General features: G+C 49.4%; 3 protein-coding genes across 3 annotated transcripts; all 3 read right to left on the reverse strand.

The window, feature by feature from the left end:
* Nucleotides 1-26,356: 26,356 nt before the first annotated feature.
* LOC122372147 (keratin-associated protein 6-2-like) lies at nucleotides 26,357-28,377 on the reverse strand. Its single transcript, XM_043349029.1, has 4 exons — nucleotides 28,335-28,377; nucleotides 27,688-27,761; nucleotides 27,294-27,350; nucleotides 26,357-26,752 (listed from the first exon to the last, which is right to left on the reverse strand). Exons 1-4 carry the CDS (start codon nucleotides 28,341-28,343, stop codon nucleotides 26,479-26,481), a joined length of 414 nt encoding a protein of 137 aa, XP_043204964.1. The 5' UTR covers nucleotides 28,344-28,377; the 3' UTR covers nucleotides 26,357-26,478.
* Nucleotides 28,378-31,358: 2,981 nt separating this feature from the next.
* LOC122372140 (skin secretory protein xP2-like) lies at nucleotides 31,359-31,892 on the reverse strand. Its single transcript, XM_043349022.1, has one exon. It carries the CDS (start codon nucleotides 31,890-31,892, stop codon nucleotides 31,359-31,361), a length of 534 nt encoding a protein of 177 aa, XP_043204957.1.
* Nucleotides 31,893-59,755: 27,863 nt separating this feature from the next.
* LOC122372146 (ctenidin-1-like) lies at nucleotides 59,756-66,856 on the reverse strand. Its single transcript, XM_043349028.1, has 4 exons — nucleotides 66,821-66,856; nucleotides 63,960-64,036; nucleotides 60,630-60,686; nucleotides 59,756-60,395 (listed from the first exon to the last, which is right to left on the reverse strand). Exons 1-4 carry the CDS (start codon nucleotides 66,827-66,829, stop codon nucleotides 59,918-59,920), a joined length of 621 nt encoding a protein of 206 aa, XP_043204963.1. The 5' UTR covers nucleotides 66,830-66,856; the 3' UTR covers nucleotides 59,756-59,917.
* Nucleotides 66,857-71,464: the final 4,608 nt, after the last annotated feature.

Here is a 71,464-nt window from a genome sequence, read left to right on the forward strand (position 1 = left end):
ACCCCATGTATTAAGTTCGCGGGTATCTTTTCGGTGGTGCTTTTTTTGGTCCTTAGGGGGTTTTAAAAGTTTATTTCTGTGCAAATTTTATGTGCAAGTGATAGACAATAGTGCAATCATCTAGTTCTGGCTTTTTCAGCCAGTTCGGCCTAGCCATTCGGCTGCTAAGATTAGACGAATTTGAGGTCACCTTTTCATAGTACTGAGGCCAGTTTTACCAACAGAAAAATAGCTGCCTGGCGGAATTTTTCGCCTAAAGGCCGATTCACATACGGATCGAGAGCGGTAAAGCCCCATCCGCTTTCGTGCTTATCGCGTTTACACTCCGTATGTGAAACTGTCTTTAGGCAAAAAATTCCGCCAGGCGGCTATTTTTCTGTTGGTTAAACTGGCCTCTGTGCTTGTTGAGGGGTTACAAATTACGTATTTCATCAATGCAAGTATCCAGATGTTTTCGACAAGTCATACATGAGTAATCAGAGCAATATTTGAGTTGACAGAATTGAGGATGTAGGACTCAAATTTTCAAATACGGAGGTATTAGTCTATTTCCATCGCACCTATCTCTTTGCCACCAGCTGCTATTTCGTAATCTTCGGGATAGTGAGATGGGATTCGTATCGCATCCGAAATAATGTGATCGTCGAGCCAGCCGGCTAGTGTCGGGCCCCTGTCGTCGCACTTCGCGTTACGTGTCAGTGGGGCGAGGACCAGCTCAGTGGAAGCAATACGAGTGTCCGGTCAACAACCATGGACAGGAAGAAGAGGAGCAGAAATTTCAGTAGTAGAGACATGCATTTGTTAGCCGATGTCATGAAGACTGAAGTAAAAGTCATCGAAAATAAGCGACACGATGGAAGGAGTAATAAAGAACGAAAACGGTCTTGGAAGAACATTGTTACAGCCTGTAATGCAAGGTCAGAAGAAAAATGGGACTAGAAACAGCTGACACAGCTCTGGAGAGATATGAAAAGGACGGCCAAAAAGAACCATTAGCGGTTTAAACGGCAGCAAATGGGCACTGGTGGTGGACCGGATCCTGCGCCGTTGGAACGTCAGCCACCCCCGCGACACGCACATATTAAACTGATCACTCGGTGATAATCGTCCTTTGTGTGGCATTGAATTGGACACCGACGACGCCTCACCGGTGAAGTGACGGGGCGGGGGTGGGGACGGGGGTGACGGAGACGAACCGACGAGGGCAGACGAGTAATCTGAGATACGGCTGTTGCAAGATCATGCAGTAGACTGGCGGTCGGCCATACAGAGTGAAATAACACAAGGCGATTAGCATTATTAATGCTGATTGGCACGGCTTCAAACGTTGTTCTGGTTAGGTTAATGCATCACCACATCCCATTGTTACGGCTGTACTCATTGCATGTGTAAAAACGCTGATTGGGGGCCACCGGTCCCATAAATAACGGAATTACGCACTTGTTCATTGGACCAGCTGATCGCCGCATCCCGATCAGCTGATCGGGAAGCCCTTTAAACTGGCGTGTAAGTCGGCATTTAAATATTTACACGCGTGTAGCTACCCACCAGTTAACCGCGGATGGAAGTCCCCGGGTAAAAGTTGGTGGGCAGCTACACGCGTGTAAGGAAGTTAGCCACCAAAATAAACGCGAGTTAACCGCGAACTGGAAGTCTCCAGCCTAGATCACAATTCCGGTATTTAACCCTGGCCGGACCGATTGGTTTTCTACATTGACCGGGGAGGGTTGGTACAACTCCCTCGCCGTTTCGCCTCTAATTGAGCTAGAGCCTCGCGGAAAAACAAGCTTGTGTGCCGTTATAAGACGCAAAAATTAGGTACTACCCAATTTTAAGGTCTTAGGTCAGCCAGTGACCTCTTAGATCAGGTAAGTGCCATAAGGCACGGGCTCGGTTTTAGGTTAATTACTTTGCCAAAAATGGTCGCACCGCCGCGATTTTGGCATAATCGTGTTTGTCTAGCTCAGGTGCGTTGAACGCTATACTTGGTGTTCGGGTGAAGTCAACTTAACCCTCGCCGGCACAAGCCATTTTGCGTCCTTCGACGGCACAAAGGGGGGGGGGGTGGTACGACCCCCCTCGCGTTTGGCCCCTGATCGAGCTAGAGCCTCGCGGAAAAAACGAGCGTGTTGCCCGTCACGAGACGAAGCCGATGATACCCAATTTTAACCTTCCAGGCGGTGGGGGGGGGGCAATTTTTTGCCCCCCTTTAGTTTTTTCGATATATCTCGAGAACCGCTGCGCCGATCGTCACCAAACTTTCAGTACCCTCCCGGGAGCAGCTAGCACACATGGTGACCAAAATTTTTTCCAAAGGCTACGATAGGTTGGCCGCTAATGACGTCAGAGTGACGTCATTTTTGCCATTTTCGACCCAAAAAAAGGTTTCGCGGGAAGAGCTGTCAGGCCTACAGCTTTAGAGATACAGAAAAATGTTTTAGACATAAAAGGTGTGGAATTAAAAGAGCTACAAAACTGCTATTTCGGTTTTTCGAATTTTTTGGATTTTGACCCCCAAAAATCAAAAAATACATTTTTTGAATATAATAGCCAAAAAATCCAAAAAGTTTTTTGAATTTCGAAAAAAACGGAATATATGTGATAGCCCCTACCGCTTTCTATCTACATACCAAATTTGAGATCGATACCTCTTTTTTTGGCCAAGTTATAGCGAAAAAACTGTTCAAAATTGATGACGTCAAATTTTTAAACTCAATTTTTAGCAATTCTAGACCTCGTAGCGCAAAACAAAGACCACCATTAGACTCCCCGTGACGAGCTGCATCGAATCGATACCCATTTTATGCAAAAATATCAACTTTGAAATTTGACCTTTTTTGACCTGACCTTGACCTGACCTCCACCAGAAAGTGACCTAAACCGTACCTGATGGTCTTATAACCAACACCATTGAGTTGGAAATGAAAAACTGGCCATAAAACATGCATCGCATAACCTTAGTAAAGTTGGGCTCATGTGGTGACCCTTGGTGACCTTTGGTGACCTGACCTGGTATGACCAGTGACCTCTAATAGCAACATATGTACTAGACAACTGGCGCCTTGTCGCTGATTTTCGACAAAATGCGTTTTACTCGGTGTTATAGCGCTTTCCCTAGAAGCCCCGTGAACGGTGAAACATTTTATCTTTGTCCTGACCTGTGACGTCATCAGTGACCCCGAGGTCAATGAAATTTGGTTTCCTTCGACAAATTTGACAGGGCTATCGAACGCCGTTTGAATTTTCCGGATCCGTCCAGTAGTTTCGGAGATACGGGGGGGGGGGCAAAAAAGTGCCCCCCCCCCACCGCGCGGAAGGTGGCTGGTAGGCCCACCGCCTGCCGGGTTAAGGCCCTAGGTCATCGGGTGACCTTCCAGGTCAGGTCAATGACCCGAAAACCGGGAAAATCGGGACCTGTTAGAAAGTCGTAAATTGTGGCTGCTATGTGGTTTTCCGGGGTGCTGATCACGAATATCGTATTAGTTTTGATCAGAGATGATGTCTTTAAGCATTTAGACCAGGTCGGGTCAGGTCAGGTCAGGTCAACCGGTAGGGGCTGTGACGGGTATTCGTAATACGTGTCAACCGCCTCTGACAGCCTCGTAACATGTTACGAAGGCGCCAAAACTACTTCGCAAATGTTCAAATGGTTGCTAAATTAGAATTCAGCTCCAAAAACTAGCCTAGAAACATGTAAAACTCGAAAAAGTGAACCGAGGTCACCCGAAGTCACCAAAGGTCAATGACCTGACCTGACCTTCAGGTGACCTTGACACCCATCCTAATGTATGGGAGCAACATCAAATGACATGTTTGAACGTTTGAAACCACGAAAAGCTTGCAAACGCGCGGCTAATGCGAGTCGACATACGCCGAATCGCGATTTCGGCCAAACACGGTCACGGAAAAGAGGTCACAGGTCAAAGGTCATTGGGGTCAGGGTCATGAAATTTTCAGGGGAGGTGTAAAATTGATCAATGCGAGGGTACTGAAAGTTTCGTCGCGATCGGCCGCTTTTTACGCGAGTTATTCGCGAAAAACCTTAGGGGGGAGGTATCATCACCCCCCCCCCTGTGCCAGCGAGGGTTAACCCGGCAGGCGGTGGGCCTACTAGCCACCTTCCGCGCGGTGGGGGGGCACTTTTTTGCCCCCCCCCCGTATCTCCGAAACTACTGGACGGATCCGGAAAATTCAAACGGCGTTCGATAGCCCTGTCAAATTTGTCGAGGTAAACCAATTTTCATTGACCTCGGGGTCACCGATGACGTCACAGGTCAGGTCAAAGATAAAATGTTTCACCGTTCACGGGGCTTCTAGGGAAAGCGCTATAACACCGAGTAAAACGCATTTTGTCGAAAATCAGCGATAAGGCGTCAGTTGTCTAGTACGTATGTTGCTATTAGAGGTCACTGGTCATACCAGGTCAGGTCACAGGTCAGGTCACCAAAGGTCACCAAGGGTCACCACCAGTGGCGTATCTAGGATTTCTCTCAGGGGGGATCCGCAGTCAAAAGGGCCCTTGACTGACTGGGTTGAAAGGGCACTTAAGTGGCAAAAGGGCCCTTGAAGCCTGAGTTGAAAGGGCGTTAGCCCGCGCCCCGTAAGGGGGGGGGGCGAAACGGCCCCCTGTCCTCTTCCGTAGCTATCTCCTAAATGACTGCAGATATCGCCACGAAACTTTCAGGACCTCTCCGGGCATCCATTTTACACATTGTGACCTTTTTCCAGAGGCTTTGATAGGTTGGCCGCAAATACGTCAGAATGACGTCATGTTCTGCCATTTTCGACCCAAAAAATGTTTCGCAGGAAGAGCTATCAGGCCTACAGAGCTGTAGGAACATGAAAATGTTCCGATATAAAAAGTGTACAATTAACAGGCTTAGGTCAAATCTGAGCACAGTTTACAGAAAGTGCGTTAAAAGAGCTTTGTTTGTTTTGTTGGGTTGGACCCAGGCCCTTTCGGCTTTCGGTCTGACAGGCCATTTCAGGGCCGGAGGGATGATAGGAATTGAGGGAGACATTGGTCTGGGCGGGCACCTTGGTGACTCACTGGGGCTGAGCCTGTCCAACAGGACAGGCCGACCAGCCTCCCAAGTGCTCACTGCACCCGGTTATGAGTGTGCTTCCTTAGGAGCTGCAGTGCGCTCCAATGGGAGCCGCCCGCATGGAATAAAGTTACCCGTCCAGGTCCAGCCCGGATCAGGGTTTGCGGCATGGAGGAGAAGGATTTGAATGTCCTGAGGATGGAAACGGCGAAAGGGGTGTTAAAAGAGCTATTAACTACGCTTTTCCCCGGTACTGTAGCTCTATTCATTTCCGAATCATGCGGTGGTTTGTTGAAAATTGTCGAAATTGGACCTGAAAATTGGCGAAATTTAACCTTGGATGACCTATGCGAACTGAATTTTGAACTGATCTAAAAAGTGACAGGCGTAATTTCGTCATTATTGTTTGCTTGCGTCCCTTCGAACACTGCCTTAGGCGTGTTGGTACGTGGCTCAGAAGCCGGGTTATAGATGCAGGGGTGCGGAGCCGGAGCTGGAGCCGGAGGAGCCGCCGGTGCCGGCATATTTTGCCTGGAGCAGGAGCCGGAGCCGGAGCCGTGAAACAATATAGCCCGGAGCCGGAGCCGGAGCGGTAAAAAAGGCGGCCACTCCGGCTGTTTTTTTTTTTTTTTTTTTGAAGAGGAAAACATTATTGACCTAGTTCGGTTTCACAGTGCCTGCAAGGCAGTAAAATATGTGGTATTCAAAATAGCCTTGTTATGCAAATACAGAAATAACGTGAACCAATCCTTCATCTTTTCTTTTCCACCCGTATTTATTTGTTTAAAGGATGAACTGAGTACTGGAGTCGAAGCCGGAGCCGGAGCCGGAGCCGAAGCCGATTTTTTTTTCTCCGGAGCCGGAGCCGGAGCCGTCTGAAATTTCCACGCCTCCGCATCCCTGGTTAGAAGGACCCTGGCCGGGCGGGGGGGGGGGGAGCGTGGGTGCCACCACATCGTTTTTTTTGCGACAGCTCGGAACACGTCGGCAGGCAACAGAGAGCCAAAACTGGGCATAGCTACCTGACCTTTGATGCAAACCGGGCCTTGTGACGCCCGCATTTTCACGGAGGGCCTCTGGTCGTCTTAAGGACCCTCTGTTACCCTCAGGGGGACCCTCTGATGGCCTCTGAAGACCATCACTGGCCTCAAAGGGTCCTCTAGTGGCCTCCATGGACCTTCTGGGTACCTGAAAGGTCCCTCTGTTTTCTCTCCAGGGGCCCTTTTTACCTCAAAAGGTTCTCTTTTACTTCAAATGACCGTATGTTGGTCTAATACATGAGGCCCCTAGTGGCCTAAAATAGCCCTCATATCATCTAAGGTGACCCCCTGTTTGCCTTAGAAAAGAGGTCCCTCCGGGTACCTGAGAGGCCCTGTTTGTGTCCCAAAGGGTCCTTTGCTGGCCTCATAAGGCCCCTAGTTGACCTAAAAAGTCCTCTGATTGTCCAAGGGCCCTCTGTTCGCCTCAGAGCTTTTTCCTCAGAGTGCCTGATGACCTCATAGAGCCCATAGTGGCCTGACATAGCCTTCAGATCACCTCAGAGGGCCCTCTGTTGTAAGGCTCAAGTGGCCTTCTCAGAGGGCTCCGACTGCCCTGTGACTGACAATTGTCCACTCTTATCCCTCTTTTGGGTGACCTTTTCCCCCTCTGACACCCAAGCCAAAATACGATTTTGGGACACTGACTCCGAGGGCCAGTTGATTTTCAGAGGGCCCTCTTTGAGGTGGATGTTAGGGCCCATCTGTTCGCCTCAGAAGGCCCTCTGGTGGATTTAGACTTCAGAGGACCCTATTTTGGCATCAGAGGGCGCCTCTCTGTGGCATCAGAGGGCCCTCGGAGGCCTCAAATGGCCCTATTACATCTCAGAGAGCTGTCTTTGACCTCAGAGGGATCTTTTTTACTTCTTTGTGGTGTCTAAGGGGGCCCTCTGGCCTTTGTTCGCCTCAATGAGCCTTAAGGGGTACTCCGATCACTTCCAAGGACCCTCTTTGATCTCAGAGGGCCTAAACCTCATAGGGCTCATGGTGGTCTGACATAGCCTCATATCACCTCAGAAGGCCCTCCAGTGGCCTCAGAGGGCACTTTGTGACCTTTGAAGGCCCTCCATTCGCCTTAGAGGGCCCTCTTTGATCTCTTTGATCTCTTCGATCTCAGAGGGCCCTTTGTTCACCTCAGAGGGCCCTTTGGTGACCTCCAGGGACCATCTTTGATCTAAGAGGGCCGTCTGGTGGCCTCATAGGGTACCTTGTGGCCTGACATTGACCCTCGTACCTCAGAGGACCTTCTGTTCGTCTTAAGGGGCCCTCTGCTGGTCTTAGAGGGCCCTTTGTGTGCTTGGGAGGCCCCCCTGAGTACCTGAGAGGGCCCTCTGTGTGTTTGAGAGGGCCCTCTGTGTGCCTGAAAGGGTTCTCTGTGTACCTGAGACGGCCCTCTGTTCGCCTGAAAGGGTCCTCTGTGTGCCTGAAAGGGCCCTCTGTTTGCCTGCGAGGGCCCTCTGTGTGCCTGAGAGGGCCCTATGTGTGCCTGAAAGGACCCTCTGTGTGTCTCAGAGAACCCTCTGTGTGCCTGAGAGAGCCCTATGTGTGCCTGAGAGGGCCCTCTGTGAGCCTGAGAGGGCCCTCTGTGTGCCTGAGAGGCCCTATGTGTGCCTGAGAGGGCCCTCTGTGAGCCTGAGAGGGCCCTCTGTGAGCCTGAGAGGGCCCTCTGTGTGCCTGAGAGGGCCTTCTGTGTGCCTGAGAAGGCCCTATGTGTGCCTGAGAGGGCCCTCTGTGAGCCCTAGAGGGCCCTCTGTGTGCATGAGAGGACCCTCTGTGTGCCTGAGAGGGCCCTCTGTGAGCCTGAGAGGGCCCTCTGTGTGCCTGAGAGGGACCTCTATGTACCTGAGAGGGCCCTCTGTGTGCCTGAGAGGGCCCTATTTGTGCCTGAGAGGGCCCTCTGTGAGCCTGAGAGGGCCCTCTGTGTGCCTGAGAGGGCCCTCTGTGTGCCTGAAAGGGCCCTCTGTTTGCCTGAGAGGGCCCTCTGTGTGCCTGAGAAGTGAGAGGACCCTATGTGAGCCTGAGAGGGCCCTCTGTGTACCTGAGAGGGCCCTCTGCGTGCCCGAGAGGGCTCTCTGTGTACCTGAGAGGGCCCTCTGTGTGCCCGAGAGGGCTCTCTGTGTGCCTGAGAGGGCCCTCTGTATCCTTCACAAGGTCCCTCATTGGCCTAAATGTGTCCTCTAATAATCCTCAAAAGAGTTCTACAATACTTTTTCTTTTAGCGAATAAAATGGGAAGTGGTCAAAAGGGCCCTTAAAGTCATTTCAATTTTTTCCGTGTTATAAAAAAACTTTTTTTCTAGGCTCCAGGGGGGATCCTAGGACCCCCAGGGTCCCCCCTTGGATACGCCACTGGTCACCACATGAGCCCAACTTTACTAAGGTTATGCGATGCATGTTTTATGGCCAGTTTTTCATTTCCAACCAAATGGTGTTGGTTATAAGACCATCAGGTACGGTTTAGGTCACTTTCTGGTGGAGGTCAGGTCAAGGTCAGGTCAAAAAAGGTCAAATTTTAAAGTTGATATTTATGCATAAAATGGGTATCGATTCGATGCAGCTCGTCACGGGGAGTCTAATGGTGGTCTTTGTTTTGCGCTACGAGGTCTAGAATTGCTAAAAATTGAGTTTGAAAATTTGACGTCATCAATTTTGAACAGTTCTTTCGCTATAACTTGGCCAAAAAAAGAGGTATCGATCTCAAACTTGGTATGTAGATAGAAGGCGGTAGGGGCTATCACATTTATTCCGGTTTTTTCGAAATTAAAAAAAAAAACTTTTTGGATTTTTTGGCTATTATATTCAAAAAATCTATTTTTTTTATTTTTGGGGGTCAAAATCTAAAATTCGAAAAACCGAAATAGCATTTTTGTAGCCCTTTTAATTTTACACCTTTTATGTCTGAAACATTTTTCTGTATCTCTAAAGCTGTAGGCCTGACAGCTCTTCCCGCGATACCTTTTTTTGGGTCGAATATGGCAAAAATGACGTCACTCTGACGTCATTAGCGGCCAACCTATCATAGCCTTTGGAAACATTTTTGGTCACCATGTGCGCTAGCTGCTCCCGGGAAGGTACTTAAAGTTTGGTGACGATCGGCGCAGCGGTTCTCGAGATATATCGAAAAAAAACTAAAGGGGGGCAAAAATTGCCCCCCCCCCCCCACCGCCTGCAAGGTTAAGGTGTTAATCTCGGGTCAAGGTCAGGTAGGAGCTCTCAGGTCACGAAAATGGTTGAAGGAGGTCATATCGCATATCATTCTATTCGGCAGGTCTTCCTGAGTCCAATGGTGGCTTTCCCGACTCTCTAGCTCCATCTGATCAGGAATTATTGACGAAAAACTTATATGGCCTTAGTGACGTCATAAATGACGTCACGCAAAGTCAACAATGCTAAAATCAAGCACTGGACCTTGCAAGGAGTGCATGAAACCATTCCCGGTGCCCGAATAGCAGCTCCCAATTTCCCTTGTTGACTTAATGTGGTGCTAGATCCTGTATTATACTCAATTATGACGTCATAACTTAACAGATTCACGTCATATATTTAGTGCTTGACATCCAAATGATAGCTTACATATGACAGAGAAGGTATGCAAAGTTTTATGAAGTTTGCTTCACTAGTTGTGGAATAACAAGCAAAAAACTTTTGCGGAAAGGCCGCTGGCCTCTCGCTGGAGCGTTTCCGACCAGTGTGCGCTGTGCCGGGCGTCGGCCGCTCCCGGAGGCCACCAGCAGGGGGCGTCGATGTCTAGTAGGAAAATCTGGCAATCCCGGCGTGACGTCCGACGGCACCTTGCACTGAAAGGTAAGGCAGAACGGCTATTTTTGAAAAATGATGAAAAATACTTGTGTGCTGTTATGACACATAAAACGCTTATCAACATGTTTATCATCATGTGACAGAGCCATATCCGTGGTCGAAAATACCCGAGCCCCTCCCAATATCCTACCATCGACTTTGTGAGCAAAGGATGTAAGCGTTATCCTTAAGGGCGACTTTCCTTTACATATCCGTACATGTGCGTCCTTACGGAAATCGGTAGTGTGGCGATTGTGGCGATTGGCGACGCGCTCGACATCTGTGCGGAGACTGTGGCGGCACGTGGCTGCTTTTCTGCTGTATGTAGGCATTGGGGGTTTGCCAGATATGGTTCCTACTAGAGATGTCAATCGGATACCAACTTTTTGGTATACCGATACCAACTTGGTATTTGGTATTTCAATCGTAATGTGTTTGGTATTTTGTTGGTATCATAAGCCCTCACTTATGTATAAGAGGCTAAAAAATCGGTAAAAAGTCGGTATTTCCCTCAGTTTCCCAAGTTGGTTTGGTTTCGGTATTTTCCCGTGGTTTTGGTTGGTATTTGGTTTGGTATCGGTATTCCGATTTTCCGTAATTGACATCACTAGTTCCCACTGCTACACGCACAGGCTGCGGAACGAGGAGGGCAGCGGGGTACCGTGCCTCCCTTTGAATTTGGCATTTTAACATTAGCTCTACGGGCGTTGCATGGAAAGAATGGGACCAAAAGTCTGCAGTGCCCCCCCCCCCTTAACTGACGGTGTTCCGCGGGCGTAATTCTTTTTTCCACCCAAAGGAAGGCGCTATACGGAGAATATCCCATTGCGTCATTGAAAAGTGACTTACACCTCTCACCGGCCAGCTGGCTGCGTGGTGTACAGGGTGTAACGAAATTATCCGGACATCGTTCTTCCCGCTCTTATTAGAGAACAAAACAGTCGGGGGCTTTCTCGTTTATTTACCGATGTAGCCACCGTTCATCTTAACAGTCACTCATGCGCTGGGGCATCCCAGCCACTAGACTCTCCAGCACACTGCTTTTGATCCGGCGCCACGCCGTCTTGACCCGTGTCTCCAGGTGATCCGTGCTGGTGGCGGGTGGCTTCTGATTCACCTCCTGCTGGAGAATAGCCCACAAGTTCTCAATGGGATTGAGGTCAGGGCTATTCCCAGGCCACACCCCGTTGGCCCAGAAGGATGGGAGGTTCTCACGGCACCAGTCTTGAGTCCTTTTGGCGCTGTGAGGCGGTGCGCCGTCCTGCATGAACACCGCTTGGCTTGGATCGGGCATCAGCGCGCGTTTGGAAACCGGGCCCTCCTGTGCAGTCCGGTTGAGCGCCTCCAGACATTCGTTGGTCAGCATGTTGCTCCGATAGTACTCGCCGTTGATGGTCGTTTTTGGGGGCACCACGTGCAGCTGGGACAGCGCACGGTAGCTGAACATGCCCCAGACGTGGATTTTGGCCGGATGCTTCACGCTGGGGACCGTCGGTACACTCGGGGGCAGATTGATGTTCCACAACTCTTTATCCACCGGGTTCCTATGGCTCAGCATTGGCAGCAGCCGCCTGGTACCGGTAGACTGTGCCGCTTCACTTACTTGTCAAGCGGTACAGCCTACCCACCTGTATGACACCGGTCTGGGTCGGTGGCTGGAAGGCGATGTGGGCCGCCTGTGACGTCAGCGCAGCGGTGAGGGCCGAGCCCGGAGGCATGGCTCGGGTCGGCGCGGCGCGGCGGCTGGCGAGGACTGGGGAGTGAGGTGGGGTGGGAGCACGGACATCGCGTGGCTGGGCGAGTGTAGTTAACTTTCGCATCTCAAGGCGCCAATTATTCTACCTAACAATTGTGCTAAAGCAGTTGTTAAAATGTCCTATCCCCAAGACAGCGCCTATCATCATACTTGCAGTGCACATTACGACACACTTAAGCGTGGCAATGGGACAGCCGATAGAACTTATGTCACTCGTGCATCGAGGTGCGGAGCTATATTTTGTATAACATATTAGTATTAAGGCTTTGATTGAGCAGATTGGTGTCTATTGTTTCGCACGGCAATCGTCCAGAGACGTGGGAACTGGGGGTTATGAGTAGTGCCGCAGTCAACGCTCCAATTTAAAGCGATTATTACTGTTGCTCTAATATGTGGTCGCAGCCTCCAATAGCAAACCGTTCCAACTAGGAGCCAAAAAGTCGGCCACTCAGGGGGGTTCGAACCGGGCTTCTCCCACCGGCCAATTCACGATCCGAGCGTTCATCCACTGAGCTACCGAGAATGGTCCTCGACCGCACAAAACAAAATGACATTCACCCGCTGACCGCCAATGACAGTATTGTGACATTGATCGCGTTTGACCGCGGTGGGTGGTCGCTGGTTTCGGCAGCTCAGTGGATACAGGCTAGCGTCGTGGGGTGACCGGTTGGAGAAACCCGGTTCGAACCGTCCCAGGTGCGCGACTTATTTGTTCCTAGATGGAACGGTTTGCTATTGGTGGCTGCGACCACACATTAGAGGAACATTATTAACATAAGAGTTGGGACGCCGCGCTATCCAAAAACCCCAGATCCCGCGTCTCTGGACGATTGCTGTGCGAAATAATAGACACCAATGAGCTCAATCAAAGCCTTAATACATATCTGTTAAAAACAATGTAGCTCCGCAACTCGATGCACGTGTGATATAAATTCTATCGGCTGTCCCAATGTCACGTTTAAGTGTGTCGTAATGTGCATGGCAAGTATGATGATAGGCGCTGTCTTGGGGATAGGACATTTTAACAACTGCTTTAGCACAATTGTTAGGTAGAATAATTGGCGCCTTGAGACGCGAAAGTTAACTACACTCGCTCAGCCGCGCGATGATCCGTGCTCCCACCCCACCTCACTCCCCAGCCCTCGCCAGCCGCCGCGCCCCGCCGACCCGAGCCATGCCTCCGGGCTCGGCCCTCACCGCTGCGCTGACGTCACAGGCGGCCCACATCGCCTTCCAGCCACCGACCCAGACCGGTGGCATACGGTGTGGGTAGGCTGTGCCGCTTGACAAGTAAGTGAAGCGGCACAGTCTACCGGTACCAGGCGGCTGCTGCCAATGCTGAGCCATAGGAACCCGGTGGATAAAGAGTTGTGGAACATCAATCTGCCCCCGAGTGTACGTCCGAGCTGCTGGCCGCCCACACATGGTCGTTTTGGCGGTTCGGAGGATGAAATAGCTCGAACGGTGACTCGTCCGACCAGACCACCTTCCGCCATTCTTCCTCCGACCAGTGCAGGTGCTCTCGAGCGAACTTCAGTCGGTGAGCTCGTTGTTTTTCAGTCAGTTTTGGCGTCCTTTTCAGTTTGAACGGGCGCATGGCCAGGTTGTTGCGCAGGTAGCGGTGAATCATCATATGGGACGTCTTGTTCCCTGCCTTGGTAAGCCTTCGAGCCAGTTTTCGAGTTGATTGGTGACGTTTCTCCGTCGCCATCCTGATAACCCTCTTGGCCACTGGGTGAAGGGCGGTCTTGCGGCCACGGCCGGGCTGGGTTTGCAGCCCAAGTCCCAGCTTATCACGCTTCAGCCAGACGTGCAGCTGGCTCCTGCTGATACCCAGCTGCTGGCAGACCATCTTCTGGCTCATGCCGCCATGGACCATCCCCACAGCTTTGCTGCGAAAGGAGAGGCTGTACTCTTTTCTCGTCATTGCTCTGAACGAAAACTGCCAAGTGACACCGGCGGTGGCTCGACCCGTACTGACGGTATGGGTCACCGCCCAAGGCCAGGTCACCCTGGTGGTGATGACCGGAACCATAGGTACGAATTTATCTAACTTCCACGCTCCTATCGTCAGAAAGAAAGCAATGCGAACGGATACGGCGAAAAAATTGATGTCCGGATAATTTCGTTACACCCTGTAGTGGTGAGCACACTCGCCTCGTGATCTTATAACTAGGGTTCGATCCCCGCCGCCGGCCGAACTTTTTGGCGCGTTGTAGGTTAGGTTGTAGGTTTGTAGGTTGTAGGTCTGTAGGTTAGGTTGTAGGTTAGGTTGTAGGTTGTAGGTTTGTAGGTTGTAGGTTAGGTCAGGTGAGGTTAGGTTATGTTTGTTTTTGTTTGGTTTGTTTACCAAGAAGCATCTTCGGGTATAGCGCCTTCCTTTGGTTGGAAAAAAAGAAACACGCGTTCCGCGGCTACTGGCTACACCACTATGTTGACCCAATACTAGAAAGTTATGTTGCCAGTAAAAGGCAAGCAAGTTAAAAGTATATTTATAAAATTGCTTATAAATGATCACGAGATAATAATAAAGAAGTTTTGATTGATTAATTATTTAAATATTCAACCGTGAAACTATATTCTGGTAGGTTTAGTAGAAATTAGTCCGTGCAAACTTGTATTTAGGGCATTGGCCACCAGCTTCCTCTCGTAGAACTGCGGCAGTCTGTTGGCGAAGAGGCCATGCAGTTGCGCGTCAAAAGCCGTCGGCCTGAGAACAGGCAACGGGTGCTGTCACCCGAACTAGGTCAATCATCTTTCCTCTTCAAAAAAAGGAGCCGGAGTCGCCCCCTTTTTGGCTCCGGCTCCGGGCTGTATTGCTTCACGGCTCCGGCTCCGGGCAAAATATGCCGGCTCCGGCGGCTCCGGCTATAGCTCCACACCCCTGATGCAAATACACCAGTCATGCGCGGATTTAAAAAATAAACAGACTGAGCGTATATTCGTCCGTGCTTTATTACGTTTTTCTGAGTTCGGGTAGCGTACAATTTGCTGGATACGAATAAATAGAACAGAAGCCAGTTTTACCAACAGAAAAACAGCCGCCTGCCGGATTTTTTTTTTTCGTAAAGGCCGTCAAGCTCATTGATGGACACGTAAGCGGATAGGGCTTTACCGTTTACGCTCCGTATGTGAAACGGCCTTAACCCGGCAGATGCTGGGGTATTTCGCCACCCGCCTTTTGCTGGGGGGGGGGGGGGGAGTGCGCCCCCAGCCGATAACTCGAGAACCAATAGGCGCAGCGAAACGCACGAGGCGGCAAACGAAAGAATGCGACGAGACGCTTCAGACGAGTACTTTAAAGTTGAATTTTGAGGTCACAAGTCGGGTCAAGGTCCGGTCAAACACCTGAAATCGGGCCAAATTTTGGCGTGAAGTAGTGGCACGGACTTCAGGGTCCTTCGGATTGGGCGCCTCTCGTCATTAACTGTATTCACGCGCAGTGGAAGGGGGGGCGGATTTCGCCCACCCCTCCTGTTTTTGGCCAATAACTCGCGCCGCAAACAAAATATTAATGTGAAATTTTGGCTACCTGCCCAGAATTGAATTGCGGATGTTCTCGTGCAAGAAATAAGAAAATCGGTTCACAACTTTTCTAGTAAGAGCGACGTAAAGTCAAACATCCTGCCGCGCGGCGGCCGGCGCTAGCCGTTACGCGCCGCCTGAATTGTAGACTGTGCCGGGGCGGGACGGTTCCGTCTTTACATCGCGCTCCTTACCGCTGATTATATTAGATTCGCGTCAAATTTGGTGAGAAGACTGAGAAATGTACAGGAAATCATATGGTCAAAGGATTTTGAAAATCGGCCGGTAACAACGTGAGTTATGAGTGTGTAAACACAAAATTGTGATTGCCGCGTTTCCCGCGTCGGCCGATCCCGCTTCAGACGGCGACATCTTACCCTTAGCAGGCTTCTAACTGCCATATTTACTGTTGGATTAACTAGAAATTCACCTTACATACTCACAAATGTTTGGTCTTTCGTATAATGAAAGAAAAAAGAAAATTGGCCGGTAACTTTTTGAGTTATCGGCGTGTAAACGCAAAAAGTCGCTAATATGGCAGATTTCACCACATTTGACCTCATTTGACCTTGAAGATATTGACCTAGGGTCATGAAATTCACACACAACAGAGTTTTTCATGGCCCCAACCTACCCTCCAAATTTCGTCTTTCTAGCTCCAGTGGGAGCTGAGATATTAGGGGGGGCGACATCCGCCCCCCCTTCCACTGGGCGTAGTACTGGCAACCCTTCCACTGCGCGTGTTAACCCGGCGGCCGCTGGGCCTCCGCGCCACCCGCCGGCCGCTGGGGGGGGGGCATAAAGTTGCCCCCCCTTTACTTCTGCGACGATATCGTCGCAACGCGAAGAGATAGAGAAGCGAAACTTTGCATACATCTTCCTGAATACCTAGCCAAGGTTGTGTCCAAATTTGGTGTCGATCCCATTTGAAATGACGTCACAGTGACGTCATAAGTGAAATTATAGATTTGCGACTCTCACGTTCCTCACGATACATCACATATATGGGGCCGAATATAAAGGGCCGCTTATTGGTCAGAAACTAGATGGAAGTGTAGTAAGATGTTTTAGGATGACAGCAGGTGCTGTCTAGTTCATTTACAGTCGAGTTTCATGCTCAGCGTCATCAGAAACGGTCCATATCGGAAAACGACAAAACTTTATGACGTCACTGTGACGTCATCCTAGGTGCTACAACCACCAAACTTTCCTCAAACATTGCCTAGGTATTCATTTGAAGCTATGCCAAGTTTCACGTTCGTAGCTCATCAGGTTTCGGAGATATTTCACAAAACGTAAAGGGGGGGCAACTTTATGCCCCCCCCCAGCGGCTCGTGGGTTAAGAGTGCGTTTCACGCGACCTTTACACCACCTGGCGAGGATCTTGCCGACATAGAGATGCGTTTCTAGACCAGTAGATGGCCCTAGCGCTGAACGCCGGTTTGTTGTCATAGGACAAGTATCACATTTCCCCTGTCCATCCATCTGTTAGCGCAGAGGGGTTGGACTGCCGGGCCGCCCCTCCCCATCCGCGCCCCGCGAGTTCGGGGAGGATTGGCACGGGTCCGCCGCGCCGGTCAGGCCGCGCCGGGCGGAAAGGACCAGATGTCGTGCTCTCAGTCGAACCACATTGGGCCGAACCCGCGCCGACACACACGGATAGGGAAAGACCGAAATAATGAAAAGGCTAACAGAATGAGGTACAGAAAAGCAGTTTCAGTCACATTCATAGTGTTTGCTTCATTAATCCTGGCTTGGGGAAGTGGGGCGTTTTTTTTTTTTGTCAAACTTGCAATTTTGCCCGTAATCATACATCAGTTTCTAATCGCGTGTGAAATTGTGGAACCCAGGTCTCAGAAGTTTAGGTCACCCAGTTCAGGTATATCCTAGATGCTCGAAACTCGGTTTATTGCATGAGCCATCAGCATGAGCTACACTGTATAGTGCCGGACTATCGCATCAGAAGGCACAGAAGAATATGCTTTATAAAACAATTTTTTTGCAATTTGGTCTCCGCTTCAGAGCCACAGTAGATACCCGAGTCCTTTGAAAGTTGCAGTGCACGATGTAATAAGGCCATTGGTAGCTACCTACAACTTGTATGTCTCGGAATCTTATAAGTTCATCCAGGCTTAAATCCCCCAAGAAATCGTTTGGGTCGGAGCTTTCGAATTGTATCACAAAACTTCGTCAGCGTGTCGTAATCGGGTTCGGGGGTATCGGTCGCAAAATTGAGGACGTTTTGCGACCGATTGGATTGCCCGTGATGAGGTACATCGAAATAGGTACTCTTTTTATGCAAAAGTATCAACTTCGAAATTTGACTTTTTTACCAGACCTTGACCTAACTTCCACCAGAAAGTAACCTAAACCGTCCCTCATGGCCGTCTAACCAAAACCATTGAGTTGGAAATGAAAAATTGGCCGCAAAACATGCATCACACGGCCCTAGTAAAGTTGGGTTCATGTGTCGACCCTTGGTGACCTGACCTCTAGGTTACCTGTTCTGGTATCAGTGACGTCTTTTAGCAACATCTGTACTAGGCAACCAACGCTTTATCGATGATTTTCGATAAAATGCCTTTTAAAGGGACCCTCCCACCTTCAAAAAAGTCTATGAATTGGCATGAAAGTGATGTCGCTCGGTTCAGAAAGAGCGAAAACGAATATCTACCAAATTTCACCGAAAAATATTCACCGGTTTTCAAGATATTAGACTTTTACTTTTGTTTACTTTTTTTGGGATCTCCGCTGTTTCTAGCGACTTTATTTTAGAAGTGCGGCGTTTGCGTCAGATGTTGCGCGCAAATAGCATATACCACCGCGTGCTACAAAACGTTTTAGTCAAACATTTAAAAATCGTTAGATATTTGTGCTGACGTCACACATTCAGAGGGGTATTCCTAAGCATTAGCCCCTCTGAATCAAAATGCTGCAATTTTGAAATTCAATATTTCCGATTTAAGGCATTTCTCGATGTTGTGAATGCCGAAACCGGTAATTGTGAGCCAGGGACCCCATTTTGGCTATCTCAACTCAAATCTAATGTTAAGGTGGGAGGGTCCCTTTAACCCGCGAGTTGCTGGGGGGGGCGTTAAACGCCCCCACTTTTTTCGCCGGGCCATAGCATAAAAACGGCGCGCCGCAGGCGCGCCAAATTTTGGGTACCTGTAGGGAATTGATTGAAGTTTATTGTGACAAAGTTTCAAAAAAATCGGTCGGAAAATTTTTGAGATATCGAGGTTTTAGTGACGTCATGATTTCTGAGTTTTCGACCAAAAACGGCATATGTTCAAAAAATCATATAAAATCGCAGAATAGACATACAGACATGCCGTAAACGCCATTAGACTGCCAATACCATGATCAATCAAATGGCTATCTTCGATTATTGATTATGGTTCCGCATTTTCCATAATCTTGAACTGAATTTTGGCAATTTTTCGTGACTACTTCACGACCATGATACATGCATTTCTTAAATTGAACTTTTAAGCCAAACACGTACACATATGATAAAATGAATGTCACCATCGTGTTTTACGCCCCAAATTACCTATAAAACATGTGTCACAGGCTGCGAATATCAAATTTGATTTTTGGGGATATGTGCCTACCCGGTTGACCTGACCTTGACCCTGACCTATGCTTGACTGACCCCTACATGGAGGTGACACTCTTGTAGGCCTTATATGATGGATTGTGCACCGTTTTGACAGAGTTTGTGACGAGAGGCGCCCATTGCGAAGTCCTGAACTCCATGCTACTGAAAGCCCGATTTCAGGTGTTTGACCTGACCTTGACCCGACCTGTGACCTCAAAATTCAACTTTAAAGTACTCATCTGAAGCGTCTCGTCGCGCTCTTTCGTTTGCCGCCTCGTGCGTTTCGCTGCGCCTATTGGTTCTCGAGTTATCGGCTGGGGGCGTTTAACGCCCCCCCCCCCCCCCAGCAAACGGTGGGTGGCGAAATACCCCAGCAACTGCCGGGTTAATCAATGTTATAGCGCATTGTCCAAATTGCTTAAAAAATTACTACTTAAGTGTTCGTAGGCCCGTGAACGGTGAAAATTTTAACTTTGACCTGACCTGTGACGTCATCAGTGACCCTGAGGTCAATGAAATTGATTTTCTCAAGGCAACAGGGCTATCGAACGCCGTTTGAGTTTTGCGAATCCGCCCAATAGTTTCGGAGATACGGGGGGGGGGCAAAAATGGCCCCAACAGTGTGCGTCTTAACACGCGCAGTGGAAGGGTTGCGAGTACTACGCCCAGTGGAAGGGGGGGCGGATGTCGCCCCCCCCCCTAAGATCTCAGCTCCCAGTGGAGCTAGAAAGACGAAATTTGGAGGGTAGGTGGGGGCCGTGGGGAACTCTGTTGTGTGTGAATTTCATGACCCTAGGTCAATATCTTCAAGGTCAAATGAGGTCAAATGTGGTCAAATCTGCCATATTAGCGCTTTTTTGCGTTTACACGCCGATAACTCAAAAAGTTACCGGCCGATTTTTTAAAATCTTTCACTATACGAAAGAACAAACATTTGTGAGCATGTATGGTGAATTTCTAGATAATCCAACAAAAAATATGGCAGTTAGAAGCCTGCTAAGGGTAAGATGTCGCCGGCTGAAGCGGCATCGGCCGACGCGGGAAACGCGGCAATCACAATTTTGTGTTTACACACTCATAACTCAAGTTTTTACCGGCCGATTTTCAAAATTCTTGAACCATATGATTGCCTGTACATTTCTCAGTCTTCTCACCGAATTTGACGCGAATCTAATATAATTAGCGGTAAGGAGCGCGATGTAAAGACGGAACCGTCCCGCCCCGGCACAGTCTACAATTCAGGCGGCGCGTAACGGCTAGCGCCGCCCGCCGCGCCGCCGCGCCGCCGCGGCGGCAGGATGTTTGACTTTACACCGCTATTACTAGAAAAGTTGTGAACCGATTTTCTTACTTCTTGCATGAAAAGATCCGCAATTCAATTCTGGACAGGTAGCCGAAATTTCACATTGATATTATGCTTGCGACGCGAGTTATTGGCGAAAAACAGGAGGGGTGGGCGAAATCCGCCCCCCCCCTTCCACTGCGCGTGTTAAGGTTATGTGATCCGAGGTCAATCTTTGACCTTGACCTTTCAAAGTCAACACATATATGCTACGAGGCGAAATTACGAGAGGACTACAATGCTGCTAATTGCTATTATGCAGTTTTTGCCCAGCTATATTACTTCAAAAGTGATACGTGAAAAACTATCTCTAGAGACGCTATTTTGACTGAAATTCAATCAATTATACATCATTTTGTTGCTAATTCGTTGAGAAACACGGTCATGAAGGTTTTATGTCGCTATCTTTCATAGATTCGCCAATATTGGCTAAGTAATTTGGATAATTGCAGCTTTCCCCGAAAGTTGACCTTTGACCTGCCATAACTGGGTCAAATATTAAATTAGGGTTAAAAATATACAACCAATCGCGAGTAAGTACTCGTTGAGAGCAACCGACTGCTCTTTGTTGCGAAGCGAGCTACGCCGCTTAGTTTCGAAACGCCGGGGGAGGGGTATGAAAAATACCCTGCCAGGGCGAGGGTTTTGACATAACAGTCAAACTGATATTTGGTTTCACGTCACTCAGGGTCTATGTGTCCATGGAATTTGTAGGCATTGCTGGTTGTTTTCATTAAGACTGCCCAGGTCAGGTCAAATACGGGCTACGGACTGCCCAGGTCAGGTCAGGTCAAATACCTATTGTCAAAATGTACCTACCTGTTCGCTGTTCGTAATACCACTCACACAAACTTGTGACATATTTAAAAATTGTTAGTTTCTCACAAGCTCTTCCCGGAGTACTCCCGATCAAGAGTGAGAGGCGCGCGATAGGAGACGCCTGGCTGGGCGCCGCTCACGGATAGATCGTGGGATGAGTCTCCGACCCGTCTGGTCACAACGAAACTTAGCAGGAAGGGTTCAGAGCACCTCGACGGCGGCCGAACGCCAGCGGAGCGCCGTAACTAATGGGTGTGACACTGTGTCAACAAACGCCACTGAGTGACGGGCGGAGGGGACCGTCGAAACGCGCGGGCCATACAGCCAGAGACATCTCACGGCGATTTTATGAACTAGCTGTGCAATCACTTTCAAATGAATAGAACTGCATAGTGATGCATGCAATGATGATTCACTCTACAGGATTGTGTAGAGAATCGATGTCTTTATGATTCCTAGCAGCCACATTTTTGAATTTGTTGTCATGGCTTTCATGCAATGCACTGCTAGATGAAAATTGTACCATGCAAAACATAGTACATAATTTGAAAAAAAAGGCTTGCTAGGAAATGTTTTCCTTGACTTCGTCAGTCCAAAATAGCAAACATCACAGTCGTACGACTATCCGTTATTGAGTTCTATTCGTTTGAAATTTTGATTTTGCAATATGTTTGTCTAAATTGCTCAGTATATGTGGATTGCAGAACAACGGTAACCACTCTGTGATGACGAGGTTAACGTCCTTCATAACATATCCAAAAACGAAGGCAATCGAAGCAACGATGCTCTAGATATTTGCGAAAAACGTTTCTCATAGCGTTACGCGTGAAACGCACCCTTAACCCGCGACCGCCTGGGGGGGGTCGGATCCGACCCCCCCCCCTCCGTTTTTCTTGAATAACTCATGAACCGCTTGCGCTATCAACTTGAAACTTGGCATACCTTCTTCCCCATCAATTTGACGTCTGCTGTGCAATTTTTAGGAAAAATTTTCAATTTTTTTAGATATATCGATTTTAGTGATGTAACTACATGGCGTTTTCAGTCAAAAAATGGTAAATGTTTAAAAAATCGCCAAAAATCGAGGTTTTAAGCAAATTCCAAATTAAGGACATGAAAAGACGCAGCACAACGAGTTCTTAAAATGGCTATCTCGGATTTTCCATAAAATGCGTTTTTCACCCCTAAAAATTCAAAAAAACTATTTTTTTGGAAAACAGCTAATAAAATCCAAAATTTTGAGAATTTCAAAAAACGGAATATATGTTATAGAGCTCTATTAGAACATAAGATGTCCCAAATTTCAACTTTCTATCTTGATTTTTGACCCCCAAATTGTAAAAAATAGCTCCAACATGCATAGGGCATGGTGACGTCATAAGTATTTTCGCGAATTAGAGGCACTTCTGAACATCGCATGTGAAAACAAATGGCACCACTAGATTCCTGGGACAAAAATCGTCTAGAAAAGTGCATTTTTATGTCAAAAATAAAAAGTTGAAAAATTGACTTTTTTCTTAGCCCTCGTTTAGTTATGTATGGTATAAACGATTTTTTATGCTTTCAATGCACACTTATCACCAGCACAGTGACTTGTGGTCACATATAACCATTACCATCGGATTTGGCGTGAAAAATAAGCCATAAAACATGTGTTGCACTCCCATGTAGCAGAAAGTGAAAACCGTGACCTTTCGTGACCTGACCTGACCTTGACCCGTACTTAGTATGACCCCTATACGCACATGGTACCTTCACTAGGTCTTTGAGGTCATTTGTGGTGAGTTTCGAGCAGCAGCTATCGATTCCGCTGTCCGTAAGCCTAATCATGCAAAACCCCTGAATTTGACCTTTGACCTGACCTTGACCCGAAAGTTGACCTCAATCTTAAAATCTTAAGAGTGCTTTGGGAAGGTCTCGTAGAGACCTTTCGAACGCCGCCTCGCGGGGCTCGATACGACCATTGGTTCTCGAGATAACAGGGGGGGGGGTCGGATCCGACCCCCCCACCCCCCCGGCTGTCGCGGGTACGGAAATAGCCCAGGCGGTGCCGGGTTAACCCGCGCCCTGCTGGGGGGTGTTTGAACACCCCCCCTTGTGGTTTTTCGCGAATATCTCAAAAACGGCGGCGCTGGTACACCTTATCATACATCAATTCTACATATGTTGTGAAAATTTCAGACCAAGGTCATTCAAGGTCAGGTCACCAGGTCACTTGAAGTGACCTCACCTCATAAAAAGTTTCAATGGTTGTCATAGCTACACCGAGTGACCGATCGCTTTGAAACTTTCAGCGATTGTTTAGAGCAATATCATGTACAAAATGTGTATCTCAGAATTTTGATATCGATGACCTAAGGTCAGGTCAATTTTGCGACCTCCCTATTATAAGTCAATGGGAGAAAATTGAAATGCGCCTCTATTGGAAAAAAGACATTATAAACACTCCCTAACACTGAATTACAAGTGGTTTAGTCACATTGAACATGAAAATGGTGTCCGTGACCCCTGGTTATGCCCTGAGGTCATCTTAGGTCACGAATGGTATCTAACAGTTTTTCGCAAATAACTTTTGATAGAGGCATGCTAGAGCGATGAAAACGCCTTAGATGTGTTCAGCTCGACGATACGGATCGACTGATATGCAACATGACCCTTTCCGGTCAGGTCATGACCTTGACCTGAGGTCAAATTTTCAAGTTGACCTTTCAAGGTCAAGTTATAGCTCATTCGATGCGTCTTGACGAGAGGAACACGATGCCGGTAAAAGTAAGCTCGTACAAGGCTTGGGTCAAAAGTTATTGCAGAAAACTGTTTCCAAAAAAAAATCGGCTATTTTTGCAGTTTTTGCCCCCTGCAGGCAAAACCGTTGACGTTAGGTCAAATCTGAGAAAATTATTCAGAAAGGGCGTTAATAGGGCTATCGAATGCGCTTCTCCGCGGCGCTGTAGCTCTATTGGTTCCCGAGTAATGCGTTGGCTTCTTGGAAATTTTCGACATTCGACCTGGAAATCGGCGAAATTTTGCCTTGAATGACCTCTGGTGACCTGACCTTTGACCTGCCCAAAAAATTGACCGAAGTGATTTCGTCATTATTTTTGACGCTCTTTCGAACGCCGCCTTCCGCGTATCGCTACGTGGCCCAGGAGCCGAGTTAGAAGGGGGGGGTGTTCAAACACCCCCCCCCCCCAGCAGGGCGTGGAAATCCAGGACCCGATAGGTGTTATCACAAGTGTATTTGCGGCCGTTGGGGCGACGTAAGAAAAGAAGAAAACAACTGGCCCCAAGAACTTTAAATTATCAGTTAGCATGCACCTTTTCCTTGATGTGTAGAGAATTTACCATTAATTGTTAGAAAAAATTGCGTTTAAAATCTTCCATTTATGCTTTGATCATCGTTTGCACAATATGTTCTTTTACTAAGCTAAAAACACTAATTAGAAATAGTTCCTGCATCATCAAGAACAATAGGGAAGGCTTGAAGTTAATACAATAATCTAAACGGTTTTGTAATCAATGTGAAGACACTTCTAAAATTGCCTGTAGAAATATTGAAGGCATAAGTTCAACTTTTTCCCAAGACTGATGTCTATAAACCTATTCAACGTGTGACAACTCAGCCGGTATTTCGTCGCCTACAGCCCAGCTTTCCCTAGTGACCGATAGAGGCGCTGCTATCGATGTCCGCCCGTGCCGCCTAACGCCCCAGCCGGGCGCGGGTTAAAACGGTGTACAACCCTTCATATAAGGCCTACAAGAGTGTCAGCTCCATGTAGGGGTCAGTCAAGCATGTCAGGGTCAAGGTCAGGTCAACCGGGTAGGCAATAACCCGGCAGTTGCTGGGGTATTTCGCCACCCACCGTTTGCTGGGGGGGGGCGTTAAACGCCCCCAGCCCATAACTCGAGAACCAATAGGCGCAGCGAAACGCACGAGGCGGCAAACGAAAGAGCGCGACGAGACGCTTCAGATGAGTACTTTAAAGTTGAATTTTGAGGTCACAGGTCGGGTCAAGGTCAGGTCAAACACCTGAAATCGGGCTTTCAGTAGCATGGACTTCAGGACTTCGCAATGGGCGCCTCTCGTCATAAACTCTGTCCAAACGGTGCACAATCCATCATATAAGACCTACAAGAGTGTCAGCCCCATGTAGGGGTCAGTCAAACATAGGTCAGGGTCAAGGTCAGGTCAACCGGGTAGGCACATATCCCCGAAAATCAAAACTGATATTCGCAGCCTGTGACACATGTTTTATAGGTAATTTGGGGCGTAGAACACGATGGTGACATTCATTTTATCATATGTGTACGTGTTTGGCTCAAAAAGTTCAATTTAAGAAATGCATGTATCATGGTCGTGAAGTAGTCACGAAAAATTGCCAAGATTCAGTTCAAGATTATGGAAAATGCGGAGCGACAATCAATAATCGAAGATAGCCATTTGATTGATCATGGTATTGGCAGTCTAATGGCGTTTACGGCATGTCTGTATGTCTATTCTGTGATTTTATATGATTTTTTGAACATATGCCGTTTTTGGTCGAAAACTCAGAAATCATGACGTCACTAAAACCTCGATATCTCAAAAATTTTCCAACCGATTTTTTTGAAACTTTGTCACAATAAACTTCAATCAATTCCCTACAGGTACCCAAAATTTGGCGCGCCTGCGGCGCGCCGTTTTTATGCTATGGCCCGGCGAAAAAAGTGGGGGCGTTTAACGCCCCCCCCCAGCAACTCGCGGGATAAGGCACATATCCCCGAAAATGAAAACTGTTATTTGCAGCCTGTACATAAAACATGTTTTATGGGTAATTGTGGGCGTTGAACACGATGGTGACATTCATTTTATCATATATGTACGTGTTTGGTTCAAAAAGTTCAATTTAAGAAATGCATTTATCATGGTCGTGAAGTAGGTAGTCACGAGAAATTGCCAAGATTCAATTCAAGATTTTGGAAAATGCGGAACGATAATCAATAATCGAAGATAGCCATTTGATTGTTTATGGTATCGGCAGTTTAATGGCTTTTACGGCATGTCTATAAATCTATTCTGTGATTTTATGATTTTTTGAACATATGCCGTTTTTGGTCGAAAACTCAGAAATCATGACGTAACTCAAACCTCGATCTAAAAAAAATTCCTTTTTTTGAAACTTTGTCACAATAAACTTCAATTGATAGCCGACAGGTACCCAAATTTTAGCGCGCCGTTTTTGGCGCGGCGGGCGAAAAAAGTGGGGGCGTTTAACGCCCCCCCCCCCTAGCAAATCGCGGGTTAAGGCGAAAAGAAAACCGGCAGGCGGCTATTTTGATGTTGGTAAAACTGGCCTCTTTTTCGATTAAATGTTTCTTGTTTATGTCGCTAAGTGCATGATTGGTTGGCCAATATCTGTTCATTTCATGGTTCCTTGAGCAAGACAAATCAAAGTAGTCGTGACAATGTATTATCGTAGCTATGAGAAACATTGAAGCATGCACACTGTTGCAAGATTACGAATATCCTGAAACATTTGATTGTGGCAGTATGAGTGTTCAGATCACAATTTTGTTTTAATAAATTCCGTATCCGCTACCATATCCACCAGCTACGCCGATGGGTCCGCCGATGGGTCCGCCGTATCCAGCTCCGATGGCGCCCTGTCCGTATCCGTTTCCGACGTCAGCGCTGTATCCGTACTGGTATCCGCTGAGTCCGCCGCGTCCGTATCCTTGTTGTCCGTATCCGCCGTATCCACCGCCCTGGCTGAGTCCGATCCCTTCTCCCTGGGCGTAGATCCGACCGGATCCTCCAGCGAATTTACCGTATCCACCGTATCCACCGGACCTGAAAACAAGCCATTGGTTACCCCTTCACATTTACGTTAACACTTTTATCTGGGGTTGTTATGGAAATGCTCTCTTATACTGTTAACATGCTCATTCAGAATTGTAAGTTTATTTCACTAACCTGAGATAGAAATGTGTTTGAACGTTGTATGCAATAGTGTAATAATTATTAATCTACGTTGGATATAATTAACATATTAGATATACAAGCTATGACTGGAGACCGTAATGTTCTACACTGTCGAGGCTCGTTCCCTTACTCATATGCTGGAGTTCTTATTGGTTTGCCTCTCGCGGAACTCTGTCCTTTGCATAAGTAGTTATACATATTTATTGAAAAGAAATGCAACTTCGTTTTGCACCAATATTTACGAAAAAAAAACACTTCGGAGTCGATCGTATATGTGCATGTAAAACTACACATATACGATGTAAACATGCACATATACGATCACATATACGATGCATGTAAACATGCTTATATACGATCGACTCCGAAGTGTGTTTTTTTTCGTAAATACATATTGATGTGTACTTACACGTACTGGGGATGGTACACTTCAGATCCGTACGACGAGCTTCCGTACGGCGTGGCACTGGAATGTGAGAAATATGTCAGTTGTTTGGTTCATACTTCTGTGTTAAGTCCTGTGTTAAGTCTGGTCTAGCCGCCGGGTGATGACATCACTCACAAAATCAATGAATTCTGAATTATAGCAAAGAAAAATTGGCGTTTATATCGTGCAATGTTTCTTTAGTAAGTAAAATGTTTTGAAATTTTCGTCGATAGAACTTCAATACTATATCCTCTCTGACGTTTAATAAAGACCTCCCTTACGGAAATCGCACCGGGCCCAAATACAAGAACTTGTGCAGGCGTAAGCAGGCGGAAGCAGGAAGAACCAATGGAAATCGCCGTTTATGTTTCCTTACGTTGACACGTGGACGTGGCTCTGGCCACCTCCGCTGGCAGCAGCAGCGGCCACGAACAGGGAGAGAACGGCGAACTGAAAACACATTGAAAAAGGATGTTGTAAAATCGTAACATACGGCTATCACCATTCGCATTTTCTAAATAGTCTAGGGCGCGTTTCTCGCTACGCCATCATAAGTTGATTCGGTATAAAAGGATTAAGGAAGCGCTGCCTACTTTTAATAAATTAATAAAGAACAATTAATAAAAACAATGATTACATGCTACATAGTTCTCTACATAGTAGCTAGGAGGGCCTCAAACGCATACCTTAAGCTAATCAAGCACTAGGCATTACGCATTACAAATAACCAAGCAGTTTAAAATATGTTTCAATTTTGAATTAAGACGTGTAATTGAGTAACTATAAAATAAACTCCTTTATAAACTCGCTGTTGAAGCTTGGAAAATTTGTGTTGACTGTACCTTCATACAAATGAGATGCGGCTTGCCTTTCCTTTAAATTTCTAATGTGTCAATGATCAATATGGTTCGGGTTGCAGCACACCTATGTATCGCGGCAGATGAAATCAATCCTCGTCTCAGAACTGAAAAAACTTGTCAGGATTTCTCTCATTCAGTTTCTATGCGGGTCTATTTGGCTTACCTTGATCATGGTGACGGTTGCTATGGCCGCTGAGAGCTGACTGCGCTCTAGCAGTCCACTGCCGGGCTATATATACCTCCTCTGACCGGCCCAAGGGCGGGGTCCGGTCGTGACCACATAGCTGATCCCGTAGTGCCGAATCTCCATGTGCAGAACTGTCAATGCCAGTCCCTCCGTTGAGCGTGGAACGGTAGCGCGCGCCATTTTACCTCATACCGCGTGCAACTATGCGATAGGGGCGGCACTTTGCTCCCGCAAGGTCAAAGTCCCCGGCACGGTTCTTGCAAATGAATGTGCAAGCCGATCCAATGCTTTTGTCTGAGAGCGAAACTTTGCAACGGTATTTCTGAACTTGCAAAGGCACTTGCCGTTGCGAGATTCTTGATTCAGGCGTGCAAAAGGAGCTGCTCACCTAACACGAATTACCTTTTTGATTGCGTTGCTTGATTGAAGTGCCACAAAAACAGCCCATAGGGCCCACATCTCCCGTATAGTTAGGCAACTTTGAGGCAACTGGGCTGGAGGTAGAGTTCTGCATGGCTGCAATTTTCCACAGCCTAGCCGCCCCGCAGATGTGGCTCCACAGCCACAGCCGCCCACAGCCGTGGCAAACTGTGGGCAGCCAGCCATCAGCCGGCCGTTGATACTTTCAATGAAATGCAACCAGATAGTATATAATAAGTTGTTTTTAGTTAAAACATATAGCCAAAAGCACATTGCAATGGGCTATAAATTCTCAAGCTCATGAAGCATGCCTACACAAGCCCTTGCAAGGGGTTAAACCCTCGCCCGCACATGCCATTTTCCCATCCTAGAACGCACATGGGGGGGGGGGGGTTGCCACCCCCGCGCCATTTCGTTCCTGTTGGAGATAGAGCTTAGCGGTAAAGACCAAAAAGATTCTTTGGGATGAGACGAATCCAATGATACCCAGTTTTACCTTCTCAGGTCAGTCATTGACCTTCCAGGTCAGGTCAAACTAAAAAATGTTGCTGTTTTGGGTCACCGTTGGATATCAAGTGCGCTGCTTATCAAATACCGATGACGATGCTGTTTTCTGGTGCCAAGCCAGCTAGAACCTCTTTGTCACACTACCCGACCAGAATTTTGCTGCTGAGGTCATGTCAGGTCAAGTTAGGTCAAGGTCAATAATATGTGTTTGTATGTCTGTGTGTGTCTGTGTGTATACTTATGTGTGCACCGATTGTTTTTGTGTCCATATTACATGAAATCATGATCTGAGAAGCTTTTACCAAAAATGTAGTCAAAAAACTTGACAAAAAGTAATTTCCGCTTACCTAAAACGCAATTATCTTAGATGACCTAGGTTGACCTTGACCTTGACCTCGACATCTGTACATCGTCGAACAACATGTTCCATGGTAGTTGGGAGGTAAGACTGGCAAAAAAGGCCGAAATCAAGGTGTCAAAAGCTCACAAGGCCCATAGCCAGCGCAAGATGTTGAGAACTGGCCATTTGGGTCATGACATGACCTGAAAAACAAGGTCATATCTCCGAAACCAAAAATCACAGAAACTTGAAATTTTCAGTGGACATCAAGAAAGGATAGAGGAGCAGCTATACGAAAAATCAGCCTTCTAGCTCTAAAAATGTTGAGTGCAGAGCAGAAAGACTACCTGGGGGGGGGTGGCAACCCCCCCCCCCCCATCTGCGGGCGAGGGTTAAAGATCACAGGCGATTGGGCGCCCCATTAAGAAAAAAAAACCATGGCGCCCCTCAGCCTCCAGAGCAGAGGCGTATCCAGCATACGCGGGCATTCAGGTTAAGCCCATTACCCTGTACCTTTTGATTTGGGGCACCCCCTGTGGGCCCTAAAGGCGTTCTCATATTATGTCGTTGCATGGAAAGAAATGACGAGTTTTTAAAAACGTTCACTCCTAGACCGCACTGCAGAGTTTTCCAAAAAGCCGTGCAAGAAAACGTTCGTGCTTGTAGGTAAGCCACGACACCGGACACGCAGACTCGACCATAGTGGGTGACACCGGTACCCGTCACTGTCACCAGTGCCGTGCCCGCCGTCTTGGTCTCCTGCTGCTGTTGTCGTACTTAACAGACAGACTGTATCATTGTCTCGACAAAGGACAAGACTTAACGACAATTTACTTAGACATAAGCACTACGCAGATACTTCGAGAAAATATGGCATGCAGGACTTTTAGCCAAATGCGAGAAGTCTGCAACTGACCTCCGCCCGGGTCGGACGCAAAACCGCGACCCTGCGCTCACGGTCCCAGCTCGCCCAGTGCTGTGTCAGTGAGAAACGGCCAGAACAGTGAACAGCCTAAATAGTGAGTGATCGGTGGCGGGCGGTGAGTCACGGAGCTCAATATGGAGCCCGACAATGTGAAAAGCATCATATTAACGTGTTTCGAAGACGGGATATTCATCGCCGGTCTACAGGAGAAGCTGTTGGCATCACTCGTCAATCGGTACGTGGCAGAGGCTCGGGAAACAAACAAACGTGTGATCGAGCAGCTTAGAGCTCAGCTGGCCGCCTCGAGAGATGGACGCCATGGAGCAGTACTCCAGGAGGAACACACTACTTAGTGATCAGTGGTGTGCCGGAGACGAGCGTGAAAACACGGACGCCCTTGTGATAGATCTAGCCAGGGCCGCTGGGATCACACTGACAGCGGCGGATCTAGATCGCTCTCACCAGTCACCGGGTCGGCCAGCTGAGACGAGGCAAGCCACGACAGATAATAGCCAAGTTCGTCTCCTTCAACAAGAGACAAGAACTTCTTGAAGGAAGAAGGAATCTGAAAGCAGGACGAGTGCAGCATCACCCGAACCTGACGCAGCAAGTCCTAGCTCAGACGTTCATTGCTGAGAACCTGACCTGACCAACCTACCCTGACCGTCAGCTCCGCCGTAAGGGCAAGATCCATTCAGCCTGGACCAACAATTGCCAGATCAAGATCCGGACGAGGGAGCGCGGGCCTACGATCAAGATCCACTCCTTGAACAGCTTACGAGACATCTTCGGTGACGATCCGGACGTCCTAAGTGCTCTGCAGCAGAGCGGAGGTGCCGCCGCCCCAGCGCCGGGCGCTGGGTCCGCCCCTGCCTTGCCTGTGACCGGCGCGATGGACGCGGCGGTGCCGCGGAGGGAGCCCGGCGCGGGGCCTGGGAGAGTCCGGAGAGGGCTCTGTCACGCGTGCCCCGCCGCCGGGAGGTCTCGCCTCTACCCCTGGAGGGAGCGGCGCTGGCCCTGGGCTTGCGCCGCCGGGAGCTGTTGCTGCGGAGCCGGTGGGCGCTGGCGCTTCGGTGCCGCCGGGGTCGGGGGCTGGCGCTTCTTGGCCGGCGGTATCGGGAGCTGGCGCTTCGCAGCCGCCGGAGTCGGGAGACAGCGCTTTGCGGCCGGCGGTGTCGGGGGCTGACGCTTCGGGACCGGCGGTGTCGCGGGCTGGCGCTTCGGAGCCACTGGTGGAGGTATCTGGCGCTGCGGGGCCGGCGCCGGGTGCGGGTTCTGCAGCGGTTCCACCGAGTTCTGAGCCGTCGCTGGGGGTGGAGGCCTCGTCTACCTCGTTGAGCATCGAGGCTGATCCTGGTTCGCCTTGTAACAGTGTAAAAATGTTTAGTTCTTTGTCGCCAAGCCGCCCTCCGCCGTGCGTCCGTGGGTACGTGTGTCGGAGTTTGCATCTCCTCTGTCCGTTGCCATGGCGACGCCGCGCGACGCGGCGCGGCGAGAGACGCGGCGGGAAGGCAGTCGAGTCTGGGAACCCGCGGGGGTCTGTTATCGCCGTGTGATTGGCAATACAGTTTTTTGCCATTAATCTAGTCTCTCGTCTTAGAAGCCGGAAAGTACACGCGACCGGTAACATTGGGGGCTCGTCCGCTGCGTCCCTAGTCCAGCGAGACTCAGTACCGTGCCGTTAGTATTCTTTTTTTTTTTAAACGTAACTTGGTAATTTTCCGACGCCATGCCGGCCTCTGACCCCGCGCCGGCTAGTGATTCACCACAGCCGCCAGCTGACGCCATCACGGAGGCGAAACCGACGGCTATGCTCGAATTCATGGAAGAAATGCGGCAGCATATGCAAAATCAAGACAGGCAGATAACAGCGCTACAGCAGGCCGTATCTGTCAGGGCGGCTCCGGCGGGCGACAATGGCGCCGGTACAAACGATGCCGTCGCCCCCGTCGGGCCTCCAGTGAGTCGTGAGACGGTCCAGAGTCATCCGACTCGCTCTCACGACCTGCTCCCGTTTCGTGAAGATCCAGCAGAGCCCATGGACGAATTCTTCGCCCGGTTTGAAAGGTACTGTACGTCTGAATACCGCGGTACAATGGAAGACGCGCTGCCGCTGCTCCGTTCAAAGCTGTCGGGCCGCGTTCTGGAAATATTCGATGCTAACGGACCCCGCAGCCCGTACCCAGTGATCAAGCGCCGAATGTTGGAGTGGGCCGCTCGTCAGCGCGTCTACGAGGAGACGACTGCGACGGACGCATATCGGGACGCGGCGCGCCGGCCGGGAGAATCTCTGGCAGTGTATGCGTTCCGGCTGGCTGCGCTGTTCGAAGATGCGTACCCTGAGGCGGACAAACAGGTGAGCAATGATCTCCGACGTAAACTGCTGTCAACGCTGCCCACGTGTGCCGCTGACTTTCTCCGCCGGCAGCTGCGTTATGCGCTGATTAATCATGATACCACGCTCAGGTGGGATGGGTTGGTGTCATACCTGGAATGTGAACGATTCGAGTCGGAGGCTGATGGCACACACGACTCGTTATATGCACGTGCTTCAGCGGAGCACAGCAGTCAGTCAACGGCCGCGCGCCGGTCGTGCAAAAGCTCCCGCCCCCGGACAACGTCACCACGGTCACGTCCTGCGCACCACGACCTCCGTTTGTCCGCTGACGAGTCAGACAGCGACTCGGACTGCTCTCATCGTTCCGTCAGCGTCCCGTGCGGTGCATTTAAGTCACGTGGTGCGTCAGCCCGCGGACACCGCGCACCGACTGCCGTGCAGCCGGCACACTCGCCAACCCGCGACCGTCAAAGGAACCCTCTGCGCTGCGATTTCTGCCGCCGCCGCGGTCACACCGCGGACGAGTGCCGGCGTGCCAATGACCTGTGTTTCACGTGCGGCGCCTCTGGCCACTTTGCGCGTGACTGCCGCACCTCTCACGACGATGGGCCTGTCCCCTCAGCCCCAGGTCGCGCGCGCCGCCCCAGCTCGCCACTCCCGCTGGACAGGTCCCGAGAAGACCCGCCAAACCCGGCTGTAATGCATGCGGAGCGTGGGGCTTCTCGAGCCCTCCGCCGCGGCCGGCGTGCCCCAGCACTCAGTCAGACGGAAAACTAGATGGTCGTACTGCCGCGGCGGGGCCAGCCGCTACGACCGATTCTAGCCCCGCGCTTCCCCTGCATGCGGAAGCTGTCTTCGCCTCGTCTGCCCGACCGCAGCCAGCCCTTCACGCGAAGTTTACTGTGGCTGGGTGCTCTGAGAATGTGACGGGCGTGATAGACACTGGCTCTGACCGCTCCATGATCGCGCGACGCTTGGTTGATGATGCTGTGATTCGACCGTGTTCTGAGGTTGTTCACGCGATCGGCGGCCGCACGCTACATCCGGTGGGACGTGCAGAGGTCTCCGTTGTTCTGCACGGGGTGCCGCTTCAGCTCACAGACTGTCTGGTGCTCGACTCGGACCGCGCCGTAACTGATCTGATTATCGGCTGTGACGCGCTGGAACGACACAGACTGTGTATCGATGTCTCTCGCCGAGCGGTCACTGGCCGACATGTGGATGGTTCGCAGTGGACGCTGTACCTGCCTGATGGGGATCGCAACTCCGCCTGTGCGTATTTCGCCCGCGCAGTGCCCTGTCGCGCGACTCGAGACGTCACAGTTGCGCCTGGTGACTCTGTGACCCTCCCCTGCCTGATCAGTTCCCAGCCTACCTGCGACGTTTGTGATGCGCCCTCCCGCTCGTATGTGTTCACTGGGGACGTCGCCAGTGCGCCCTGCTTGCAACCTGTTGATGGAATTGTGGATCTGTCCGAGCCCTGTGTGCTGGTTTGCAACCGAGGCTTTGTACCAACCACTGTCCGGAAAGGTGCACTGATCGGCCAGCTGTACACTGCAGCGGACAGCATGTTTGACTGCGATCCTCCCGTGGAAGTCCTTGCCGCTTCGTCGGACGCCGCTGACGAACAGGTCAGTCTCCCGCCGTCCGCTGACGAGATACCTGGCCTCTCACGTGAACAGCGCGACGCCGTGCAGGAAATCTTCGACCGGCACTCGAGAGTGTTCGGGGGTGATGACGCTGACACCCCGCGGACTGCTCTGACCGCGCACCGAATCGAACTAATGGATGACACCCCGATCTACGTGCGACCCCGACGGATGTCTCCACCGATCGCCGAAGATGTCGAGCGTCAATGTCTGGAGCTTGAACGTCTGGGGATCATCGAACACTGCAACTCAGCATGGAATGCACCAATCGTTCCGATCCGGAAGCGCGATGGTTCGCTTCGGCTATGCATCGACTACCGCCGCCTGAACCGCCGCACCGTCACAGAGCGTTTCCCGATGACAGATGTAGCAGCAGAGGTCGATAAAATGCTTGGAGTTGCTCCAACGAACATCTTAGTCCCATCACTGTCTCCAACTTAGCCCTCGCCTGGCGGGAGGGGGGATGCAGCCTCCCTAAGTTTTTTTTTTCGCGAATAGCGTAAAAGGTGGTGTCGCGTAGCGCCGCAAAATTTGGCACAACGTCTGGGAATGAGCCTCTTGCGACATATCCTGAAAATTTCAGGTGCCAGTCATTTCAGGACCTGGACTATGAGTCGACTATGAAAAGTACGACCAGTATTGGTACTCACACCTTTCCTTTGAATTAGACGGATAAACAGGCGCCATGCCTATAAATTTGCCCAAGCAAATGATATGCTAGATGAACAATGCATGCACAACTGTCTAATCACTGCCAATTGCCGCGTCGGCACACCGACATCTCCTCACCTTCTCCCCACACGGCCTTGACTCCCCAACTCACACCATCACACTACTGCATACGGTGACCGGTCACACGGTGGATCTGAATGCCTACGTTTTCATGCCAAAGTCTGAAACAACTAACGATTATCATCAGCGTAGAAATGTTGAAATTTAGCATTTTAAAGCTTTTAACTTAAAACTTTATAAGTGTGTTTTAACGCACTTGTCCTTATTGATTGAGAAAAGAGCGCACTTTTGATCGTATTACCTTATACGAAGTAACGCAATCGAAGTGTGATTCCGGTCCACTGTGCGTTTTCAGGCGCGCTCGATAAAACACCCAGGCCTGGAGAAAGTTGGAAGGGTGATTTTCTGATCCTCCTTACCACAAAATGACCCTAAGCGAAAAAATGCCCGCGGGGCGCTGCCAACGCGTGCCAGCGGCCCTGCTAGTAAGGGCGAAAATCAATGCATGTGTATGCGGAGCACACCCTTAGCGCTACGATGGCTCCTTGGAGACACCTGGAGAAACCTCTGCCGGCAGAAGGGTCAGGTCCCTCGCAGAAGGCGCGGCACGGCGGGAGCTTAGCGGGTGGCCTAGCCGGAAAGAGGATGAAAATAGCCGACTGGCCCGACCCAGCGAGGGGTGACCGTAGGGTGACCAGGAGTGAATGAGGGAACATACACGCGGTACCGAGCAGCCGATAACAGCACCGGACGATTAGAAAGTCATAAGTCAATGCTGTATTTTAGGCGTAATGAAGCATCCATGTAGACGGGCGGACTGTCTCCAGCTCTTCCAAGTATTGCTAATATCTTGCTCCAACGAGCGTTGGCACGTTGGAAGTTTTATCGACCACTGTGTAGCAGATTCCGTCTACAGCGCGCATGATATGCGCTGGTTCAGCGCGCTGGACATTCAACGAGCCTACTACCAGCTTCCCATCGCAGAAGAGTCGCGGGACTTCACCGCGTTCAGCACGCAGCGGTCCCACTACCGGTTCCGATGTCTCAGTTTCGGACTGAAAAACGCTCCTGCTGTCTTCCAGCGCGAAATGCAGGCCATTTTCGCGGGATTCTCACGTCAGCAGCTTGTGGTGTATCTGGATGACCTGCTCCTGATGGAATCGTCTTTCTCCGGCCATCTGCAGCTCGTGGATGCTGTCCTGTCGGCGCTGGAGGCGCACGGGATCACGCTGAACACAGCGAAGTGTCACTGGTTTCAGCCTGAAGTAAAGTTTCTCGGACATCAGCTCTCGGCAGCTGGACTGCGCAAGGCCCCTGAGTACATCGAGAAAGTTCAGAGCTTCCCGCGGCCGCAGACTGTTCAGGAGCTGCGCCGGTTCCTCGGCCTCGTGAACTTCCAGCGGAAGTTCGTTCCCCGCTGCTCGGAGGTCGCTCGCCCTCTGTCTGAGCTCACCGGCCAGTCTGGCTCCACTGCGCTTACCTGGACACCCGAAATGACTGACTCGTTCGAACAACTGAAGGATGAGATCGCCCGCGACGTCATGCTTGCCTTTCCAGACTACAGCGACACCGCCAACCCTCTCTGTCTCTGGGTCGACGCTTCGGCCTATGGGGCTGGCGCGTGCCTCACTCAGCGTCAGGACGGGCGTGATCGCGCCATCGCGTTCGCCTCGATGTCCTTCACGAACGCCCAGCGTGGCTATTCAGCGACCGGTCGGGAACTCGCGGCGCTCCGATGGGGCGTGAAAACTTTTCATTCGTTCTTGGCTGGGGTTCATTTCATCGCGTACACCGACCATCAGGCCCTCGTTCACCTGCACTCACTGCGGTTGATTAACCATCGGGTCGCGAGAACCGTGGAAGAGCTGGCGGCCTACGACATGGAGATCCGTCACGTCCCCGGTCGTCTGAACGCTGCCGCCGACATGCTGTCCCGCGTGGGCGCCCCAGACGGCGCGCCGCCTGCGCCTAAGACTCCTGCCGACACGGGCCTCCCTCCCGGTCTCATCCTCTCGCATCGGCCGGAGGGGGGAGGGGACAGCCTGGTAGAGTGCCTCTGCGAGTGGATGAGCACTAACGCGCTTCAGCCGGCTGTCAACCGCGAGCTCCGTGCGGAGCTGATCGACGAGGCCCTTCGCTCACCGGGAAAATATGGGCTGAAACTCGACCGGTCTGTGCGCCAGACCTTGCGTTTGATGCGCCTGCCCGGACGCGTATATATCTTTCCCGAGCGAAAAAAACAAACATTCCAGTTTTTTGGCGCTTTTGTTTCAATTGTGGTGGTTCTGTTCGAAGGCCTATACAGATGGTGTTTGCGCAAAATTTCTAACGGAAAATCACCGACTATTTAGTGTCGACAGCTGCATATTAACTTTTTGAACACGCCTTCATCACTGCTTGTTTATTGGCTGTCTGTGGTATTGGGCTGTGTGGCTGTAGGTATATACCGTGTGTTGCTGGGTGATTGTGATAATATTTTGATGATTAACCTTTTCATTCAGCGGTAGAGACCCACAAGTTGACTCCATTATAAATATTGTCTCTTTATCATGAAACAGACTCAGAAACCTTGGCATGAATGCTCTCAGGCTCTCAAGAGAATGTTGAAATTCAGGTCTCAAAAGATTAAAATTACAATAATGAAATGTTTCACCTACCTTCCAAGCCATAAACACTCATACTGGTACTGGATGGAACTTAAAATAAAAAACAGGGGTGGATAATTAGGGGTTTGAAGCACCCCCTGGGATTTTCCACCAATGAAGTACCTACCTGTATGCTGCAGAGACCAGGGCCCTGTTTCACCGTTGATAGCAGCACGCTACTATCAAATTGCGCGAGCTGACGTAATGTGATGAGGTCACACTAATGACGTTTCGTGTAATCCGTGAGCTGCGTTTGGAACAGAGTTGCTGTTTCGTTGAATGCGATGTGTTTGATCGCACGGCCGTGAAGCTGTTGGCAGCAATATTTGATGACATCACACAGATTGACGGTGTCATGGTTTGCTGATGTTTCCATGGAAACCCAATTTGACACGTGTGATAGCAGCGTGCTGCTATCACCGGTGAAACAGGGCCCAGAATAGCATGGTCTGTGTTGCACATATTGATGCTGAAGCTATACCTACCTACCTATCAAATGTCTTTCAGATAACCTACCGAGTGTTCACATTCATCACAAATGCAGTCATTCTCCGGTATATTACATCTGATGTCCTGGGCATCATCAATGTCAGGTATGCACCCTTTACTTTTTTTCTATCATGCATCAGTGATGCATCCAATGTCTGAGTTCCTAAGTAGAACATATGCTATTTTCTCACCAGAACTGTAGTGTGTACTCCATAAGAAAAATGCTAATTTTTCGTATGTTTCTAGTTGAACAGAGTTTGCTCTTATTTTCTAGTTATTGTATAAAATGAAGTAATATACGGTTATCTTCATAAGCATGTACCGAATTACCTGTTCCTTTTGACTGACATTCAGTTCTTTATTTAAGTGTAGTTTTAAAGTAGGTAAATCAATTCTGTTCAAAGTTCTGAAGCCCTAGTCTGCTTCCCAGGCTGGCTCTACTCTACTCGACTGACACCTTTGTCAGTGTGGAGGCTTTCCGTCGGGCGGCGCTGGGCGTGACAGAGAGCAGCACGTGGCGCCAGGCCATCAACTTGGTGTGGCTCAGGTACATCGTTCCGGTCCGGACATCAGTTTAACTCGAAATGGTCACAGCTGTTGGGAGAAGCTGCATATCGGCAGTTCCCAGCAAGAACATCCCAAGTGTTAAATTTTCGAAACTGTGATTTTCATACCATTCGACTCAGCTCGACGAGCTGAGTCGAATGGTATAGAAATCTCAATTTCAAAAATTTGACACTTAGGATGTGCTTGCTGGGAACTGTCGATATAGGTACCTACTTCAAAAACAGGTGTTGTTGTGGAATGTGGACTGTGGAGGCAGTCAATGGGTAGCAGCTAATCGGCACAGTTCTGTTGAGTAGTAGTGGTTTTAAATGGTCATTGCCTCGATAAATGACGTTTATTTCTTCAGATGTGGGGATCGTCATAGGCACATAAGTATGTAATGTTTTATTGCCAGTGAATTGAGTGTATTATAAAAGAGCAGTGTTGTAATTGCCTCTGACTGACGCCCCGCTCCCCTGTTAGCGTGCCCGTGTCAGCGGCGGTGTCGGCGGCGCTGGCCGGCCTCTGGCTGCACGCGCTCAGCCAGCCGGCGCCCGAGGTGACCTCAGAGTACCGTCTGGGCGTGTGGGTCACCGCGGCCATGGTTGTACTGGAGACGGCCGCCCAGCCGCTGGTCATCCTGGCGCAGGCCATGCTCTTTGTCAAATTGAAGGTGAATGACGGCGGTGGGGTGACGCAGAGGAGAGGAACAGGGTGTCAGGGGAAAATATTTGAGGCGCGTCGGTTCCCCGATGACTCTGCTCGACTGCTATATGCTCGATGACTCTGCTATATCAGTGAAATTATATCCGAAGCTCAAATCGCCTGCTGCGACAGTCGTTTGCGGATCGTCGATCGTTCACACCGCGTTAATGTACTGTATTCTCCCTACCTTGCTGGCATATGTGGATTATCTCTGACTCTCTTATCGTCTTCTCGCCCCTCCCCATCTCCTCTCACCACTCTCTCACCCACCCGCTCTCCCTCTCTCCCAAGGTGGTAGCCGACATGGTCACTCTGTGCAGTCGGGTGGCGCTCAAAGCCTGGCTGATCGCCCTGTACCCGTCCCACGCCATCTGGGCCTACTGTGTGGGCCACGCGGTCAGCTCCGCTCTCCTCGTGGTCATCTATTACGGCACCCTGCTCTGGCACGTCCGCTCACCGGATAACTGTCTACCGGTGAAGTCGGCGAGCGAGCTGGGACCCAGACTGGTGCCGGGACAGGTGAGGCCAGTGAACTACATATTTGTAAAGGGGCGGGGTTTCAAATGTAGTCAAGCGTTTTCGCGGTCATAGTGGTTTCTTTTGGCCAAGTCGTCGCATTCTTCGTTTCATTTAGCTAGAACTTTAGGTCTAAGGCCTCTTAGACTGCAGTCAAACGGTATTAAGACCTACCTGTGTTACAGACAGCTCACGGCAGCGCTGGTTCGAGTATCCTCAGAAATAGAGCCAAAGTTGTGCTGCCACGTTTTCCCAGCAACCGCGTCTGCCTCTAACATTTCCTGTCGCGACGGTGGCGATGTGACCCGTGCTGCCATCTCTCTTCACTGATCAGTAATACCTCTCCACAAGTAAGCACACACTCCTCTGATATTAGCCAATTATACTCGTAGCTACTCTTCATCTCCGCTATAAGTCCTTACTGCCAGTCGTTGTGATCTTCATCTTGGTGTCTTTTTTTGTCATTCGGTTTGTTTTGTTGCCCAGCTTCTATCCTTCTGGCCATCTCTCCCCTTCTCGCCAGTCACTGGAAGGGGACAGTTTGGCACCTCTCCTCCAGCTGGTGCCTGACAGCTCCCTCCCCCTCCAGCCGGTGTCTGCGGTGGCGGGCCGGGTGCTACACGACCTACTCCGCGCTATGAGTCTGACCCTACCCCCTCTTCCTCCAGCCGGTGTCTGCCGCGGGGGGCCGGGTTCTGCACGACCTGCTGCGCGCCATGAGCCTGCTCTGTCTGGTTGCCGTCACGTTCGGCTGGAGCTACTCCCACCTGCTGCTGCGGCTGTACGGAGGCGCCCTGCTGACCGCCGGTCCGGCCGTCAGTCTGCTGCGCGCCCAGTGCGCCTACGTGCTCCTACTGGCGGTGAACGGAGTGCTGGAGTGCTACACGTTCGCAGTGATGCGCCAGGAACAGATCAATGGGTAAGTGCCGTGGAGGGTTTATGGAAGGCAGTCGGGAAATGGTCGGGGCTTAGTAAGGAGTGAGGTAAATTAGTCGGTAGAGGCTGAGCGGATTAGGAAATGACGTTCTCATGTTGGTTTTTGTTGTTAGACTGCCTTTTGCGGCTAAAGGCGAAGTGGAAAGGCTGGCCAGTCGTGTCGATAAAGTGAAGCTAGGAACGTTACTATCGGGCGCTTTGACAGGTGTTGTGGCGTTTTCCGGTGTTTCAGGTATAACCGGAAGATGGTGCTGCTATCTGTGATATTCGTCATCTCGACAGGGATCTTTACTAGGCTATTCGGCGGGGTTGGATTGATCCTCGCCAACTGCGTCAATATGCTGACCAGGATATACGTTTGGTGAGTTTTTGTGTTTTTGAATAGATTTGATTTGTCCTAATTGGTCTAATTATTTACATCATTATCCAATCTGTCATGGATAGTCAATATCACGCTTTATTCGCCGATCTCGATATACTTGGATCTCGTTACTTCACCCGTCCATCGACTGATACGAATGTCTGCTGTCCCCAATAGTGTCCTGTACCCCTCTCAATTCTCATCCCGTGCCCTCCCCGTATGCTGCTGGTTCCCGATACAGTGTCCCGTGCCACTCTCAACCATCATGTCTTCGTCCCATTTTCTGCTGCTGCTGCCCGCTCGCCCCGTCCAGTGTGTTGCTGGCGCTTGATGCAGTGTCCCGTACCCCTTTCACCCTGTCCCCACCCCGTGTGTCGCTGATGCCCGATACAGTGTCCCGTACCTCTCTCGTATGTATGTATTGTATGTATTACCTTCATGGACAATCCACGCGGGGCGTGGCGATTACAGTCCGATTACTCTCACCCTGTCCCCGCCCCGTGTGTCGCCAGTTACCGGTTCGTGGCCGGTCTGCCGCTGGAGCCGGCGGTGTCCGTGCCGCCGCTGCTCGGTCTCCGCCCGCCGCCCGCCGTGGCTGCCGCGCTGGTGACCGCCGGCCTGCTGGCAGCCGGCTCCGAGAGCTGGCTGTATAGTCTCTCTTGAAAGTATCGCGTCCTGGGCTGCGGCGGCTCAGCGAACTATTCCATTCAGTTTGAGGACCCCAGTAGGGAGGTCATGGCCTGTATCATAAAAAGTACGCTGTAACACGATTTCACGCCAGCGGTAGAAGGAAAATTGCTATATGACGCAGGCCCCAGCGGCTGACAACTGGGTCAAAACAGGCGGAGGCCGGCCAAAGGTCATGCTCGTATCGCTCTCCCTTGACCCCGTCCACCGCCCCAGGCGGATACCGGTGCCTCTTGGGCTCACCAGCCGGACGCTCATTGGTGTGCCTTTCTGGGCGCCAATCACTCAGTGTGCGTGACGCGTAAAATCACAACGAAGCGAAGTTCCGCCATAACCCCAGTGGCGGATCCAGGGGAGGGCAAATAGGGCAATTGCCCTCCACAAAGGACATCATTTTTAACATTACGTCTATGGCAGTGCATGAAAAGAGACAATAAATTGTGATGGTTTGCCCCTCCCAAAACTTTGGGTTGGATCCGCCTATACATAACCCTTACTGTAATGAGGCCTTCTGAATGACGTAAACAGGTCATGCGGGGTGTGGGGGGGGGGGGGAGGAAGCCTGGCATCAAATAAGTTTTTAAAAAGAACATGGCTGAACAGCATTATTTTTTCTTTTTTGTCGCCGTTCGTTAACCGGCTCATTAAAAAGAGAGAACTTCAAATATAAGACTAAATGGCTAGACAGCGAATTGGCGAACTGGCTAGAGAGATAATTCTTGTTTTTGAATCCGCTTACGAGTGCATGTGCAAGCACGGATGCATTCTGTTAGCGGGTGCAACAGATGATTTTTTAGGTATATGCGCACGAGTTTCCGGATTTTACCCCCCCCCCCCCCCAAAAAAAAAAAATGTGACAGTCGTGCCGATGACGAGTCAAATTGCTAACTTTGCAATGAAACAAATCTCAACAAATCCTCTGCGAGTAGGGTGGCCTCCGTTGACCACATGCTTAGCTACCATCACAAGTAACCGGATGGCGACTGCCACCCCCCCCCCCCCATCCCTCCGCAGTCCGCAACCACTTCCCTCGGCCCGCTGCGCCGGCTGCCTCCGCGTGTCAGGCTTCGGTCAGTGCTACCAGCGCGGCGGCTCTCAAACCTTTCCGCTCAACCGCGGCTGGGACAGGTGGCGCCTTCCTTCGGAGTCGCGATACTTTCAAGAGAGACTATACCCCAGCTCCGCCGCCGCCCATGTGGCTGTGGGCGCGCTCTGTGGGGCCGCCGTGGTGGCCGCGGCAGTGTACAGCGAGCCCCGCCTCCTCCAGGCGGTCAAGGAGCGGGTCGGGGATAAACTGAAGCGCAGCTAGCGGGGAGTGCTACTCACATGGTCACGCAGGGAATAGGGGTTGTTTTGTTGTGATATTTATGTGCATTTTGGGTTGAATATACACCGTGCCTGTCAGTAGAGTGGATCTATTAATTTTAAGACTGGTGCGACTGCAGGGGGCGTTGAGGCTATCGGCCATTTGAGAGCTGGACAGTGCTTGAAAGCAACTTCCTACCGATGAATTCTGGCATTCAGATCCTAATTATAGCCATTTGTGATGAACGATGGCGATGCAGGGGACGGCAGGGGAGGTGAAGGGATGGCACCTCCCTGGAGCTTATGGTAATCGCGGAAGCCCATTACCGTTTACCACCACTGCATAGCCAAAGTGGTAAGACCGGAGAGACGCGATCAGGCCGGATTGCCAGTTGTCGATTCCTCTATCGTTGTAGAGGTCGCTTGCAAAGTGAGATGACTGCTTTTCGTAGAGGGCGGTAAAATCGTGGCCGGTTAGCGTCTGGTGGGGCTTGTAGGCTAATGATGGGCACGACCGGGTGCTGTATGCTATGTGTGGTGACAGCGGCGTTCCTGAGCGTAGGGTGTATCTCTTGCTCTGAAGTCCAGAAGTCCTTATCGTTTTTGTGCATTCACTTTGTCAGTGCCTGATGTCAGTGTCAGTGTTTGTCAGTGTTTCATTCTGTAGCAGACATGCAGTCATATTTGGTTAAATAGAACCTTGCAGTCTGAGGCAGTCTTTTCATTACAGTACCTCATTACAGCGTCTCATTCATTACAGTTCAATATTTAGAAATGCAAGACATTACACATTAGGGCCGATCGGGCATAGAAATACAAAACAACAGTATACGCTCGCTGGCTATTATTCTGAGACTCAGCATTGAACCTGCCATCACTACAATACAGGAGGCGACAGGTGTAGAGGTGATGTCATACTCATTTATCAAGTTCTGCTGACTTGACCCACAAGTTGACTCCATTATAAATATTGTCTCTTTATCATGAAACAGACTCAGAAACCTTGGCATGAATGCTCTCAGGCTCTCAAGAGAATGTTGAAACTCAGGTCTCAAAAGATTAAAATTACAATAATGAAATGTTTCACCTACCTGACCTTCCATTGCCATAAACACTCATACTGGTACTGGATGGAACTTAAAATAAAACAGGGGTGGATAATTAGGGGTTTGTAGCACCCCCTGGGATTTTCAGAATTCTCTACCGCTGAATAAAAAGGTTAATCATCAAAATATTATCACAATCACCCAGCAACACACGGTATATACCTACAGCCACACAGCCCAATACCACAGACAGCCAATAAACAAGCAGTGATGGAGGCGTGTTCAAAAAGTTAATATGCAGCTGTCGACACTAAATAGTCGGTGATTTTCCGTTAGAAATTTTGCGCAAACACCATCTGTATGGGCCTTCTAACAGAACCACCACAATTGAAACAAAAGCGCCAAAAAACTGGAATGTTTGTTTTTTTCGCTCGGGAAAGATATATACGCTGCCCGGACAGCCGCTGGCTGTGGAGCTGCTTGCGGTTTTCGCCTGCCTGTTCGATGTGAGAGTTCTGGTGCACTTCGGACCTGATCATCCCATGACCTTCTGCAGTGCGCGCCATTGGAAACACGGCAACATTCACCTGCACTGTCTGGCGGGCATTCACTTTAACCCCCTCGCTGAGACCGGCGCGCTAGATGAGCAGAACCCCGTGCTCTCAGCGTACATCGTGAACGAGGAGCGAGCTCGTGGCGGCTCGGATCAGGGACTGTCTCGGCGACACAGTCCGGAAGCGCAAGTGAAGAATCTGCAGAGCGAGGCAGAGGAGACAAAGGGTCCTGCATGTGGCCATCTGTTCAGTTCGCGCTGCTCGGCAGCAGCGATCTGCAATGGACAGGCGGCCTGCGCGCTGCTGGATAGCGGCGCGGCCGTCAGCTTGTGCAGTGCTGACTCGCTGGGGCGCCTCGGCTTCAGAGATTCCGACGTTCGACGCAGCAATGTTGCGCTGCAGGGACTCGCTGGATTGACGTTCGGAACCGAGTACGTTGAAGCTGAAGTCGCACTTTCGCCTGAGATGAAGACAGTTCGCGTGCCGTTGGTGATTGAGCGTAGCAGCTCGTTCGGTCACTGCCTGCTGCTGGGTGTGAACTTCCTGCACGAAGCTGGCGCGATCATCGACGTGAACCGGCGAGAGGTGACCTGTGGGAATCGCGTGAGTCCCCTGTTGGAGCAGCAGCATGCGCCAGATGCTGACGCCTTGGTCGGACTGACTCAGGTGCAACGCGTGCCAGAACTCCCAGCTGTACAGTGTGTCTAAAAAGAATGTACCGTCGCCACTACGTGGCGCTGGTGTCGCGAGCCGGTAGTTGGCTGAATCCGCACCAGACCACACATTCCCAAGCGCTAGGTGACAGCTGCGCAGCGGCCGGTAGTAGCGTAAGCCCGAACCTTCGTGACACGACCCCGCGGGGGGTGAGGGAGGGGAGCGGGCGGGGCAGCGCGTGTAGGGAGGGGTGCTCCAGCAAGCTGGCAGTTGTCGCGGCCAAAGGTCAAGGGGGTCACACACCAAGCGAACGGACGCTGATGTGGGTTCGTGGGGATCATGAACTTGTGTGTGGTAGGTGCGTCTTGCGATGCACGGGTGATACGCCAGGTCTAAGCCAAATGATTCAGGGGAGAGCTGAAGAAAAACACCTGGTCAACTACGGCGAATACCTAATAGTGCTGAAAAATGGAAAGCATGGGTCAATGCAAGCCTTCATGACTATAAACAACTTTCTGAGGACGCAAAGGCCAGCATTGAAAAACGATATCCGGATCGAAATTAGCAATGATTTATAATTAAATGCCGAACTAATAGCGCTGCAAAACCCTCCTAGTAAATTGTCAAGTCGGATTATACCCACTTGAATTAAACTATCCTAAATAAAATTGTTAATTAACTTTCTAACACTGACGTTCTTTATCATACGATAAGTATGGGGTTTGGTCCGGAAATGATATACAACTATCTCAAATTCTCAAGCACACGGAATCGTGATTTCATGCGCTCCTTGCAAGGTCTGATGCTTCAATTTTGCTTTGTTGATCTTGCGTGACGTCATTTATCACGTAACTAAGGCTATCAGTTTTTCGTCAATAACTCCCGATCAACTAAAGCTACCGAGTCGATAAAGCCACTAATGGACATGAAAAGACCTGCCGAATCGATTGATATGCAATATGACCTCCTTTGACCAGCTTCGTGACCTGACGGGCTGTGACCTGACCTTGACCCGAGGTTAACACCTTAAAGGGACCCTCCCACCTACAAGAAAGTTAATGAATTGGCACGAAAGTGATGTCGCTCGGTTCAGAAAGAGCGAAAACGAATATCTACCAAATTTCATCGAAAAATATTCACCGGTTTTCAAGATATTAGACTTTTACTTTTGTTTACTTTTTGGGATCTCCGCTGTTCCTAGCGACTTTATTTGAAAGTGCGGCATTTGTTGCGCGCAAAGCAGCATATACCACCGCGTGCTACCAAACGTTTTAGTAAAAGATTTAAAAATCGTTAGATCTCCGCTGACGTCACAAATTCTAAGGGGGCATACCAATGCACTAGCCCCTTAGAATCCGAAAACTGCAAGTTTGAAATTCCATATCTCCGAATTAAAGCATTTGTCGATGTTGTGAGTGCCCAAACCGGTATTTGCAGGCCATGGCCACCAATTTGGCTATCTCAACTCAAAACTAATGATAAGGTGGGAGTGTCCCTTTAACTCTCGCCCGTAGGTATTGGTGTTTTTTCCAGCCGCAAACGTATAAGGGGGGTCCGTTGGATCCACCCTTGCCGTTTCGCCTCTGATCGAGCTAGAGCTTCGCGGAAAAAACGAGCGTGTTGGCCGTGACGAGAGGAAGTCGATGATACCCAATTTTAAGGTCCTAGGTCATCGGTTGACTTTCCAGGTCAGGTCAATGACCCAAAAGTCGGGAAAATCGGGACCTGTTAGAAAGTCGTAAAGCGTGGCTGCTATGGGGTTTTCGGGGTGCTGATCACGAATATCATGCTAGTTTTGATCACAGATGATGTCTTCATGCAGTTAGGCCAGGTCGGGTCAGGTCAGGTCAGGTCAACCAGTAAGGGTATTCGTAGTAGGTGGGAACCGCCTCTGACAGCTTCGCAACATGTTACGAGGGCACCAAAACTACTTCGTAAATGTTCATATGGCTGCTAAATTCGAATTCAGCTCCTAAAACTGGCCTAGAAACATGTAAAACTCGAAAAAGTGAACCAAGGTCATCAAAGGTCAATGACCTGACCTGACTTTCCGGTGACCTTAACACCCACCCTAATGCATGGAAGCAACATCATATCCCATGTTTGAACGCTTAAAACCACGAAAAGACTGCAAACGCGCCGCTAATGCGAGCCGACATACGCCGAATCGCGATTCCGGCCAAACATGGTCTCGAAAAGTAGGTCGCAGGTCAAAGGTCATTAAGGTCAGGGTCATGACAATTTCAGGGTGGGTGTAAAATTGATTAACGCTAGGGTACTGAAAGTTTCGTCGCGATCGGCCGCTTTTTACGCGAGTTATTCGCGAAAAACCGAGGGAGGGGGGTCCGTTCGACCCCCCCCCTCTATACGGGCGAGGGTTAAGTTGATCTCACCCGAAGAAAAAGTATACCATTCGACACGCCTGAGCTAGACAAACACGATGCTGCTAAAATCGCGGATCTGCGATCATTTTTAGCGAAGTTATTTACCAAAAACCGAACCTGTGCCTTGGGCCACTTGACCTGACCTCCGAAGTCATCGGCTGACCATGGTCCTTAAATCGGAGACCAATCGCTGCATTTCGTAACGACGCACACGATCGTTTCTTTCGTGAGGCTCTAGCTCAATTAGGGGCGAATCGGCAAAGGGGATTGTTTCCTCACTTCCAACCCCCAACGTCCCCTCGGTATTCAGAAAACCTGAAGGTCCGGTGAGGGTTAAAATGTTTCTCCTGAACGAGGAAGAAATGTTAAAGTCAAAGCTCTATAGACGTCCTGTAAAAGTGGCCATGATAATAAAGTCGTTAGAAATAAGATGCTTTTTAAACGACTTCCTCATATAAAATCGGGTGCTGGGACCAAACTTATAAACGCTTTAGAATGGACAGGGCGTCACTGGCTGAAGTTTGGGTGCAGAAAACGGCTATTACCTAAATGCAAAATGGTTTTCATGCATTTCAGTCAATTAATTGTATATTGTCGGTCCCAGTGGCCGAGCTAAAAAAAATCGGTAGTGTTTTGCATCTTTTACGCCCTAAGAAACTACACCATCTATCAAAGTGGGCGGGCTTATTTGAATGGGAGGGCGCATTATGCACGAATCGTGTGCTTTCGTTTATTTTGGACTGTATTTTACCACATCCACTGCTGGTATCACTATTAATATTATCTAATGCCGTGAATACGACAGCATTCCATTTATAAGATTGGGCCAATGGGGTCGCGCCCCGCGAGCTCGGTTTTCCGCTGGGCCGCTACAGGCCAGGAAGTCGGTCTTCGCCTGAGGGCAGGACAAAGGTCAGCGAGGGAGTGCGGGGTCAGCCAGGTATCGCCAAGTGCCGAGCGGATGCCGCTCCCTCCCCTCTCTTCCCCTCTTCTCCCCTCCCCACCTCGGTATAGATGGGGAGGGACCGAACTGCCAATGACATGCGAGCGGTCAAGGCCGCTCGCGCGGCAGCGACCCTGGCGGCCGGGTGCCGCAACTGGGATTCAGCCAAGTTACCGATTCGCCTCCTGTGGGAGAGCCAAACCAGGGGACATACTTTTTAGATATACTGTACGCGAACATCAGCAGCACAACCGGGCGATCCGCTCTCTCGCTCATCATGTGCGGCGGAAGACAAGCAGGGCAATGCTGCCACGATCTCTTCGTCACTTCCGCAAGCACTGGGATCGAGTTGCCATGGTCGAAGGACTGGTGGTGTATCAGTTCGATGAGCACAGACATGTGCCGGTGGTGTCCCGAGACTGGCTTGTGGAACTGGTTGGGACCATGCACGAAGAGTCGGCTCACGCCGGTCGCGACAAGCTAATCGACATGGTGACCCAGCAGGTATTCTGTCCCGGGGCGGCCAACATCGTGGCGGACGTGGTTGGCGCATGCAAGAAATGCCAGCTCTTCAAGCCGTCTTCCCACGTGAAGACTCCTCCGACCATTCGGATCACCACCAGCGCACCGTTCGAACTGATCGAGGCAGACTTGGTGATGCTTCCCCGCAGCGGACGCGGCCACATCGGGTGTCTTGTGGTGGTCGACCATGCCTCTAAGTTTGGTATCGCGGTGCCGATTCGGTCCAAGTCATCGCCAGCGGTTGCTACGGCATTCGAACAGCGGGTGCTGCCGGCACTCCTTCGTCCAGCGGCCCGTTGTCTGACGGATAACGGCGGAGAGTTCTGCGGGGCCGAGTTCGAGGCTGTGCTGGAGCGATGGGGCATCGTCCACGCTCTGTCCACGCCACTGCGCGCACAAGGTCACGGCGCGGTGGAACGCTTGAACCGGACGCTTGGTCAGTCCCTGCGAATGTTGGACGGTGCACCCGGCGACTGGGACCTACGCCTTCCCCGAGCCGTGTCAGCGTACAACTCGACCTTGCACTCCGAACTGGGCGTGTCGCCAGCTCAGTACCTACTGGGGCGCGCGCACGAGATCAGCGATGTTCCGCGAGTCCCGTTGACGACGCAGCGTACATGGAGTCCGGGACATCCGAGCTTCGCGCCTTTCCGTGTCGGCGAACAGGTCAAGAAGGCGGTCGAACGCCCTGGCAACCTGCTGGCCAGCAAGCTCGGACCTCGCTACGCTGGCCCGCTGACAGTGACGCGAGTGAATGACAACGGCGTGACCTACGAGGTCAGCGACCAGAGACGGCACTCACAGCGAGCCCACCACGCGCAGCTGAGACCATGGAAGAACCCGCCAGCGTACATCCAACGAGCATCTCCGCGCGTACGTCGGCTCTTCCACTGGGCGAACGACGAACCGGAGCCACCAGACGAGGCAGAACGGACCGCCTCCATCAACCTTCACGTGCCGTGTGGCCTGGTACCGCAGTCGACACAGCCCGGGATAACGAGACATGAAGTGACGACGCAGGCGGCGATGCCAAGTGATACAGTTGAATACGGAACGACAGCGCCGTGTGAAGGGTCACCACCTCGACCTTGCCTGCGGACCCCACGACAGGGTAGCGAACAGGAGACCCAGGGAACGCCACGGCCACGCGCTGAAGGATCTCCGCCGCGACAGGTACGATTCCAGCTGCCAACCACCACCGAGCCTTCCGACGATGGTCTGCGCAGATCTTCGCGGACTCGACGGCCGCCGCAGTGGCTAAGCGACTACGAAATGTGAGGCGTATTCAGGGATACGTCTGTGCGTGTAGCGTACACTGTACGGTTCTCCAGGGTATTAGTCGTTGGTCGCTCGGCGAGCGGGAGGGCAACCAGTTCCGCCCCTGTATCGCGTGACCCCTTGCTCCGCCCAGTTACGCACGAGCGTACTCCACGCCGCGTAGTAGCGTGGGGAGGGGAGGGTTAGAGTGGTGACATGTGTAGAGGCTAGAACCGGTTTCCACCGCCATGCCACCGCCCAGCGACATGGAGCGGGGTCAGTGACCAGGGCACGGGGAAAGGTCAGAGGTCAGCTATAACCTAGAGCTTTGTGTCTCCCTCCCCTCCGCGTGTAACGACCGCACGACAGCGGCCGGCGGCCGATCAGGCTTGACATGTCAAGGTCACCCGCAGTCAACGGGCTCAGAGGGTTGGTCGAGTGCGCGTCCGTGGCTGACGACAGTCTCGACCATGTGCTATGGTGGCGGTGCCGATAGACTAGCGTGGCCGTGGACAATAAGTTTTTGTTCAGAGCATATGGCTGCTGGGGTGCGTCATCTTGGTATGATGCTTTGTAACGTGAATGATACGTTTAAAACCTCGCTGGTAGTGGCCGAGAGGAGAAGGGGGGGGGGCGGGGAGACGAGTGCCGCCTCCACATGTTTATCTTTGTTGATAGCTGCGAAAGCTGATATTTGGCAAACTTGACCTTTGATTCAAGCCGAATTTTTATGACAGCAGCTGTATTCTAACCCTCGCCCATATTGATGTTTTGCCAGCGTCTAGCGTAAAGGGGGGGGGGGGTCCGTTGGACCCCTTTGCCGTTCAGCCCCTGATCGAGCTAGAGCTTCGGGGAAAAAGAGCGTGCTGCCCGTGATGAAAGGAGCCCGATGATACCCAATTTTAAGGTCTTAGGTCATTGGTTGACAAGTCAATAAAAGTCGGGAAAATCGGGACCTGTTAGAGCTTCGTAAAGTGAAGCTGTTACAGGGTATTGCGGGGTGCGATCACGAATTTCAAGTTAATTTTGATCACAGATGATGTTTTCGTGCATTTAGACCAGGTCAAGTCAGGTCAGGTCAGGTCACCTGTTACGAGGGAACCAAAACTACTTGGTAAATGTTCAAACGGTTTCTAAATGCGAAATCAACTCCGAAATCTACCCTAGAAGCATGTAGATCTCGAAAAAGTAAACCAAGGTCATCAAAGGTCAGTGACCTGACTGACCTTCACGTTACCTTGACACCCACTAGAATCTATGGAGTCAACATCCTTTCACAATACTTCACATGTTTGATCGCTTAAAGCCACAAAAAGACAATAAACGCGCTCATATTGTGAGCCGAAATACGCCAAATTGCGATTCCGGCCAAACATGGTCTTGGAAAACAGGTCACAAGTCAAAGGTCTTTTGGGTCAGGGTCATAAAAATTTTAGGGTAGGCGTAACATCGATTAACTCAAGGGTACTGAAAGTGTCGTCGCGATCAGCCGTTTTTGCGCGAGTTATTTGCGAAAAACTTAGGGTGGGGGGGGGGGGTCTGTTCGACACCCTCCTTCAAGTGCGAAGGTTAAGGTCAGGCGGTTGACCGATGACGTCAAAAGTGAACCTCTGTAAGGTCCCAAAATGTCGCGACGTCGCAACACCCTTCGTGCTAGGGGACCTTTTACCGGGGAATGAGGCTTATATGATCTTATAGTGCTGTCTCCCAGAGGCCTCACAACTTGTATGTAGTTATCTCGTACTTTTTTAAGAGTCACCTGAGGTAAGGTCGGTCACGCAACCTCACGATAATTAATCAATGGGGAAATATGAAAACTGTTATTTTGGCGCCAGGAGCCATCTAAAGCTCTCTCAAGCGCATTAGTTCGTGATTTTATACAATCTTTGCAAGCCCCAGCATTCACTTTTGCATTCTTGATCTAAGGCGACTTCATTTATGACGTCACTAAGGTCACAGGAGTTTTCACCAAAAAGTCCCGATCAAATTGAGCTAGCGAGTCGGGAAGCCACCAGTGGACTTGTGAAGACCTACCGAATCGAATAAGCGATATGACCTCCTTGGGCCAGCTTCGTGGTCTGAGTGGCTCTGCCCTGACTAGAGATGTCAATCAGATACCAACTTTTTGGTATACCGATACCAAACCAATACCAACTTGGTATTTGGTATTTCAATCCGCTAATATGTTTGGTATTTTGTTGGTATTAAAAAACCACTAATGCAAAAGAGGCTGATAAATTGGTAAAAAGTTGGTATTTTCCTCATTCTCCGAAGTTGGTTTGGTTTCGGTATATCCTCACGGCTTTACTTGGTTTTTGGTTTGGTATCGGTATTCCGATTTTCTATAATTGACATCATTAGCCCTGACCATGACCTGTGGTGAACACCTTAAATTGACCTCAACAAAAACAAAGCGTATACTATTCGACTCGCTTGAGCATGTAAAACTCGATGGTGCCATTCTCTTGGCTCTGTAACCACTTATGGTGAAGTTGTTTACTAAAAACCGATCCCGCGACTTGGAGCACTTATACTGACCTTAGAGTTTATCGGTTGACCTGAGACATTCAACTCGGGTACCAGTTGCTGCATCTCATACGATGCACGCGCTCAGTTTTATCCGCAAGGCGCTAGTTCAATTAGGGACAAAAAGACGGAGAGGGGTCGTAATCGCCCCCCCCCCTCCCCTCTGGCCGGTGACATATGCAGGAAACCCAAAAGTCCGTTGAGGGTTAAGCATTGAAGTGTTATATTATGATACGAGAAGATATAGGTCAAAACAAGTATGCACAGGAGCGGGTGTGAATAAAACTGTATTTGAGGTATGCCTTTTTATTATACATTCAATTTGCTTTAGTTATTGGTAAGAACAGAGACAACCAAGAAGAGCGCCCCTGAAGAAAAGGTGGCGCAACGGACGGGTGCGATTTTAAGGTCTAAGGTCAGTCGGGGACCTCTAAGTTCGTGTCAAGCACTCCATGTTAGGGGTAAAATAAGGGGGCAAAAAAGCATCTCGATTTTGGCGGCATCGTCTTCGTCATGCTGTCAGGGCACCCATCCACTCCCTCGCCCGAAATATAATTAATTCCCTTTTTGTATGAGTTCTGGCATAATCCCGCACATTATGCTGCATGTTGTTTGCCATGAAAAAAGAACAATGCATGTTCAGCTACGTTCTACGCAGTACGCACTAACCTAACAACCATCCCACCATCCACCACTAACCACCATCCCGTTCTGTGCTCCCATCCACCCCATACGAATCAGCCGAGATACTAGTCAGTCGGGCTAGCGCTACCCTCCCCTCCCTTCCTGACTGCACAGCGCTAAAACCCAGAGCCGAGACTTCCCGAGCGCGACCTCTGACCCCACGCGGTCCGAAGGATCAGCCAATGCCTGAGGGCGCGCCGCGCGCCGGCCACCCGGATAGCCTCTGCCGAGTCTCTCTTTCATACACCGTTTACTACGCGCTCGATTCATTCATGATTCTGTGTTTCCGCGTTCCTCTCGTTAGATGGCTCTACTGATGTCATAGGCGATCCCAGGCAGATTGCGGCCAGAATACCCCAAGCGGCACAAAATGAGGTTTTTGGTGAATATCTCGGGAAGTATTTGGCATACAGCGATGCAATTTCACAGTCTCGTGGTAAATGTGCATACACATAATTCGGGTTGATAGTTATGCATTTGAACATTATATAGGACCAGATATATCCAAAAAAGCAAAACCTACAAGACTTTTACTGGAGAACCGTACATACCGTATGTGTTCCGATGCTTCGTTGTATGTGTTGAGAGGCGGCGTTGGCTGGCGGGGGGAGATGTAACAGAGTAAAAATGTTTAGTTCTTTGTCGCCAAGCCGCCCTCCGCCGTGCGTCCGTGGGTACGTGTGTCGGAGTTTGCATCTCCTCTGTCCGTTGCCATGGCGACGCCGCGCGACGCGGCGCGGCGAGAGACGCGGCGGGAAGGCAGTCGAGTCTGGGAACCCGCGGGGGTCTGTTATCGCCGTGTGATTGGCAATACAGTTTTTTGCCATTAATCTAGTCTCTCGTCTTGGAAGCCGGAAAGTACACGCGACCGGTAACATTAGGCGTTCTGGGGAGCGGCTCCCCGCCCACGCCCAGTAGCGTCGATGGTGGCAACCGTCGGCGGGGAGGCGGCGCTGCGGCGTCCGCGCGTGGAAAAAGGGGTGGCCGCCAGAGCCGGAATAAGTAAGTGAATGAGAGATCGGAGGATGCCGTCTTTGGCGGCCAGCTCTGTCGTATATTGTATGTTGTATATTGTGTACTTTCTCGTATAGTTCACCGGTCTAAGTGAAAGATCGGAGGCCGTTTTTTGGCGGTCAGCTTCCCCGTATGCATATTGTTCAATGGCTGTCTTTGTCAGTGTTTGTTGTTGCTTTGAGATTATTATATCATTAGTTTTGTCTTTTGCACTTGTGCCAGCATTCGTGTATCGTTTGTGTAATATCGCAGTGGATTTGTGTTTCCAAATGGCGGATTGCATGGCAGATTAACGTAAAGAGCAGGAACAGACAGGGAAACAGGTTAACGTAGGTACCAGTCTTTGGGTGCAAGACAAGGCTAATTGCTCCAAGACAGTTTAAATTGCACCCGTCGCTATAATCTTATGATTTTTACCTCAGTTTTAATATGTTTGCTTCTTCCTTTTTTGTGAGCACCGAGCACCGTGACGCCGCCCGCCGCCGTGGCAGCAGCCACGGCGGCGGGCGTTACCTTGTTTGAAATTCCATTTATCTGTCTATATGTTGCGGGCCAAGTGCGAAGGCTAGTCCATTCGCGAATGGACTAGTCCATGTGCGTTATTGCAGTTGGCCTAGGCCGTTTGCGAATGGACGGGCGTTTATGCTCCCAGTCCAATGCGAAGTCAGGCCAAGTGCGAAATATCCAGCAAGAGGTCATCTGGAGTCAGCATTTTCACACAATATGCGCAGAATATGGGAGAAAAGGTATACAAAATTTGGCTTTGCTGCGCACCGCCGTTTTCTCGTGATCTGTGAAAAACCACAGGGGGGGGGGGGGGTTGAAAGCAACCCCCCTGCAGTGCGCGTATTGTTAAATGCAATGCAACACAACAGTTTTTCGAACACTCACCGCACCGCACTCACCACACACAAGCCGCACCGTCCCGGTACACCACACCAGAGGAGAATGAATCGAGCGCCACAAACTCGACCAAGGTCAGGTCGGGTCATCAGCGGGGAGCCCGGAGCACGGTACTAATGGTCTCCGCACACCACGCGACTCTCCGCTGTTCGAGGGTCACGGGGATATTTGACCTCCCCAGATCCAGATCGGTGGCCGAAGCCTGGCCAGCGGCAACACGTTGCTATAATTTCCGCGTTGTGCAGGGTTCAGCGGAAAGTCGCATCCCGAATGGACCAGGTGTGTGGAGACCTTAACCCAGAGTTGCGCCAGCTCGCAGATCTGCTCCGGAGAACAAACTAAACATATAGACGCAGTGGCGTTGCCACGGATTTTCGACTAGGGGATCTGGTCGGACGGTCAGTCAAAGTAATCCCCACCAAATACTGAAAACTCCTCGGATTTAGACAATTTTATTTTGAGAATGCACCAAAATCGTTTTTAAAATATTTTATTTTATTCTTGATCGATTTTCGTGGCCAAGTGTGTGTGTGGGGGGAGGGGGGGGGGGGGGTCGTCGGATCGGCATATTTTCCAGAATGTGTGTGTGTGTGGGGGGGGGGGGGGGTCCGGACCCCTCCGACCCCCCCCCCGGCGGCGACGCCCCTGCATCGACCAGCGGTCCCCCATTCATTCGGAATCGTACCCCAATCTGAGGATCCATGCTTCCGGCGGCTAAGTGCAACGCCACAAACCCGTCCGTTCGCAAACGGCCTAGGCCATTCGCGAATGGCCGGCCATTCGCAAACGGACTAGTCCGTTTGCAAACGGACCGCCATTCGCAAACGGCCTAGTCCATTCGCGAATGGACTAGTCCGTTCGCAAACGGACTAGCCTTCGCACTTGGCCCGTAACATATACATCCATATTTTCCACGACCCCCCACACACTCTCCCTATGTGCGCCCTTACCTAATCACACGCTCCAATACCAACCAGCCCGCGCGGCATGTCTGCGGTGAACCGAGGTCACCAAAGGTCAAGGACCTGACCTGACCTTCAGGTGACCTTGACATCCACCCTCATGCATGGGACTGGGAGCCGCACATGTTTTAACGTTTGAAACCATGAAAAGCTTGCAAACGCGCGGCTAATATGCGAGCCGACCACTGAACTCTATAATGTGGAAGGCGCATCGGCCGCCAGATGGTGTCCAACGGTGCCGCCATGTTGCGCAGACCAGAAAGCGGCCGCCGCCTGTGTTGGGAAATAGGGAATTCGGGACCTCGATTTACGTTTGCGGCCGCTGCATCCGTTACGTTCAAGCTATGTAGACACGGAACCCGGCATTTTACGCAGAATTGAGTGGAGAACAAGATGGAAACTTAAAAAATCCTAAGATACAAGGAACTTATACGTCAAACCCTTAAAAGTCAATTGGGAAATATGGAATTGCTATTTTAGCGCCGGGAATGATCTGAAACTATCTCAAGCATATGTAATCGTGATTTCATGCACTCATTGCAAGGCCCGATGCTTCGTATTTGCATTGTAGCCCTTACGTGACGTTATTTGTGACGTCACAAGGGTCATAAACTTTTCTTCAATAACTACCGATCAAATTGAGCTAGCGAATCGGGAAAGCCACAAATGGACTCGGAAAGACCTGCCGAATCGAATGATATGCAACATGACCTTACTCGACCAGCTTCGTGACCTGAGAGCTCTGACCTGACTTTGTCACGAGGTCAATGCCTATTGACCTCAACCGAACAAAAAGTATATCAATCGATGCGCCTGAGCTAGTTGAACACGGTGATGCCAAAATCGCAGCTCGACGGCCATTTTTGGCGAAGTTATTTACCAAAAACAGAACCTGTGCCTTAGGTCACTTGACCTGACCTCAGAGGTCACCGTTTGACCTGAGACCTTTGAAGCGGATTCCTACCAGCCACTCTGCATTGTACTCTGCCGCATACGACAACTTTACCGCTAAATTCTCGTTGAATTAGCGGTGCATTAGCGAGCTGGGTTTAATCAACCCTCTCGGCCGGGGCAAATGTAGAAAGACGATGGTCCTGCGAGTGAATTTTAGGAATTGTGAAGATTCGATCGTGTTTCCCACTCAATTCCGCGTAAGATGCCGGGTTCCGTATCTACGTAACTTGAACGTAGCGGATGCGGCGGCCGCAAGGCCGCAAACGTAAATCGAGGTCCCGAATTCCCTATTCCTCAACACAGGCGGCGGCCGGTTCCTGGTCTGCGCAATATGGCCGCCACCGTTAGACACTACGGCCAATAGGGTTGAAGCGGCAGTGCTCCCCTGTGGAGCCGACATACGCCGAAGCACGACTCCGGCCAAACATGGTCTCGGAAGCTAGGTCACAGGTCAAATGTCATTTGGGTCAGGGTCATGAAATTTTCAGGGTGGGTGTAAAATTGATCAATGCGAGGGTGCTGTTATTTAAAGTTCTTAACCTAGTTATTTAAAGCTAAATATCTTATGACGAGAGCGGATGGCATTTTTGGTATGCAGTATTATTCATTGAAAACCGGTCGGAGCGTTTGAGTCTTTAATTTAGTGGTCGCCGCTTACTAATCATGCGGCATACACGCCGCACATAACCGCCAATGCCGCAACGCAGCTTAGATTTCGAAGAAAGCATTTAGTATCACCCTCTTCTGGTCGGATATGTCGTCAGAACTAGCGGAATGTGCCTGAAATGTCTCGTTAGTGGAATAAATGTCTCGGTATCGGAATTCCACTATCTGGCAACTAGCCCTATGTAATCGCGGCTAGTGAGTAGCAATATCTATTAATATATGATTTACCAAGAAAGACTTGTAACTTAACCCTCGCCCGTATTCGTGTTTTGCCAGCCTCGAAGTCGAACCCCCAGCTGAACAACTCTATTTACGATCGTGAGGCGTGTTCCGCCTCCACTCCCGTTTTATTTCTTCAGGCAGCTCAAGGCCGAAGACGAGCTTGGGGAATGATCTGTGATTATTGTCTGGAACTCAACACAACACAGGATGGTCATGGTTGCGATTGTAGTTTCTGTTTTTTTTTTTGTAATGATTGCAGTGGCGCGGGAACTTCTTCCAGACTGGGGGGGGCTGAACCATAATAGAGATTAACCTAGGGTACCCCCAAATCTAGTTTTCTCACCGGTTTTAGGCCACTTATTTTTCAGACCTTTGCCTTTTCAACGAAAAAAACGCAAATATTTGCAAAAAAAAGTGAGATATTCCGTCTCAGCTGAGTGGCAACCTGGAATCAAGGTTTTAATCTGCCAAATGAGTTGCCGAGCCAGTGAAAGAGGGAGATTTTTCACTTACATGCTTTCTTCCTTTGTGACCCACAGCACCTAATTTGGGGAGGACAAGCTGCCCCAACGGTTGCTGGCCTCATGAAAAGTTGTGGGGCACCGCCCCCACGGCCCCAGAGTTGTGGGGGCAAGCATCCCCCACTGCCCCCTCCCCCGGTTCCCGCGCCTATGTATGAATCTATGAAATTATGTTGGTAGATTTCCGATTTCGATTCCTCCAGCTGGGGGGGCTCAAATACATTACGAGCCCCCCCAGCCGAAAAGTTGGAGGGGCTCAGCCCCCCCTAGCCCCCCCGGTTCCCGCGCCACTGAATGATTGTTAAATATAATGATGGCGATGTTGCTGAAGATGTTGTTAATTGTCATATGCTATCACCAATAATTTTTAGCATTAAGTGCTCATCAGCGTTGCGCACTGATCAACCGAACATAATCAATTGCACCTAATGTTTGCTGGATGATTCCATCATAAACAATCCCCTGCAAGTTACGGCACCCACACTTCTGATTCAGCTTAGGAATTGTATTGTCATACCCCTGAAAGACAGTATTGTTACAGTCACGTTTAGGAACAAAAAGACCTTTCATGGGATGACTGAAAGAACAGCGAAAATCAAATCTGACGTCTTATCGGCACATCATCCAAAGAGGCGATCGAGAGCTTTTAGAAATGTCCATAACCGCCGTAAATTCCACCGATTCCACCGCCAATCTGCCCCAAGCGGCTGATTCCACCGATTCCACCATATCCACCGCGGATTCCACCGATTCCGCCGTATCCACCGCGGATTCCACCGATTCCGCCATATCCACCGCGGATTCCACCGTATCCACCGCGGATTCCACCGATTCCGCCGTATCCACCGCGGATTCCACCGATTCCGCTATATCCACCGCGGATTCCGCCGTATCCACCGTAGATTCCACCACCTCCGATGGCGCCCTGTCCGTATCCGTTTCCGACGTCGGCGCTGTATCCGTACTGGTATCCGCTGAGTCCGCCGTGTCCGTATCCTTGTTGCCCGTATCCGCCGTATCCACCGCCGTATCCACCGCCCTGGCTGAGCCCGATGCCCTGTCCCTGGGCGTAGATCTGGCCGTAGCCGCCGACGTACCGGCCGTGGCCGCCGTAGCCGCCGGGACTGAAAATGAAGGACAGAACACGGGCATTAAAGGCAAGAGCAAGGCTAAGGAAATAACCTGTTGTATATGTTTTATAGGTTAAGTGCTGTGTAACTTAAGATCCTCTAATATGTCTTAATTATCCTTACAAATTCTCGTTTGTCTTCACTACTATGAAGGTTTCGTTTGTGATGAAATACATGCCCTAAACTCGGAAAATACTTTGAGATTGCATTAAATTTAATGAAACTTACACATAGTGTCCGTGGTTTACGTGGGAGCCATATGAATTGCTGGAGTACGGAGAAAAGCTGTGAAAGAAAAGAACACGGCAGGTCAGATAAATTGAATTATTCTTTCCTGTTTCGTATTCAGTAGTGCTAGGTATATGCATTATGCAGTCGATGTAGCTCCAATTATTATTTTTCCTGTTGCTATAATTTTAGTTGTTTTTATGATAAATAAACATAGAAATATGCGTTATTAATATTATTTCCTTTTATTTGTTCGGCCCTCAGAGTATTTTTACAGAGTATTTTTGCAATAGGTAAGTTATTGAAGGGATAAGGCATTAGCTTAAGCTATGGCTATACAGGGTGTCCCAAAAGTAAGCTCATCATTTGTTTTTGGCCACACCGCCAAAAAATACGCGATGGATAGAAATAAAGAGGACATCATATGAAAGAGCATTTTATAAAATTTTATTCTGATATATATATATATATATATATATATATATATATATATATATATATATATATATATATATATATATATATATATATATATATATATATATATATATATATATATATATATATATATATATATATATATATATATATATATTGCTGCTTTTCTACATGGCTACCATTTCGGGCCGCGTGCACGAATAGGCTGCGTTTTACTTCCTCCACTATTCTGGAGCGACTCTCTGGTGAGATGCCGCTTATATTTGCTCGGAGGGATCATCCTTTAGTTCTTCCCGGCTCGTTGGGTTGTCCTAAAAGACAACCTTTCTGTTGTGTACCCAGAGAATAAAAATATGAAGGTGTAACGTCAGGTGACCGCGGAGGCCATTCAATGGCGTTGCCCTGACTGAAAATTACGCGATCTCACATCCACTCTCTGAGACAATGCATGATCTTCAGGACGGTGCAAGCATGGTCTCCATCCTGCTGAAACCACTGCTGGTTGATGGTGTCGGCACAGCTGCGTTGCGGCGAGCGGAAGAACCACTGGGAGGAGGACTCTCGGCCACCTCTCTTGATTTATTGTCACCCGATTCCCGCTGTCGTCCTCAGGACCTCGAAGCACAGGTGGCCAAGTATACATGCCCTGTGCGTACATTATACCTTTTTTCTGACGTTTTACCGGTTGAGGCGAAACTATGCATGAGTTCAGAGATAGGGCGAGCTGATAGGGTCTGCTTAGGGCCGAAAACTGGGCGGTATTTACCCTTTGTTTTAATGACGGACCCTCTCTAAGAGTTAAATTTCGACCTTATCAGTTTTATGCCTACTGCTCGGTGTAGTTATGATCAAAAATTGTTTAAGCATGCAAGAAAATAATTTTATGGATGTACCTTGCACGTGTTAAAATTGGAAGTGATTCGGACTCTTACTTCTCGAGATATTTAAGTTTTAAATCATTACCTTACTTTTAGGACACCCTGTATAAACCAGGTAGAACGCTCCCGACGAAAAAAATGGGGACAAAAATGAATTTAGTAACCGCGACTCTGGGTGCCAAACTAACTCAGGTTGCCATGGTAACGGGGCAAATTTAGCAAGAGTACGCATCTAATAACTCATTTTTCAACAAATTAATTTAGAAAAAAGCAAAAAGACTTCTTCGACCACTACAAAAATGAATTGCAGTTTTCATAAACGATCTGACGATCTGAGTTATTATCAGACTGGCCTAAATAATGTCAAAATCAAGTCATAAGCTGAACATCCCGTGCTGCTGTACGTTACCGCTAACGCTCTGGCCCCCAAAATCGTCACTGGCTTATCAGTCAATAAGTGTCGAATATTGGCTTACGCTGACTGGTGGGATTACTGCATTTGTTGTTTAGAATGTTCACGATGCTGACAGCGCTAGCCAAGTGTCGCCACTTTTCGTAATGTTAAAGGGACTATCCCACCTTTAACATGGGGTTTGAGTTGAGATAGCCAAGTTTACGGCGAGGTTCAGAAACCACTATCTATCTAGGTTGCAGCCCCCGCGGCCTCTTGGTGTTGAAGAAATTCGTTCCCTTCATTTGAAAATGGGCCTTGTACAAGGCCCTATCTTCAACATGGAGCGACCGTTAGTGTGACGTCACCTCGTTTAGTCATTCTGATTTAAATGGGTTTGTTCGTTGAAAAATCGCTTAAAACTTGGTCTGAACTTTGTTGTGGTGCCTACAGAGTAAAAAGAATCAGCTTTATGACAGTAATGTGGCCTGGGGAAGGAGGTAATTTTGGGCTGTGACGTCACATATTTGAAAGTTTGTGTTTGGAATATGGGAAGCCTAAGATGTTAAATGAAAAATAAATGCCAGAACCGTGTTCCTGGTCATCCAATCTATAAAGTCGGGCACAATTTAACTGGTTTTAACAACATTTTAGAAGGTGGGATAGTCCCTTTAAAGGTAGTGTGCCAGCTTTCTTGGATGATATGGAGTTAATGACCCGGATAAGGAGAACCGGATTTTTAGAACTTATCCATACCTTCAAAACTCATGGAAACGTCTTAAATTCTTCAAATTTTGAGTACCCCAGTGCGAAATTCGCCCCGACGGGCTGTCGGTCGTACCCCAACCACATTTCACACCACTATGAACAATAAATGCACACACTAAAATCGCTATTACCGATAGGCTCATCCAATCAAGTTTCGATAAACCCGTTCATCATCATCTCCTGCGGTTTCGAACACGCCTGTTAGGTGGCTTCTGATGCCCGTTGAGGTCGGAATTTCCAAATACGCGTGGTGCGTCGGGCCGCGCGCTCTGACTTCGGCCAAGAAAAATGCGTCAGCTGATCATTGTCATTTCTGCCACTTGCGTGTGGTGAAATGGGGTCATAACTTATAAGACGGCTTTTTCATATCAATTATTTTACATTAAATCATATTTCAAACCATAAATTAATGTTCGACAGCCAAATTAAATAAACAATACCAATACAGGCGTACAGTTTAAGTTCGACATTGTGTTGTCTACGATTAGACAGCTGATAACTCATTCCCGTACGTCGTATGGTCGTAACACTATAATGACCTTTGCTTATTGTCACAAGTGCGCCGCATTCGCGATTGTTGCCCGACGCCTGTTTGCAGGTGAGCCCACTACAGTTGTTATACATATCTAAAAACCGATAAACTTTTAGGCGAAAAAAGGCACTATTCCAGGCCCATTTTTGATTTTTTTGCGATATTAGGTAAAAACAGAAGCTTCTTATCCTAGGAAAAATAAAATGGGAAATCTTTCAAAGGTGGCACACTACCTTTAAAAGGCCGGTGCGCACCCCCTGGCTATAAAGCTTTGCTGTCCAGTGTTCACTCTCCATGCCCTCAGCCTGCAAACATTTGCTTACGTTGACACGTGGACACTGCTCTGGGCACCTCCTCCGCTGGCAGCAGCAGCGGCCACCAACACGGACAGAACGGCGAACTGAAAACATGGGAGAACGTTGTGATCACACGAACAAAACTCACTAAATTGCCTACGGGATGTTGCAATAAACATGAGCTTCGCGTCTTTTTCATTTGATACTCTAGTTATTAATTCCATGTGCACATTAATTAAACGCAGCTGCTGGCACGCATCTGTAAAAACTTATGAAATACTTCCAATGGCGACGGAACACCTTCAATTAAAGGGACCCTCCCACCTTAAAAAAAGTAAATGAATTGGCATAAAAGTGGTGTACCGTGAATCAGAAAGAGCGAAAATGAACATCTACCAAATTTCACCGAAAAATATTCACCCGTTTTAGAAATATAAGACTTTTATTTTATAACGCGCGGTCAATGGGCTTGATGACGTCATCAGAGTCCGTTAGTGTTAAAGGGACTATCCCACCTTAAACATGGGGTTCGAGTTGAGATAGCCAAGTTTGCGGCGAGGTTCAGAAACCACTATCTATCTAGGTTGCAACCCCCGCGGCCTCTTGGTGTTGAAGAAATTCGTTCCCTTCATTTGAAAGTGGGCCTTGTACAAGGCCCTATCTTCAACATGGAGCGACCGTTAGTGTGACGTCACCTCGTTTAGTCATTCTGATTTAAATGGGTTTGTTCGTTGAAAAATCGCTTAAAACTTGGTCTGAACTTTGTTGTGGTGCCTACAGAGTAAAAAGAATCAGCTTTATGACAGTAATGTGGCCTGGGGAAGGAGGTAATTTTGGGCTGTGACGTCACATATTTGAAAGTTTGTGTTTGGAATATGGGAAGCCTAAGATGTTTAATGAAAAATAAATGCCAGAACCGTGTTCCTGGTCATCCAATCTATAAAGTCGGGCACAATTTAACTCGTTTTAACAACATTTTAGAAGGTGGGATAGTCCCTTCAAGAGATAGGGACTACGCTGGTCCCACCCTGCAAGTAAAGGGAAGAAATTTCTTGGACACTATAAAGCTGCGGGCATGGGCGTCGAAACCGGGGGGGACGGGGGGGACGCGTCCCCCCCAGTCGAGGAATCCGGGGGGGACGTCCCCCGCAAAAATATCCCCATGAATGACTTAAAAAGTGGCCTATGAAAATTGACCTATTGTAGTTTTGATATGAAATTGCAGATATACAAATTGAATCATACGAATAGCTGAGAATTGAATCACTGAGCCCTTGCATACAAATTAGGTACAGGGCTGCGGAGTAGATTGGCTTTTGGTAACTCCGACTCCGGCTGTAAAAAGTCGCTCGGAGTCTGACTCCAATCCCATCTCCGACCACGATGTCACTCAGTCCGCATCGCGGTGAAAAACTTGTGATGTGATGCTTTTGTCTTATTGCACGTTGCTTATCACATTCAAGGATTAGGTATATTGCCTACAATGAGGTACATACAGCTCTAGGCTGTCCGTCCCAAGTCCTCGATAGAGAGCCAAAGCTCCAGTTATAGCCCGGTGACGACCACATCCAGCAAGGGCTGAAGACCGGTCCCAAAGTCTCAGGGTGGGGTGTCAGCTTGCAGGGACTACACATTTCAGGATATTCGCAATAGTCGAGACCCTCAGCTCATTCTCAAACGGCCCTCTTCCCGTTCGAGGCCATCCGACAGTAGGCCTCACCATGGCCCTTGAACGCTTGATGCTTGAGTGTGAGAGGACCTCGTCCCGGTCTGAGAGGGCCCAGGAAGCTTTAATACTCAGTTGGTCCTTGATTAGTCTAACCACGACCCCTACAATCACCACAGCCAACAGAATCTCCAGCTCTTATCCGACCCATCCTTGGGAAACTGTTGAAGTTCCACAATCCACATCGTCATCCACGTGTGCCGTATAACACGACTGGACGTAAACGGGCTTGAGATATTTCGACTAACCAGCCAAGAGCACGACTTAAAACCAGAGTATGTTGACTCCGACTTCAGAGTCAAAGTTCGTTACGATTTCGGTGACGATTTCGGTTACGATTTCGGGTCGGACTACGACAGAAGTCGACTCCGACCCCGCAGTCCTGGAGTTTCACTGTACAAAGTTTCCAACTTCTTGGAAATAAGCTGTACGGTTGACAGAGGATCACACGATTTTTTAGAGGCAGGGCTGCTTGACTTGGTGACAAGACCTTAGCTATCCTGCCTCCTGGTATCAAACTTATACGAAATGCAAAATTCATGTGTTTTTGGCGCTGTTTTGCTGGGCGTTTTTGCTAATTTTCGCGGCGCTTCGCGCCGCCAATTCATACAAGTAAAAAGGAGATATTATGACTAATAACGCCTCTACGCGGAAAGAACATGTGTATGCGTTACAAGTAGTGCATAGCCCTAAAAACGTACGGTAGCCGGCTTATGGGTTTTAAGCCAGCCAATCCGTCCCCCCCAGTCAAAAATCCGTGGCGACGCCCCTGGCTGCGGGGGTTGCGACCAGGATAAATGGTGGTTTCTGAGCCTGGCCGCAAACTTGGCTATCTCAACTCAAAACTAATGTTAAGGTGGGAGGGTCCCTTTAACAGAGGTGGGGGGGGGGGGGGGGGCACTGCCGACTTTTGGTCCCATTCTTTCCATTCAACGCCCATAGGGCTAATGTTAAAATGCCAAAATCAAAGAGGAACACGGTGCCCCCTTGCCCCCCGTTCCGCCGCTTATGCTTCGCATCAGCATACCGATGTTCTTTATGCAACTTTTACCACTTAAACCACTTAATCTTCGAGAACTGTAACTAATGCAGTGATTCATATCTTTGCACATGCTGTAGTCGCATTGCTTCGAAAGACTTCACCACTCTCTCTCCCTCTTACCTTAATCATGGCTGGTCGGTGGGAGTAGCGAATGCTGACTGCAATTGGCTCTCCTCTGTCCAACTTTATATACAGACGCTGGCCGGTTGGGGGCGCGGTCAGGTCGTGACTAACTCAGTTATCCTGTTTTACCGAGTTTTCATGTGCAGAACTCGCGGGGCCGAGTCCTCCGTCTCAGAAAGGTGTGGAAGCGGGCTTTCTTTTACCTCGTACCGCGTGCCAATCAGCTATATTCGTAATGTGGACATAGATTACACAACTTAAAGGGACTGTCCCACCTTTGCATTAGTTCTGAGTTGAGATAGCCAAGTTGGCGGCCAGGTTCAGAAACCACTATATATCCTGGTCGCAATATCCTCAGTTTCGTGGTGTTAAATAAATTCGTTCCCTTCATTTGAAAAGTGGGCCTTAGCTAAGGCCCTATCTCTTAACTATTAACGGCCATTTGATGACGTCATTACTCATTTGCCTTTTGAACGCCTGTCACACATTCAAGAGAAGTATCACTTGATTTACGAATAAGCCAATCAGAGACACTCTTGTTATTGTATGAACCGCGTCATATTTGAGAGCAAATATATTTGCTGCCAAATTTCCCCTCACATTGACATGAAGTAAATCCTTCATTACGTCACAGATTCGATATAAATGACGTCACGATGAAATAGGAAAGTCGCAATATCTCAAAAAGTATTCGATGAAAACGCGTAAAAACTTGCAGAATTCGTCAAAATATCATGAGTAACATTTCCGAATCCTAAACGGTACTTTTTTGAAGGTGGGATAGTCCCTTTAAAGTCAGAAAGCGGGCAGTAGGCAAACTGCCCAAACTTTTGGGCGGTATACATACTGCCCAAGGGGTCGGGTAGTATGCATAACGGGTGCCCATTTATCATTTGGACAAACTTTAAGACAATCACTTTCTTGTTATTGGGTGCTCGAAAATAAAACTCAGCACGTGTATTGATTGAATCAAAAAGTTTATGGATGTCCAATGCAAAATCGATTCATTGACACACTTTTCACCATGGGGCCAATGAACAAACACCATCATGTCAGAAATAGTGAACAAGGTTAGGGAGAAAAAGCCACTTTTGGCCAAGGCGGAAATCGTTCGTCTGCTTGCCCCTTTGGAAATAGGGCGATCGACAGTATATAATATCCTTAAGACGATCGATGCCAAAGGAAGTACCCAGCATGGTGGAAGAGGTCAATCTGGGCGGAAGCGGGTTCTAATGAGCACACTGAAAAGGAAGATGCTTGTAAGGGCAGCCTGTGCCAAGGTTGGCGTGTCCCTTCGCGTTTTGGCTCGCCGATACGGCATCAGCAAATCGTATGTCGAAAAAAAATAATCAAGGAGGAAGGCATAGTATACCGGAAGAGGAGCAAGGCGCCCCTGGTCACTGCAAGCCAAGAGAAAACCCACACTGTAAAAAATGTCACGAGCCAATTCTACGACAAGGAGTGGGTTACACGGTCGTCCATTGTACCTTGCTGTTATATATAGGGACATTATCAGCCTGAGAGTTGTTAGTTAAAGAGTGGCCTCGTGAAACAATTGGTTACAAACGGTAACCTTATAACTTAAATGCTTCCCTAACACCCCTTCCTGCTTATCAACAGATTTCGCGCTGTGTCGGAAAACTACGCATAGTCTCATAATTAAATCCGCCAGAAGCTTGTTGCATGCTAGTTACATGCGTGTTTCATTATCGTGTCATATCATTATTATGTCGGCTAATGAGGCACCGCCCTGCACGTGCTTTAAATATAATCCTGCGCACACGCCACCTAGTCGGAAACTCATCATCGGACTAGTCCTGGTAGGGTTTTCGTGTTGCCGAATGAGGCGAAACGACTTTGACTCGGTAGTGCCTCATAAATCCCTGCTACGGTGAGCAGCGACGATTCTGAGACTGCTTCTAAAACGCGTCCTTCACTTCCGGCGAGGCCGTCATTTCCGGCCGCCATTGTTCAGTTCTGCGGCTGCCGGCAGTTGGTGCGGTTGTGTTGTGGCACGGTGCGTTGTGAAGTTCTCGGACTGGGATATTTCGAAGGTACGTTATATTGTATGATATTCACGTAGCAATGGGCGACATTTTATTTATTTTGTAATATTCTGAACACATGTTGCGTCATAGAATTCACCCCTTGACCGTTGTGGGCCACTGTTTCGTTTGAATTCCGACTATTGGAAGACGGACTTTCTTTCAGTTGCTGTCTAGCCTTTTTTCCAAATGTGTAAGCTACACATATTGCCTCACATTGATTTCTCTTGTACAAAAGTCAGTTGATGTAGATAATAAAGCCATCCTCACTGATATTTTAAAATCAGCAGTTAATTTTCTTTTCTCTTTGCAGAGTTGCTCAAAGTTGTGGGAGACTGAGGCATGAAGGTATACCGGAAGCCAGCGATATTTCTGTTGGTAAGCCTCGCCCAGAAAAAAATACTTGCTTGAATCTGCAAAATATGGCAAATATTTGATGGACTGCACAGTGCACAATGTACCTGACATGGCAGGATCAACTTGCTCACTCGCCTGTTGTAAGTGCCGTTGCGTCAGAGCCCGTGGAAGTGCCCGATCGTGTCTCATGCAACCGTATTATTTTGTGAATGTTATTGGTGGTGACTCGAATCAGCTTTTGCACCACTCCGCTATGATATTGTAATATGTATATATTAAGATATTTTGTATCGTATGCTAATAAGTAATAAACGTTATTTTTGTGTATGCTTTTTTTGTAACGTGGTTGGCACGCTGTCGTGGCTGTCGTTGGCCGGGTCGTCCACCAGTCGGAGGGGCGGCTGGGGAGAAGAATGGGGGGGGGGGTGACGCAATTGAGCTAGTATTACTACTGGGCAGCAATAGCAGGCGCTAGCTGGTTGGGTTACCAGGCGAGTCCTGCTAAGGAGCCTAATCGGCGTACCGATCTGCTGGTTTTGCCCTCGTTTTCAAACGAGGTACCGAATAACGAAACGAGGGGCTGACACGGAGGTGCTCGGTTTATGAGGCGTGGGCTTGTCATTTACTAACGAAACAAGCTTGTACCCTCTTACTAGCTAAATATGAGGCGATTTTTACACGTCGCTGCATGCTCATTTTTGCGCCAGCGGTTTTCCTACAAGGGGCTTGTAAGATTTTTTTACAGTGCAGAAGAGAAGGATTCGCCCAAGATTCGCTAACTAGCTCGAGGAGCCCTGCGTGTCCAGGAAAATACGGATGTCGTCATGGATGACGAAACTTACTTCACGTTCACGGGCAGTGAAATGCCGGCAAACAGCGGCTTTTACACACTGTAAAAAATCTTACAAGCCCCTTGTAGGAAAACCTCTGGCGCAAAAATGAGCATGCAGCGACGTGTAAAAATCGCCTCATATTTAGCTAGTAAGAGGGTACAAGCTTGTTTCGTTAGTAAATGACAAGCCCACGCCTCATAAACCGAGCACCCCGTGTCAGCCCCTCGTTTCGTTAGTCGGTACCTCGTTTGAAAACGAGGACAAAACCAGCAGATCGGTACGCCGATTAGGCTCCTTAGCAGGACTCGCCTGGTAACCCAACCAGCTAGTGCCTGCTATTGCTGCCCAGTAGTAATACTAGCTCAATTGCCCCCCCCCCCCTTCTCCCCAGCCGCCCCTCTGACTGGTGGACGACCCGGCCAACGACAGCCACAACAGCGTGCCAGCCACGGTACAAAAAAACATACACAAAAATAACGTTTATTACTTATTAGCATGCGATACAAAATATCTTAATATATACATATTACAATATCATAGTGGAGTGGTGCAAAAGCTGATTCGAGTCACCACCAATAACATTCACAAAATAATACGGTTGCATGAGACACGGTCCGGCACTTCCACGGGCTCTGACGCAACGGCACTTTCAACAGGCGAGTGAGCAAGTTGATCCTGCCATGTCAGGTACATTGTGCACTGTGCAGTCCATCAAATATTTGATATACTTTGCAGATTCAAGCAAGTATTTTTTTCTGGGCGAGGCTTACCAACAGAAATATCGCTGGCTTCCAGTATACCTTCATGCCTCAGTCTCCCACAACTTTAACCCGCGCGGGGCTGGGGGGGGGTAAATTTTACCCCCCCTCGCGAATTTTTGCGATATCTCAAAAACGGCGGCGCGCAGCGCCGCCAATCTTTCAGTACCTTTTCTTACATCAATTTGACACGTTCCCTGAAAATTTGAGCGAAATCCGTCGGAAAATTTTTGAGAAATTGACGTTTTAGTGACGTCATGTTCGCCATTTTCGCCTCAAAAACGGCAAAAGTTCAAACGCCGCTAACATCTTCATTTTTAATGGAATCAAGACGTAACAAAAAAGGTTATACGTAATTTTACTTTGTCTATCAAATGGCTATCTCGGTTTTTTGAAAATTTTGGATTTTGGCCTAAATTTTTTCAAAAAACTAACTTTTTTGGAAAAATCATTATAAAATCCAAAATTTTGAGTCTATCGAAAAAACCGGAATATATGTCAGAGAAGTGGTCTATGTGCACCTACATACCAAATTTTAGAAGAATCGGTTCAAAAATGTGGGAGTTATTCAAAATTTTATGACGTCACGACACACAAATTTTTTAAAAAATGACTTTTTTGGACGTTCTAGACCTCGTACGGAAACAA

This window comes from Amphibalanus amphitrite, unplaced genomic scaffold, assembly GCF_019059575.1.
Source record: "Amphibalanus amphitrite isolate SeventyFive unplaced genomic scaffold, NRLGWU_Aamphi_draft 001322F_arrow, whole genome shotgun sequence".
Lineage (NCBI taxonomy): Eukaryota > Metazoa > Arthropoda > Thecostraca > Balanomorpha > Balanidae > Amphibalanus > Amphibalanus amphitrite.

Excerpts from the sequence above, each read along its gene's own strand:
- LOC122372147 (XM_043349029.1), bottom strand. Across the intron at positions 27,351-27,687 it reads AGCCACGTCCACGTGTCAAC|TGCCACGCCGTACGGAAGCT; the intron begins GTAAGGAAACAT and ends CTCACATTCCAG. Across the intron at positions 26,753-27,293 it reads GTGTACCATCCCCAGTACGT|GTCCGGTGGATACGGTGGAT; the intron begins GTAAGTACACAT and ends GCTTGTTTTCAG.
- LOC122372146 (XM_043349028.1), bottom strand. Across the intron at positions 60,687-63,959 it reads AGCAGTGTCCACGTGTCAAC|CTTTTCTCCGTACTCCAGCA; the intron begins GTAAGCAAATGT and ends TTTCTTTCACAG. Across the intron at positions 60,396-60,629 it reads GTAAACCACGGACACTATGT|TCCCGGCGGCTACGGCGGCC; the intron begins GTAAGTTTCATT and ends CTTCATTTTCAG.
- LOC122372140 (XM_043349022.1), bottom strand. The coding sequence starts at position 31,892 with ATGCTCAACGAGGTAGACGAGGCCTCCACCCCCAGCGACGGCTCAGAA.